At 45.9% G+C, this 72,089-nt stretch overlaps 9 protein-coding genes; 5 read left to right on the top strand and 4 right to left on the bottom strand.

Moving 5' to 3' along the window:
* The first annotated feature begins 3,707 nt into the window (after nt 1-3,707).
* Nucleotides 3,708-4,286, top strand: GSBLH_T00001652001 (uncharacterized protein). XM_013040079.1 has 3 exons: nt 3,708-3,737; nt 3,769-3,895; nt 3,928-4,286. Exons 2-3 carry the CDS (start codon nt 3,874-3,876, stop codon nt 4,167-4,169), a joined length of 264 nt encoding a protein of 87 aa, XP_012895533.1. The 5' UTR covers nt 3,708-3,737; nt 3,769-3,873; the 3' UTR covers nt 4,170-4,286.
* A 27,202-nt stretch (nt 4,287-31,488) lies between these two features.
* On the bottom strand, nt 31,489-33,088 carry GSBLH_T00001651001 (uncharacterized protein; the record flags this gene model as incomplete). Its single annotated transcript, XM_013040078.1, has 5 exons — nt 31,489-31,902; nt 31,934-32,050; nt 32,085-32,420; nt 32,449-33,046; nt 33,078-33,088. 5 exons carry the CDS (start codon nt 33,086-33,088, stop codon nt 31,489-31,491), a joined length of 1,476 nt encoding a protein of 491 aa, XP_012895532.1.
* Nucleotides 33,089-36,477: 3,389 nt separating this feature from the next.
* Nucleotides 36,478-37,967, top strand: GSBLH_T00006302001 (uncharacterized protein; the record flags this gene model as incomplete). Its single annotated transcript, XM_013040077.1, has 4 exons — nt 36,478-36,527; nt 36,563-36,653; nt 36,687-37,507; nt 37,565-37,967. 4 exons carry the CDS (start codon nt 36,478-36,480, stop codon nt 37,965-37,967), a joined length of 1,365 nt encoding a protein of 454 aa, XP_012895531.1.
* An 8,602-nt stretch (nt 37,968-46,569) lies between these two features.
* Nucleotides 46,570-47,602, top strand: GSBLH_T00001649001 (uncharacterized protein; the record flags this gene model as incomplete). Its single annotated transcript, XM_013040076.1, has 5 exons — nt 46,570-46,633; nt 46,666-47,036; nt 47,071-47,253; nt 47,276-47,439; nt 47,470-47,602. 5 exons carry the CDS (start codon nt 46,570-46,572, stop codon nt 47,600-47,602), a joined length of 915 nt encoding a protein of 304 aa, XP_012895530.1.
* A 1,691-nt stretch (nt 47,603-49,293) lies between these two features.
* On the top strand, nt 49,294-50,485 carry GSBLH_T00001648001 (uncharacterized protein; the record flags this gene model as incomplete). The annotated part of the gene is made up of 2 exons (XM_013040075.1): nt 49,294-49,419; nt 49,448-50,485. The coding sequence occupies 2 exons, from the start codon at nt 49,294-49,296 to the stop codon at nt 50,483-50,485; spliced, it is 1,164 nt and encodes a 387-aa protein (XP_012895529.1).
* A 1,557-nt stretch (nt 50,486-52,042) lies between these two features.
* On the top strand, nt 52,043-52,909 carry GSBLH_T00001647001 (uncharacterized protein; the record flags this gene model as incomplete). XM_013040074.1 has 1 exon in its annotated part: nt 52,043-52,909. One exon carries the CDS (start codon nt 52,043-52,045, stop codon nt 52,892-52,894), a length of 852 nt encoding a protein of 283 aa, XP_012895528.1. The 3' UTR covers nt 52,895-52,909.
* Nucleotides 52,910-53,275: 366 nt separating this feature from the next.
* On the bottom strand, nt 53,276-54,322 carry GSBLH_T00001646001 (uncharacterized protein; the record flags this gene model as incomplete). XM_013040073.1 has 6 exons in its annotated part: nt 53,276-53,324; nt 53,358-53,785; nt 53,826-53,950; nt 53,985-54,037; nt 54,072-54,158; nt 54,189-54,322. 6 exons carry the CDS (start codon nt 54,320-54,322, stop codon nt 53,303-53,305), a joined length of 849 nt encoding a protein of 282 aa, XP_012895527.1. The 3' UTR covers nt 53,276-53,302.
* A 186-nt stretch (nt 54,323-54,508) lies between these two features.
* On the bottom strand, nt 54,509-55,216 carry GSBLH_T00001645001 (uncharacterized protein; the record flags this gene model as incomplete). XM_013040072.1 has 1 exon in its annotated part: nt 54,509-55,216. The coding sequence occupies one exon, from the start codon at nt 55,214-55,216 to the stop codon at nt 54,662-54,664; it is 555 nt and encodes a 184-aa protein (XP_012895526.1). The 3' UTR covers nt 54,509-54,661.
* An 11,622-nt stretch (nt 55,217-66,838) lies between these two features.
* On the bottom strand, nt 66,839-66,943 carry GSBLH_T00001642001 (uncharacterized protein; the record flags this gene model as incomplete). The annotated part of the gene is made up of 1 exon (XM_013040071.1): nt 66,839-66,943. The coding sequence occupies one exon, from the start codon at nt 66,941-66,943 to the stop codon at nt 66,839-66,841; it is 105 nt and encodes a 34-aa protein (XP_012895525.1).
* Between the last annotated feature and the right edge of the window lie 5,146 nt (nt 66,944-72,089).

Below are 72,089 nucleotides of genomic sequence, written 5' to 3'. Positions count from 1 at the left end.
AAAGCCTATCGTGAGCGTAATGAAGACGAGTATTTGATGAATTTCTTCATACAGGTAGCTAATAGCAATAATTTAACTCCTCAATATTTAGCCGATGTGAAGAAGTACATCAGATTCCACATTGTTGCAACAGGAACTTACGAAGAATATCTTCAGCGAACATATAACACGATCCAGGATATGTTCAAAGCAGAAGGAGCTAGTCACTAGAGGGAATGTAGGGAACAACGAAGTTGCTCCCGGGAGAGGCATAGCCTCCCCATATTTCTTTTCACTTTGTACGAATGGGGAAGCTACGCTTCCCCGGGGAGAATTTCATTCTCCCCATTCATAGGGGCGACTAAGTCGCCCCGGGGAAATCGTAGATTTCCCCCCATACATAAATGGCAATTCCATTCACTGTTGATATATCTGCTTTCTATGGCGAACCCGATTTCCGAGAACAGGATAGTGGAACGATTGTGGATCGACGCAAGACATTGAATCTTCACAAGGAACTCGAAGCACCAGTGCAATCAAAGCGATCACGAAAGCGAACACCAAAACGAGCTAGTAAGACGAAGGGGGCGATGTACATCGCCCCGGGAGACCATCGGTCTCCCACGAAAACAGCTGGTGCTATTGCTTTCAATGGGGCGACCAACGACGTTAACTCAGGAGGAGGAGGTGCGGCAGGGGGAAGCACAGCTTCCCCCTCGGCGGAACTTCGTTCCGCCGGTGCATGTAAATCTAATGCTTCTGGTGGTGCCATTGGCTTCTCTTCGGACACAGGTGGCGCACTGGCATTCAATGAAGCGCAATTGATGAACGAGCTAACCGGACTTAAGAAAGGCGGGGCACTTGGTACTCTTGCTGCCACGATCATCCCGGCACTCATTCAGATGGCTCCACAGATCATCTCGAGTCTCAAAAGTTTGATTAGTGGTAAGGAGGGAGGTGCACTCAAATTCGGAGGAGCTTCTGCTGTGTTCCTCAATGGAATCAACCCATCCGATTACGACGACGTGTTGAAGACCATGAAAGCCATCGAACGACAAAGTAAAAACATTGAAGTCCGAGGTGGAGCCTTGTACGCCGGTTCAAGTCGTGTTGGCACGTTCTTCAAGAATGCTTGGAACAAGATCAAAGGTTGGTACGACAACAATGCCGAGAAGTTGAAACCCATCACCGATATTCTGGTGAATGCTGGCACGAATGCTGCGAATAACGCGATCAACAAGGGATTGAACTATGTGAACCAGAAAACAGGATCGGACACCGTGAAGCAGCTCGCGAATGTGATAGGTGACATGGCGAAGGGTACGGTTAGCGATGTGGCAAACCAGATTCAGGGCAAGGAAAGCAAAGCCGGCACTGGCTACGATATTTCTGACCTGGACAACGAGACACGAGCAATTGAAGTCCCGACGAAAAAAAAGAATCGCATTCTCACAGCCCTGCCACAGAACGAGAACAAGATAGAGAAGTCAGTGATTCGAAGGAGAGTGTATTAGGTAGGCTCTACAAGCATGGATACATGAATGTGGATGCTGAACCAATGACTTTCGATGAAGTTCGAAATCTGGCCAAGCAACTCGAGATACCCGACTTCGATGTGATGGAATTGGACAAGTACAAGTCCTTGGCAAAGAAGTACAAAGAACCAGCGAATTGCATCATCTGGATACCATTCGAAAGAAGTACAAAGAACCAGCGAATTGCATCATCTGGATACCATTCGAGGATAATAGTAAGCTCGGCCACTTCGTGTCTTGCTTCCGTGAACCCGATGGCACACTGAACTACCAGGACAGCTTTGGTGAGATGAATGACTTCCCGCTGGCAGGTACGAACCGTGTGTTCCGTGTGAACAAAGTGAAATACCAGTCGATCTTTGCCAACAACTGTGGCTACCTAGCACTACATGTTCACTTCACGCACGACGCTGTTGACCCGGCGATCCAGAGGGTGTAAGGGATAACTATTGTACTTAAAAGAGTTCAATACATAAATACAAATAGAAATGAAATTCGAAGAGATTGACTTCTACGACTACAAGATTCGTATGTGCCTTGATAATGGTATTCGCATGTACCTTGTCTCTGATCTGTTGAGACAGTACAACGAGAAGCACGGTACAAACAAGCGATTCAAATATTACCTTGAGAATAAGCAAACCCAAGAACTGATCGAACACATGGCAAAAACAGGTGGCTGGAATTCCAGCCACCTGTCAAACGAGGGTCAAGAGGGGCAATCTACGGTAGGCCCGAATTCGGGCCTACCGTCAAAGGGCACCCAAAACGGCAAGTTTGATATTTGCGACGTGATTCAGTATGTTACAACCCCTGAATTCAATGGTACAAACAAGGGTTACATAGTATGCGAAGAGTTACTTCACGCATGCCTTATGTGGACCGATCCTGCATTTGCCTGCGATGTGCTTAGATTCCTAACACGTCTTCGACAGGAGGACAATGACTACCTTCGAAAGGCAAATGAAGAGCTGACACGTGAGAACGAAGAGCTGACACATGCCAACCAAGAGCTGACCCATGAGAACGAAGAGATGACCCATGAGAACAAGGAATTGAAGGATCGCCGTGTGCCAAATAAAGTAGGTCAACAATGGTACTTTTTCATAACGTACATTATCGTTGAAAATGATGATAATGTGCACATCTATTCACAACATGTTAAATCAGATAAATGGAAGAGTACATGTTCCAAAATGGATAGAGAGGGACGTGTATGTGTGTATAGAGTGAAAGACATACCGAATGGTTTCACGTTCAAAGACGAGATCGATAAAATCCTTTTAGACTTGTGTAAGAAGTATGGTGGGAAAAAGGTACGTAAGACTCATTATACGATTCCAATGGATGTATGGGAAAAAGAGAGATTTGACATTATTCCAGAAATAGAGAAAGAAGCAAAGCAGACTCGTGTTGGCCTTGGTTGGCGAAGTGACTTGGATGGTTAGCCCAAAGTAAACATGGTCGATCCTTTTTTTACTTTGGCTATGCCAGTCCATACCTCGATCGTAGTCCTTTCTTTTTACTTTGTCGTACATTGCTATCTTTAGGTTGATCCACGTTTGCCATGTCTCGGGACGACTTCGTCGTCCCGGCGGGATAATATCCCGCCACGCCGTCTCTCGGTTTCTGTACGAACTGGAATTCCTTGGTGTTGATAGCTTTGCTGTAGTCCTGTGGTTTGATTTCAACGGCCTCTTTGATGTCCAAGAGATTGTACGTGCGACTCTTGTCTCTCTTGTTTCTCTTGTCCTCACTTCTCGCTATACCCTTGCCTAGTTCCTCTTCGAGTTGCTGCACTTGTCGTTGTTTCTCTTCCACTTCTTTGCGTTTTCGTTCATCACTCAATGCCTTCGGTAACTTCGATCGCATCTTGTTGATTGCCTGTTGTTTGCTACTCAGTTCGTATGGGACGTACTCGACCAGCGAATCGTCATCCAAGTAGTACCATCGTGTGTGCATGCCCATCTGGATATCACGAAGTACCTCACTCAAATTACTCGGTGGTGGTATCTTCATTTTGCGCCACAGATCCTCTCGTCCAAGGATATCGTAGTACAAGAAGATTCGAGTGGCGTTGTCCAGGATCTTGTTGCTCAACTTGGTGAATCCTTGGAAAGCAATGAAGCAACTGGTCTTCCGATGTCGACTCATGCATGCCATGGTGTCCATGAAGTTCACCACCCAGTGATCGTTCGGCTTCGTATATAAATCGTCGAAGATGTAGATCGAGGGGTATGTGGTGTCGTTGTAGATCGCCACACTTGATCCATCGTCATTCAATTGTTTGTACGCGACGTCCTCACTATCGGTAAAGTCAGGACGCACCTCGCTATCCGTGTTGATCCATTGCGTCTTGATGCCTGCTTTGTTGGCGACATGTTTGAGCACTTGTGGACACTTGTTTTCATAGCTGACCTTTCCCATGAAGAAGCAGATCTTGTCGAACGAGTGAGGTATCTCGTAGCACAACTGATTGATGAGGAACGACTTGCCCGACTTGGAAGGAGCAATGATGAGTGTGAATTGATTGAGGAATGTGTCCTGGCAATCGAGTTCCCAATCGAACTTCATAATGCCCATGCTCTCCTTGTTTTGTCGAAGATCCTGCAATTTCTCGTCAATGGTCTGCTCTGGTTGGATGTAGTCGGCTAATTCTTTCAGTATTTTGGCATATTGCTTGCTCTTCTCTTCATCAGTTTCATTCTCCATCCGTTGTTTGATGGTATCCTGCATTACTTCGGCTTGATTGAGCGTATTCTCTGTTCTTCTCGTCAATCGTTTGTTGTTATACGGACATCGATGATTGAATCGTCTTATTCGGTTCTTAATGGCGAGCAATGTTGTATCAATGTTGGGAATGTACGGACTATCTTCCATTTATTAGGGAGGAACTGCGTTGCCCCTATTTACTTTGGTTATCACGACATCCGCGACGCCCAAAGTGAAAAAGGAATCTATCACACATACCTCTTACAAGAAATCGCAATCGAAGACACTATTCATACTCTTGATCTTGATTTGAGTTGCTGTGAGAGATATGTACGAAAACATATCACCATTTTTGCCCTCAAATTCATTGCTCGTACCGGTTACCACGATATCGATCGTTGCGTCCTTGTATTCACGAAGATCAGTACAGGGCACATTTCGTAGATCGATCTTGATCGGTTTCTTGTCGTTATTCACGATCTTCGTGCTCGGACTCAATTTCACTTTGAACTGGATCTCACCATCGTATTCACTGTACGATCGACTATCTCTCTTCGTCTCATCAAGAATTCTTTTGAACTCTTCCGATTGCTCCTTGGGCAGTGTGATGGAGAAAGTGTTGAGCAGTTTCTTCTTGTCTGTTTCGAACTTCGAGTTGTCACCCACGAAAACAATGGTAGCATCGGTGATCTTGCAAACATACTTAGCCGATTCGCCTTCTCTCTTGAATCCATTCGAAGTGAGAGACACATTGGAAGCATTGGAAAGATCGAAAACCTGAATCTTGTTGCTCATATCTATTTATATTTATTTATTGAAATCTTTAAGTGATATTAGTTATGGAGGCATCGCAGATGCCTCCCGAGGCGACTTCGTCGCCTCAAAGTTACCATACAAACCTGCGGCTCCCCTTACGCTCCCACCGTGTTGGCACGGATCATGATGAGGTGCATCTGGATCGTCGCTGCAACCTCCTCTTCCAACTCGATTTCGAACTGGATCTGATTCGATGCTCGCATCGGGAACCACTCGGCCAACGGGAAGGCGAAGATTCGGAACTGATTCAACCACGTCTTGTACGTCAACAGCGTGTCGTACTCGTCGGAACGACTATTGCAAAGATAGTCCATCCATTCGAAGAACGTGTGATCAATTCCATCAGGTGTGTTCGTGTTGTCCACATTGATGATACGCTTCTGTTCACCAGCGATGTTCAATGAGATCCGCTTGAATCGCACATCAAGGAGTTCCGAGAAATCGCCATTGTCGTCCGTGAACATCATGAACATCATCTTGACGGGGAAGTTGACCAACACACGATCATCGATGAATCCCTGTCCACTTGGAATACGGAACGTCTTGGTCATGATCTGGTTCTTCACCAACTGAGTGTCTTCAGGATCGAAGGTCGAATCATCGCTCGTCTTATAACTGTGATACCAAAGCGTACACGTATCGAAGTACACACCGGTGAAAGCCGTGGCTGATGGAACAGCGTCCGGACTTGTAGCGGTATTGATTTTGCCAGCATCGATGTAGAAGTATGCATCGTCGTTCGTGGGATAGATCTGAGCATCCATCTGCGTGAGATTGATGAATCGTTCCTGAGAACAACCTTCGAAGATGTCTGCAAAGTTTACATTGATCGTCGTGTACGCCGTGGTCGAATTGTTGGGCTGTACGAACTTGAGCATGTTGTAGAACAACTTCCCGCCATAAGGTCGACCCAGGATGGCCGCAGCTCTCTCGGTTTCATCGTCAGTATCGTAGTCCAATGCATCGTAGTAGATGTAGGACAGTTCCTTCAATCCTTCATTCAACCGACGATTGTTGGTGTCTTGTATGTCCGTGAGCGCATTCAAGAGTGACCGGATCTGGCCGATGTTCTCATTGTCTGCACTCAGAGGCAAGGACGCCAGGTTCTCACCATTCCAATAGGTGTACGTGACCTTCGTGTTGTTCACGATGCCCGACATGTTCTTCTTCACCGGAACATAGAATACCTTGGGTGAACCTGTTGCGTTATTTGCCAACCCGGTGATCTTGAGCTTGAAGGTCATTCGTGACTTGTAGAGATTGAAGTACACGTCATCACCGGATGGAGCGATCGTCCAATTGATCACATCGGTCGATTTGATGTTATTGGACTGATTGCTGAACACAATCTGCGATTCGTAGTTATGCACAGGAGGAATTGTAGTTGCCATTTACTATATAGTAAATGTCAAGCACAGCAGAGAAACTTGTATATCTCCAGAATGGAGTGTTCAAACGCAAGGAGATGACGAATGGTCTCCAGTACTACCATAATGGAGCATTCAAGACCTTCCCACTACCAAGTGGGAATGGCACCTTCGTGCTCAGCAATAACAACAACGACTTCACCTGGGTTGATTCGGGTGCCGTAGTACCTGAGCAGCCTGAAGAGTTCACCACGCTCGACAATTCGTACTTCAAAGGCAGTGACAACCAGGCGATTACCATTGATTCCAAAGGCACGATTCCGTACTTTATCAACAATAGCACATTCGGAGAGCTCGATCTGCCTAGTAGCGGCAAGTACGTGCTGAACATGGACGAAGATGGCAATCCTTCGTTCCTGTTATTCAGTGCGACTACGATCAACACGGCTATCGGTCTCGGTACCACATCGAACAAGTACGCGATTGCCAACTGGAACTCGACAACGAGCACTCGTAAAGATCTGTTCCTGCCAGATCAGTCCGGGACGTACATCCTGAAAGGAGTAGAGGCTGGGGCTTTCGGAATTCAGTACACATTCGAGACATTGAACGCCTCAACTCTATTCCACGATACCCTCGGTGTACAATCGACAAACATGTGTCTCATTGCTTACAAGGATAATACTGCATATGGTGTAACCGTACCTGCAATGGGTGTTTCTTCTGGTTATTTTGTATTCAAGAAGGAAACAAATAATGAAGTACCCACGACGAGCGTCCTTGACGCCTCTACCATCTACCAGGACATCCTCGGCTGCACTAGCACGGAGCGGTGTATCGTGATCAACGATGGAGCGGGTGTGAGCAAGTTGACCTTACCGTCCACAGCAGGATCGTACGTCTTGAATGTATCTAGCAGTGGTGTGTCCTTTTCAACACCGCCTGCCAAGCTCTCCAAGACGTTCACGTACACCTGGTCAGGCAGCGGTCACAGTGTCGTGTCCGAGTATCTCGGATCAGACAATTCGAACTTGACGGAAGGGCTCATGTTATCTTCGAACAGCAAGTATCTGGTCACGATCGATTTGAGTCTCAAGTGTGGTAACTACGAACAGGCATTCGTAGGCTTTACAGACACGCCGACCTTGGTAATCACTACGTCTCAAGCAACGTTGCTGAAGACAACACTTGACAACCCAACCCCAACAATGAATGTGTCTGGCACATCGATTGTTACACCGACAAAGGATGGCGCACTATCGCTCGTTGTGACACGCGGTGGTGATACGACGATATCCCATACATATTCACATTTCCAGGTAACCATCGTCGAACTTTAAGAGACAAAGTGGGGCGACAAAGTCGCCCCGGGAAGCCTTCGGCTTCCCACAAAGTGAAATAAGGGCGACTTAGAAACCATAGCTTCCAGTCTTTTACTTTGGCGGTAATCGTTTACCCGATACACATTCGAGTTGATCAAATGCAACACCATCGATATCAATGATAATTATATCACCACCTAATGTCATCACACGATGACCTTCGATATCATAGATATTCTCATTGAAAGCACGGAGTTCAGCAAGTCCTCCTACTTCACCCCACTTCACTATGTATTTATCATCATTACATGATTTCACAAGAAGATGTTGAAGATCGGGTGAATTTATCATCATATAAGGAGGATTATACTCATTATGATAATTTGTACCTTTGGGATCATCAACAAATGAATTAATCATATCATGCACATATTTACGTGTGATATCAAGACGTTCATCATTCATCCAACAGTTCATTTGTATTTCTATTTATGTTTACATTATTTAAATCTATTTAGGCATCCCTCATTTCACTTTAATCTCTGTCGGACTGATCGATATATCACTTCCACTATCATCACTGGATTCATTCTTCTCGTTGTACACGCATAGACAGTGACATCTGTCCTTGCATTTCGAGTCCACTACTAATTTATGATTCTTCCTCCCACACATCCATCGCCATGCACTTTTCAGCCATTGAATAAAGCGGTTCATTTATGAACGAGATCAAGGAACTAAGGAAACCAGCCAAGCGAAAAGGTGCAACTCGAGTGATCATCAGTTCATTCAAGAGAAACATATACTTCATCGATCTCATCGATTTCTCTTCCAAACAAGACAAATGGATACAGGAAGTGTTGGGCAGACAGAAGAGTACAGGATTCCACAAGAATCGTGGATACAAGTATGTCCTTGTATGCATTGATGGATATTCGAAATACCTGATGGCTCGGCGACTGAAAAGCAAGAGTGCCACAGAAGTCACGCATGCGATGAAGGACATCATTCAAACATACGGACCACCAAAGCATATTTGCTCGGATCGAGGCACCGAGTTCACCAATGCCATCTTTCGTACCAACATCTTGGACAAGTATGACATCACCATGTATCACATGGATTCAGCGAATAAGGCAGTACTAGCCGAACGAGCAATTCGAGATATCAAGGAAGACATCATGGTTCCATTCAATCAATCGAAAGGTGTGTGGTTCGACTTGATCGATGGTGCGGTTCGTAGACACAATGCGAGGAAGAACAGAGACACCGGATATACACCCAATGACATTTGGAACAACAACATCTTGTATACGGAGAAGACAGAACCATCCAACATGACAGCGAAGGACACGACGCCTCAATTCGATGTGGGTGATTATGTTCGAGTGACACGAAGACCTCGTGTTCTGGAAAAGCGATCATTGACGAGCAAATGGTCTCAGGACTTGTATCAAGTTGTTGACATTGACGATCGATTCATGCCATTAATGTACGAAGTGAAGAATATGGAAAGCGGTAGCAAGCAGAAGTGCTATCATTGGGAACTCCTGGCAAGCAAATGCAAACCACAGCCAGCACCACCAGTCACGCGATCCAAGAGTCGAAAGGAACCCAATGCATTGAGAGAGGTAGCAAGGTCACATCGACCCATTACGAGGAGCCAGAATGGGACGACAAAGTCGTCCCGGCGGAACGAAGTTCCGCCACAGAAGAAGCAGAAGAAGCGTCGCCTAAATGTTCGAAAACGATCGTGATGCTCTTCACACCACCTAGAAGCATGAGAGGAAGATTCGAATACGTACGAAGGACAGCAGAGCTTCCCCCAATATTCACAACAGCATAACCAGTATGAGACACAAGACTATTCAATGTATCGATGTACGGTCTGTCTAGGATAGGCGTGTTGTCAAACGTGACTAGCACTCGATAACCCTTTTCAACCACCGATTCGATTGATGTGCAATCGTTGAACATGTCTTCAGGAAGGTACGTTATGACAGTCGTGGTTATCAGGTACGATCCGGACGGCATAGGCGGCATACCATCACCACCCCATTCGCTATTGAATGATTCGGTAGTTTCTGGTGTGTATTCGAAGACAAATGCTTCGTTCGCTTTCACGATACAAGCCGCACTCCCCCACGAGTATTGAGGAACACCATCCACTGTCTCTCGAATTAGCACATGATGACCGTCCTTCTCTGGCATGTTGATGAGCATGTTGTCGAGCTTCTTGAACGTGTAGTTGTTTCCATTGCTACTGAAAATGTACGACATTTACTTTTTACTTTGGATGATTTCGTTGATATGCACGAACGTACACACCCTTCAGACACGCGCCATCATCGATGAACAGATCGGACAACTCGGGAGGCACTTTATCATCCACAACTTTGTAGACCACGCGTACATAGTAGTTGGAGAAGAAGTAAACAGCACGATTCTCGGTTACCACAGGTACCACATAAGGCTGTGTGTCATACGTCCTACAGAAAACGTTCAAAGGCACACCGAGCAAACCGTTGGATTTCAATTGAGGCAATAGATACTCCCATTCATCCTCGGTAAACAAGGGTGGACGAGTTTCATCCAACGTCATCTCCATGCAATCATAGTCGTGCAATATTAAACCACAGTTCACATTTGCTTGCGGAGTGCAAACATCTGAAGCCGAATAGACGCTCGGAATTGATCGGATACTTGGTGTGAATGATGATGTCGGCGAGTTCGATATTCTCGTCCTCACAAGTGCGTACCAGGGAAGACCATGTGTTGTTCTCTGTTTTCTTGTACTTCATTTAGGGAAGCATCTAGGGTTAAAAGAGAAAATATAAATATATAAATATATAAATGAATAGACCTACTCACACTTTGAATCCCAATACTGGCCGAGAAATCCAAATCAACGGAGTTCGCTTCTGGAACCTTCTCAAGCGTGGATACAAGTACGACGAGAAATTGAATCGCTTGTACGATACACCTTTACCACCAGATACGACGAAATATGTTCCCAAGTCGAGAATTCTTTCTCCCAGCAATCGCTCCATGATTATTGGTGGCACAGCATACTACGAGTTACTCCATGACAACTACAGACGCGTAAAAGGACAATGGGTGAAAATGACCAAAGAAGAAGCTGAGGCATACGATAATGATCCAGACATTAGCATTGCATTCGCTGACCCCAATTCTAGTGATTCTGATTCATCGGAATCCGAGTTCTACGACATCGATGAATTCGAGTACGATGCGGATGGTCATGCCATTTTCCCATTCTAGGGATGCCTTCGGTAGCTCAAGGAGGAAGCCAAGCTCCTAACTATTTCACTTTGGTCATACGTGTATCACCACTTAAAGATTTTGTGACCCTGTATATAAATGAGTTCACAACGCGTAGGATATACTATCAACCCTGAGACTGGAAAACAAATCAAAATCGGTGGACCGACCTGGAAACGATTGGCCGCCAAGTACTACATGATCGGCGATACGTTCACCGATCAGACCATGCCTGACACGAGAGCCTATCTCTCGAGAAAGGTGTTTGGATTAAATATACCCGATGAATATATCGCCTTTTTCGCACCCTCAAAACGTGGGTTGCGTAAACGTGAAGTTGAGAAACACTATGATGACAGTGATAGTTTCCCTGAGCCTCCGAAACGTCCGTCACGCAAACGAGTGCGTGATCCTGCTGGAAAGCGCAAGTATCTCGTCGTGGGAAGCAAGGCATGGAACGAGCGGTACCTCGAGTACGAGTGGAACGGCCATGAGTTCGGTGAGAAGCGACAACGTCACTTACCCGCTTACCTGAACACCGTGGAGAAGAGACGTGAAATGAGGCGCAATAAGGCATATGAACGATTCGATCGCAAGGTATCACAAGGACGATTGAGTGATGTGATCGACTCGTCACTCGGGTATGCACTCACATACTATCACACCGTACAAGGAGATATGTACAAGGAATGGGTGAAGGAGAAGCGCACCAAGAAGGACTTCCGTCTCAACAACGATTTTGACAACAGGTTGTGGGTTCGACTACCGGGTGAGAAGAGCGATGAGGAAGTGGAACCGATCAATCTCATATTCGATGAGACAAATGAATTCAATGAAGTCTTGAAGAAGTACATCCTCAATGGTATGCGTGAATACAATCAGTGCTTCATCACCATCATGGCATACAACCTCATGTTGACACATGACGGAGATCCCAAGATCCTCAACCTCACCGATGATCGATTGGGACACCTCCGCATCGTTCGCCGAGATCGCATCGATGAATGGATCGAGGAGTACCTGAAATGGTACAAAAATGCTGTGGAAGAACAGGAGACAGAGGGAAGTGGGTTCGCGTACCATGGTTGGATCGGCTTCCACATTGAGATGTTCCCACTACGTACATTCGTGGGGTACAAGCAGCACACACCGTACGTCATCGGACGCACAGCGCTCAACCCGGATTTCGATGACAACCGGTGCCTGCAGCGGTGTCTCATTCTGGCCAGTGAAGGTGGGCACAAGATCGTCGCGAATTGCAAGATTGGCGATGCAACCGTGTACAACAAGTGGTGGAAGCAACCCGACAAGAACAAGGTGTTCGGAGTGACCATTCACGAAGTGGAGGAGGCGATGGGCATTCGTGACAACGTCCCATTCGATGCGAGTGAAGAGAAATTCGCCGCATTGGAGGCATTGTTGAACGTATCACTCAACGTATTCGAGGTCACACTCTTGCCTGGATACACCGATAAGACGAAGGAACAATTCGACTTATTCACATGCGATGTGGTGTACAAAGGTAAGGAGAAATCACGTTCCCCTCTCTCCCTCTGCATCTTGAACGACTTGAATCTACCTGAGGGCACTCCAAAGCACTTCTTGTACATCAAGGACTTGAACGACTTCAAGCATCGTATGATGCGACGAAGTGATGCGAAGAATTGTCATACATCGAGAAACGCAAAGTGCAGGTTCTGCGACGACTTCTTCGGGTCTCGCAAAGACGTTCATGCTCATGAAGTACAGGTGCACCGAGAACTCGTTGATGAAAGCGAGCAGTACGACTTGTCAACCAATGAGACTCGGTTACGATTCACCAACCAGCGATATGAAATGCCAGCACCGGTTGTCGTGTATGCTGACTTCGAGTCAGCCATTGATGACAAGAACAAACACAAGCCCATCATGTTATCCTGTCTAGCCGTGTCTCGCATTCCAGCCATTGACAGCCAGCTAAGAATCTTCCATGCACCACACGAAAGCGAAGAGGATCTTCGTCCTTTCATGGAGTATCTCACACAATTGCACGAGAGTGTGAAAAGGTATCTCTTCGATGAATTGCCATTGGAGAACTCTCCGAGCATCGAGAGGGACTTTCGTGCAACAACCGTGTGTCCCTTCTGCCACAAGAAACTGGAGAACGACAAAGTGAGACATCATGCACATGTGACAGGTGAATATACCACAGGGAAGGGAGGGATATGCAACTTTGAAGCCGGGCAGTATATCTGCACCTGCTGCACCAAGTGTAATCTCCAACTCTCCTTCAACAAGAAGAACTATCGTCTACCCGTATACTTCCACAATGGATCTCACTACGACTTCACATTCATCATGAAACTCATCGCAGCTCATTCAACCTCTAGTGACTCCTTGGAAGTCATTCCAACCACTGAGGACAAGGAGATGCAGATCGAGTACAATGGCATACAATTCAAGGACTCGTTGAAGCTCATCAGCAGTCCACTGCGTTCCATTGTGGCACAGACACTTGGAGGCAACTTGGACCTCTATGTGCACACCAAACAACAACTATGCAAGTACTGTGAGTCTCGAGGCAAGCAATGGAGTGACGAATACATCGATCTGTTGACACGGAAAGAACCCATGTTCTACAGTCTCATCAAATCGTACGACACATTGAACAATACAGTCATTCCTTCTCGTGAACAATGCATTGATGATATGAAGGGAGAAATGATGCCCCAAGGCGAATATGATCACATGGTGAAACTGTGGAAGATCTTCGATATCAAGACATGGGGTGAGTACTACGAGTTGTACAATGTACTCGATGTAACTCTCATGGCTGATGCATTCGAGCACTTCCGCGTTACCACACTGAAGGCATTCGGTGTTGATCCGATGCACTACATCACAGCACCACAAATGGCCTATTCGCTCTTCTTAAAGGTCACAATGGAGGGCGATCATGGTGAGAGTAGCCTCATGACCCTCGCAAGGAAATGGGCTCAGTACATCATGCGCATCAACGCCAACGAGGGACTCGCCGAGAAACAACTGGTGAAAGTGTTCTTGAATCGCATGGGTGAGTTCTATGAAAGCAAGGGCATTCGATTGATGGAGGAGAATGAGATCGAAGACTTCATGCGATTGTTGAAGAACCTGCGAGGAGGCATCACTCAGATCGTGAAACGACACGCCAAGGTCGACATTGACAACACAGAGCAAACAACGGCAGGCAGTGAAGGCATTTACTACCTCGACGCCAACAACCTGTACGGAGGAGCCATGCATCGAATGATGCCTTACGAATTGGTGGGTGTACCCGAACGACAAGAAGTGATGAAGAGAATCAATCGTGATCCGAATGGATGGGTACAATCACTCAAGACATTCGGCAAGTATGGATTCTTCATCGAGTGTGATATCGGGGAGCACCAGTGGAACTCCATGATAAGTTCAATGACTTGCCATTCTTCCCCGTACAGAAGGCGGGCATGTACTCCGATGGAATCAAGAAGTACGCAGCGAAGAACGACATCGTGGACAAGGTCAAAGAGGTGAATACACCGAAGCTCATCTGCGATCTTGTACCTCGTCAAAAGTATCTCGTGCATTACTCTCTGTTGCAACTGGGTCTTCAACAGGGATATCGCATCACGCACGTCCACCACCTCATTCGTTTCAAGCAAGCACCCTTCATATTCGAGTACGTCAACATGCTGAGTGAAAAACGAGCGAAGTCCAAGACCACTGTAGAAAAGAACCTCTACAAGCTGTTGGCAAACTCCACCTATGGCAAATTCGTGGAGACTGGACTGAAGCGGATGAAAGTGAAGTTCGCTAATACGTGGAATGAACGCGAGACAATCATCCAGAAGCATGGATACGACATGATTGCTGGAACTACCATGTATTCCGAGAATCTGATCGGTATCAAGTTGAACACACCGGTGCGCAAGGTAGAGAAGCCGTTCTTCATCGGGTTTGCCATTCTCGACATGTCGAAGCACATCATCTACGATTTCTACTACAACGTGCTCAAGACGACATTCGACAGTGTGGAGTTGTTGGGACAGGACACGGATTCGCTCATCGTACAGTTGAACGACCGTGGTAACATCGTCCACAAAATGTGCGATATGTACAAGTCGTTTGACTTCTCTGAGTTGGATAATACGAGCTACTTCTACGGAGAACTCGTAAAATACTACGAGCATGAAGTGGACAAGAGAAAGTTCCCTTCATTGGACTCATTCCTCAACTTCAACAAGAAGTTGCCTGGTCCCATCTTCAAGGATGAGCATAACGGGCATCGCATCACTGAATTCGTGGGACTTAGACCAAAGATGTACTGTTTGATTGACGAGAAGCATGTAGTGCATAACGCAGCGAAGGGAGTTCCTCGCAATGTGGTGATTGACGGTGAGAGGATGAGTGTGAAGAACATCGAGCTGTACAAGCGTGTCCTCGAGGCAGAGAAGAAGGAAGATGCAGTGATCGAAGGCAGTTTCAAGCGTATCAACAACCAGGCCTTCAACATCAGCACGAAAGAACAAACCAAGACCCTCATGACTTGCACGGATAACAAACGTTGGATCTTGGACGACAACATACACACACTTGCATTCGGGCATTATAGACTGAAGTAAAGGAAGCAATCTTTCACTTTGGACATCCATGCATACCATGGCCTACAATGGAAGTCAGGTTAACATTGGCCGAAATTGGCAGTCATGGGTTTCCGCGCGTTTCTTGTTATGGACATCGAGGTGAGCAGGTAGACAATGGCAGGAAATGGCAGAAAATGGTCGAAAATGGCAGAAAATTGATTTCCGCGGTTATTTGGTAGGAAATGGATTTCCGCGTATTATACGCCATTTCCCTACTACTAGCTCCAGCACTTTTCGCTGGAGCTCGCTTCGGTGATCGTTTCTTGGCTCTCTTTGGTGTGTTGTTTACTGGTGTTTCGAGTTCCTTGTGTAGATTCAATGTCTTGCGTCGGTCCACAATCGTTCCACTATCCTGTTCTCGAAAATCGGGTTCGCCATAAAAGGCAGATATATCAACAGTGAATGGAATTGCCATTTATGTATGGGGGAAATCGTAGATTTCCCCGGAGCAGCTTGGGAAGCCGAAGGCTTCCCCTGCTTCGCTGCCCCATGAAGTCAAAGTGAAAAGCGAATTGTCCGTCTTCATTTAGCCATTGAAACCTTGTGTAATGAACATATCCTTGATCGTGTTGTACGTATTTTGCAGATATTGCTCGAATTGTTGATCTACATTGACAGCAAACCGTTTGATCTTGTTTTTTATGTAGTCCAAATAATCAGGAGTTAGATCCTTACTATTAGCTACTCGTATGAAGAAACTCATCAGTTCGGCGTCGTCATTTCGATCACGATAAGCCCTGAAGAGACGTGAGAATCCAAGGTCATTTGCGAATTGAGCGAAAACAGGATTGTTGAAATTGCGAGCAAGCAAACTTGAGAAAGCAATGAAATCTTCGCGAGTATCATCGCTTTCCCAACTATCCTTGGTGGAATTAGAATCTTTACTTTCATACGCGTCAATCAAGGCTGCAGCTCGATTCACTTGATCGATTGCTTGAGGTGTGAAACTAGCATTTACACTTTCAGATTGACGACCGTCCAGTACAATCACAGGTTGAATTTGTGGCTGATTCCGGAAATATTCATATGATTGCCAAATGGCATCCATTAAGTTCTGGATTCCTCTCATATTCTGCTGATACAATTGTTGATATAATTGTTCCCGGGACAGCTGAGTATCAGCAAAATGATTACTCATTGTAGTAATCAGCTGACCAGTTTGAGCATGTCCATCAACAACTGCATTACCAACATTTGTCAACAGGTTGTTAGTTTGAGTCTGATTGTCAGTGAGTTGGCTACTCATGGAATTGAATCCATTTGTCAACAGGTTGTTAGTTTGAGTCTGATTGTCAGTGAGTTGATTAACAATTGCACCCGTAGAATCTTTGATTAACTTGGTTGTTTGAGCTTGTCCTTGTTCATATTGGTTGCCCAGAGCATTCGTACCATCCAATAGTTGTTTCCTAGTTGCCTTTCCCTCTTCTGCAACCGCATTACCAAGAGCTATCAGATTCTGATTCGTAGTCTGCAATTCATTGGACACGTTTTGAATCAAAGGTGTGAATGTATTGAATGATTCAACCAACCGTTTGTTGATTTCATCATATGCTTTTGCCAACTCAGCAGATACAAATTGCTGAATGAAGCTATTTCGCTCTAGCCATTGTTTCAAGAAATCATTGTACTGCGCCTTCATGAACTCTGTCAATCCATCGATTCGCATTTCACTTTGTGTTGGAATCAATGCTTGGATATCAGCAATTGCAGGAGGATCAGGTTTGTTTTCAATTCCTTGGAGACGAGCTTCGACTCCTTGCAGATATCTATTACTCTCCTCAATCACAGCCTTCTGTTGATTTACCAAGTCACCAATATTCTGGATCAACTTGTCGTCTCCTGTTGCAATGCTTGTTGCCACTTCAGCATACTTATCACTCAACGACTTGATTCCATCGTTCGTATTTGTCAATTTTGTTTGTACACCTTCCAACAATTCTAACATCATAGGATAACCTGTCTTCTTATCTTCTAAGAAGTTGATTCGTTGTGCTACTTGGTTGATTGCTCCATGAATGTTAGCAAGGTTCACCTGGATATCGAAGCTGTTCATCACAGCAATCACTTCATTCAACTTGGCGATAATGGGCGACACATCCATCTGTTGTACGATTTCACTCGTTACATTTAGAGGTTGTACTTCGGGTTTGACCATCCATAGACCACGTTCAACACGACCTTCAGCTACCAAGTCTTTGTATTTCGGGCCACCTCGTTTCGCAGAGTGTGTCACACCTTTAACATATACTGTACTATTGTCGTCATTCCACAGCAGGACTGCTCGATCTGGATCACCTTGTGCTGTCACATCGTCTCGCAGACCAGCAAAATCATTGATAATCGCTGCATTCTGTTGAGCAAATGTGTTGATGCTTTCTCCCATTTGTTGAGCTGCATTCGATATGGCATCAGCAGCATTCTTCATTTCGTTGATGCTGACTCCAAGATCACCAGTTATATTCACGATTTGTGCATCGCCAACCTGTGATCTCTGGTAGCGGATACGATAGGGTGATACAGGCTCATATCCAAATGGATTATCAAAGATAGCTCGTTTCTCCATGTCAGACAACTTGTGATTCACAGACTGGACAATGATCTTGTTGAATTGTTTGTCAATTTTAGCATTGTAGACCACATTGTCCTCGAATGAGTACAGCAGCACGTTCTCATTATCAATTCGCTGCATTTGATATCCACGCATGTCAGAGACGGATACACGACGACGTTCAGCAGGTGAGAGATTCATGTACGAATCAAACAAGATTCGCTTCTGTCGCCATTGTTCGCTCCTCATTCGCTGTTGATTGAATTCACTTTCAACGACTTTATCGAAATAACGATTCAACATCTTGTCCATCATGTTTCTCGATTTCACTTTGTGTGGCTTGTATCGAATGATTGGAATTGTAGCAACGTATTCATCCATTTACTATGGGAGGAACTTTGTTCCTCCCGGGGAGACCAACGGTCTCCCCTACTTTACTTTGGTGTAGCATGAAATCGTGAATGAGATGTACACATTCGAATTCAAGGAGATCGGACGGTCATTCGCATCTGTCAGCACCCAATCAATGTAGTCCAGGTTCGATTGTTCAATCACATCGATCGATAGGTTGTCCCAAGTGATCATGTTGTTCAGTCCCATCGATACGTGAATCAGGTTATCGATCAGCGGACTCTTCAGACCGAATGTTTGAGCATTGATACTACTGTACACTCGGATCACACTCCTGCCGTTCGTGATGTCGTAAGGTTCCGTGGCAACCGTGAAAGCACTTACCACACTGTCCAACTTGAGGATACTCGTGTAATCAGGTGCGCCACTAAGGTCAACAGCGGTCGCCACATCACTGTTCAGGTGTGCTCGGTTAACATCGTCTACCTGGATGGAATCGGCTATCGCACGGCATAACTCGGTAATCGAGTAGTAGCCAGGACCGACGTTGTACACCATTTCAAACCCTGACAGCATTTGAACCTTCACCACATTCATTGCACGAATGTTCCAGAGAGACGTTGTATCGATCTTGCATGTAATCGAAGTGATCTTGTACACAAGGTCACGAGGCATGATCACTGTGTTGAACGTTTCATGGTATCGTTCGTTGTTCTTCGGAATTACTGTATTGTGGTTAATCACACTCACCGGTAGTGCACAACTATGACTCATTTACTTTGGAGAACATGAAAGTGAATGCACACTGTAATCGGCATTGGTAAGGCAATCGTTGCACCGGTCTTATCGGTCAACGAGAATGACCATTTGCGACTTTTGGGTACCACGACGTTCATGTGTGCATTCTCCGTGTACTTCTCGTTCAATACAACCAACGGAGACTGTCGTCGTTCTTGCATGTTGTTCACTCGATCAAGGACAAGACAGGTGCCAGGCGATTCTCCCTTCATCGATATCCGATCGATTACCATGTCGCTTTTGATGAGATTGTTACTTGTGAATTCATGTTCGTACGTTCGAGCAATGTTGAACACTAGATTCATTTATTATTTCCTCCTGAAACGGTGAATCCGATTAGCAGGTACACGTTCCCAATGAACGATAGCGGGTCACCATTTTCGTCCTTCAGTTCGTACACGATGCGATCAAGCAATTCAGAACATGGTACCAACATGCGATTCTTGTAGAAGTAATTCTTGTACAAGTTGTCCATCGGGACATTCGCAAGCAGTGGTATCGTCTTGCTTTTCACGATGTTGCAATACAGCTGTATGTTCGATAGACCGTTCGTGATATCGACAGGATACTCGGCAACCAATGGACCATAGTTGGCATAGTACACACCATCGTCGAAAGGGATACGCCATGTATGCGATTGCGATCCTGAAGCGGGAACTATGGTTCCCAGGTTGCCGCTCAACGAGAACACATAGTCAGCGTGAATGTAGTACCCATCTGACTCAGCTTTCCATCGTATGTTCAGTGCAGCCGAGTCAAAACATTGATTCATGCGCCATATCATGTCAGCCTGTGTCAGTCGTGATGGTATGGTCCACGTGAGTGTCTGAATGTCATCCGTGTATGTAATGACTGTCTCAGCAGCACTATCGTCCAGTGTCATCATTCCGTACGGGAAGCGAATCGTCGTGTTAGCCGTGTACGACTCAGATTGTTCCCAGTCAACGAAGGTAGCCAATGATGGAACAACAACTTCATCATTCCTCACATACGTAACACGTGTCGGTTGTATGAATTCGATCGACACAGCACGATCGGAATACGTACTACCTTTGATCATATTCGTCACATTCAGACCATCGATGTTTGCCATCGCAAACTCGTAAGGTGATGTCAACTCGGGCATTCTGATGTAGTAATTGCGATAAAACTCGAAATAACAAGACAGATACACACCACCTGGTTCAGCGTATGGTCCGGGTATAATCTTGAAACATGGATTATCACAAAACAATATGAATCGTGGTTCTGTACCATTTCGACATCCCATTCGTACTCGACCACCATTATCTGCAATGACATATACCAAGTACGTGCCTAGGGAGAATGAAACACACATATCATTGATCACATTAGCGATCATATTCACGATATCAATAGCGCTATAATGACCTCGTTGGATTGTGAGAGGTCTTTCGCCATATCCACGTATTCCAAGTATAAAATTCGTCGTATCGATAAACACTCTCGTGTGATATATACTATCCTTGGAATACCAAGGTCCGATCGAAGAACCATTCGATGACACCAAGTCACCTGTATTTTCCGATGTGATATGCAATTCCAATTCTGGTGCATAGTCCTTCGCAGTCCTTGACATGCTTTCTCTATTGTCATTCACCGTCCACGCAATCGCATTCTGGTGAGATGGAGGTAGTTCCATAGCACTCGCATATCGAGCATTGAGTTCATTAAAACATGTGGTTGTAAGAGTATTCATCTTGATCGGGGTAGACGTATCGTCCGTTATGTAGAATTCACCACTATCGAGTACTGAACCATCAGCTAGGCGCATCGTGTATGTCGCGAGAGGCTTTAGCAGGAACCGATTATCATTCGTACGCATTTTCCAGTCATACGCAATGAAGGTGTTTGATCCTATGTACGCATGACCACCAATACCTTGATCATTCGTCATATCAGGAGGGGAATCGCTTTCAGGGTTGAACGAAGTTTCCACAGGTCGTTCGATGCACAGATTTCGTACCGTTGATGCCAATTTGAACCATGGAGTCCAACCAAAACCATCGATCGTCGTGTCAATACTGGATCGATCGAAATACCATCCGTCTGCTTGGACATTGAAACGAACATGATCATTCTCGATCGTCATGGATGTGAGTGGAAGCACTTTCACCATTTCAGCACCGACAGCCTCGATGAACTCGCTGAACGTGTAGTAACCGACAGGCAATGTCAACATGTGCGAGACAGTGCCATCAGTAACAACCACGTGATTACATGAGGAAGACAGGTAGTAGCGCTTCGGGTTATCCACTCCTTTCACCAAGATGTCCGATTCAAATCCGAGGATCGACCTGATCTCTGGTGCATTCGTGAAATCAATCATGTAGAAATGATCTACCGTGATGTGGAACGCATTCTCGCCGCTATACACCAATTCGAACAGGGCATCACTTGCATTCAGCTTTGCAATGATCGTTTCGATGTCGTATGCACCGCGTGGTATCGCGATCTCTTGAATCGTAGCGACAGCATTGATTAGCACCACTTGATCAGTCGGCACGTTGTGCAACACGAAGTCCGTATACAACGATACAGACGAGATGTAGCACTGGTCGAACGAGAGAGGATTGTCCAGATTCACTTCCTTCTTGGTGGTATTGCCGAACACTTCGATCATACTGAATTGGTTCGCAGAGGCAATCGTTGGGGGTGACGATGTCACCCCCGGGGGAAGCGAAGCTTCCCCCATCGATGAAGGCACTTCCTCCATCACGTCATCAATAGTCAACTGGAGTTCGAATTCGCCGTTCAGTCGCATCATCTTTCCATCCATATCGCGGAAGACGAACATCAATTGATCCAACCGAGTGATCATTGGAATGCACACGTCTTCCACACTTCGCACGTAGTCAGCCGTTGGATCGTCAATGATCATTGTGGTGAGCAGGTTGTTGTTCTGGTTGGCAATCTTCAGATCCGATGATCGCACGATCGTCGAGTAGACCTGGATCACTTGGCGATTTCGCGTGATATCAATCACATTCGATCCACTGAACGAAGCAGGCAGAATGACCGTTCGTCCATCGAAGCCGAGGATCTCACGAATGTCAGGTGCATCTGTGAAGTCAATGGTGTGTGGAGACTGAATCCAGATACAGCCGAACGACGAGGCGTTAGTAGATATCGAGAATGTAGTATCGGTCATGGTATTGAGCAAGGCAATGATCTCACTGATCGTGTAATAACCAGCAGGGATTGTCACAGTCTCATCATTGCTGTTAGTAATCACATTCGTCGTGTCCACGTTGTTGAACATAGCCTGGGCATCCTTGGGTCGAAACAGGACAGTCATGGAAGTGATATAAGGATTCTTGTACTTGTAGGGGTTGATCCAGGTGAATGAGCCGTTGGTAGGTGAGCCTTGAATAAGCATGGAGTAGTGCATGGTCTTTCTCTCTTTACCATTATATAAAGGGCAGACAATGGGGAGGAATCGAAGATTCCCCGGGGGAGCTTTGCTCCCCCAATTACCACATTGGCAGAAAATGGTCGAAAAGGTTTTCGCGCTTTATGCGCCATGGTCTCTGAGGTGGGCAATGGGCAGCAATGGTCTAAAAAGGCAGCCAGGAATAAAAATGGCAGAAAAAGGGCCGAAAATGGGTTCGCGCTTTTTGCGCCATGGTCTCTGAGGTGGGCAAGTAGGCTAAGGTTGATTTTGGTGACCTTATTTCTTATGAAAGCCAAAAATTACAGGTTGACCAAAGTGAGTCATGATGAGCTATGGAAGTTGGGGTCTGAGGGGTGACTTTGGACGCGCGGTTTGTAGTTGAGGGGGTCTGAAGGGCAACGTTGGCCGAAAAAGGGCCGAAAAAATTTTCGCGTTTTATGCGCCATTTCCCTACTACTAGTGTATCCAGTGGGGCAGGAAATGAACGCCTTGCTGCCCACGTACGCGCTCGAATAGTTGTCCTGCGAGGCGCAAATCTCAGCAGCCTTGGTGTTTCCGAAGTAGACCTCGGCCATTTCGATACCCTCCAGATTGGACTTGTAGGCCTCCAGCTTGTACATGTTGTAAGCCACCGTGTTTGTGAACGTGTACTCTCGGTTGTAGCCGTAGCCATTACCATTCTCCCAGGTAGGCTGCTGCGCCATCAACAACTGCCAGGTCGCACCATTATCGTTCGATCCGTACAGATCCAAATTCTTGGGACGACGAGGAGCCTCACTTCCAGCATAGAAGCGAAGGTAGTTGATGATCACACGGCGGTTGTTGTTGTAGGTCCAGGCAGCCCACACGTGGTACGTTCCGATCATCGCATCATCGTTCATGACGTTGAACTTGTTATTAATGCTCTTATCGAAAATGTTGGCGTTGGTCTCATGCCACTCATCATCATCATAACCGAAATCCGAAGCGCTCATCGTTCCATCCACCACCAGATCGGTCGAAGTGTACACGAACTCCACTTCCACGTTGAACTCGTTCTCTTCAGGGACGCTGATCGTGTGGGTTTCCACGCACAGCACGTTGTTCTGGTTGGAGATGTGGCTCATATCGATCGAGATGCGAATGCCCGAAGCGGCCTCCGCCTCGGTCACAGGCTGCGTCAGATGGTTTGTGGCTCCCTGAGGCAGGTTGTAGCGAGCGTTCTCCTCGTCATCGATGTACAGAATGAAACCTCCACGCGTGTACACAGTCACATCCATGGTGGCATAGGGCAGAGCCGAGTACAGATTGAACGTGGTGCAGTAGTAGGCAGCAGTGTACTGAGGAGCAGGCATATCGGCGAGCTTGCTGGTCTGCCACTCGCCATTGAACGAACTCGTGTACCAGTTGGAAACAGGATCGGTGTTGTCCATCAGATAGCGCCAATCCAAATCATCGCTGTAGCCCTCTCGAGGGAAGAACGATTCCGTCTTGGGAGTCACGCTTCCACCCACAGTGAACGAGGTCAAAACCTTCTTGGAGGCCGTCAGAATCTCAAGGCTACCCCGCCAAGCCACACGCGAGTAATCCTTCATAGTGATCTGGTAGTTGCGCAGACCCAGGCAATAGGGATGATACATGTACAAAGCGTTGTTGTCGAACTCGCTGCGGCTACCCACCACAGTGTCCGAAACTGGATCCTTCAATTCGTATCCCATGTAATAACCACGCGAGCCAGTGTCGGTGATGTGGACATACACAAGGGACTCGTCTCCAGTGCACTGCTTGATATCAATGGCCACAGTGGTGTTGAAGGCCTCGCCGTTGATCGAGATACCGGTGATCGTGTACACACCCGAAGCGGTCTCGGTGGGAGTTCCGTAGATCGCTCCGTTGCTTCCGAATTCCAGACCAGCGGGCAGAGCGGGGCTCGAAGAGAACTCCTCGTAGTAGGGATTGGCAGGAGCAATGGGCTCGATCGGGACGTTGACGATTCCACTGATGGCAGCAGGAGAGAAGGAGAGATCGGGAAGAACCTTGTCCGTGTTCTCCTCCAGGAAATCGAACAGAGCCAGCTCCACGGTGGTGCTCTCGGGCGCAGCCACAGCGGTGAACTCGAGCTTCATGCCCTGGATGGCTACAGGGTCGGAGAGGTAAAAGCACTGGCGCTGAGCACGCTCGGTCCAGTACACACCCGTGTAGGTTCCCACAGGGGTCCAGTTCTCTCCGTTCAGAGTGGACACAGTGAACGCAGAAGGCTCGTTACCCGGAGCGTTGGCAGCGGACACCAGGCAGAACTTGTTCACTTGCTGGCGACGATACTGCGAATCCGTCCACTGGAACTGGAGGAAGGATCCGCTCAGCTCCGCGCTCTACTTGCTCGCGATGTTTCTGTTAAAAGCGTTTCCAGCAGTACCGCCAGAGGCAGAGGAAGTTAGCTGAGTTCCATGGGCGAGATCGGCAGTCGCCGCACGCAGAGTCAGAGTGGCAGTGAAGTCAATGGCTCGCTCCGTGGCATCTCTGTTCACAACAGCAATAGCGAACACGTTGCTTCCCTCCTTCAGATAGTTGGCACCCACCAATCCGACGAGCACATAAGGATTCAAGCTGTTGCTATTGATCGTGGAGGTGCTTCCAGAAGTCACCTCTCCTTCCACGCCCACACGGTACACTTCAACACCGTTCAGATACACAACCACACCCGTACGGCAGTTCATGTTCAGCTCGTAGCTGTTGTAGCCCTGGATGGTGTCCATCTCCACAGTCGAGCGGAACAGCCACACAGACTGCGACACCGTGTTGCCTTCGGTCAGAGTCGTCCACGAATCGCCGAACTCCACAGTGTTCCATCCCTCAGGCACCGTTCCGTCAGCCAGATAAGTCCACTTGTTCATCTCTCCGCTCATCAAGAACTTGTTCGAGAACGTGATGCGATCGCCATTTCTCATTCCAGAATACACTCCAATGAAGAAGCTCGCCGCAGTGTGCGTGTAGGTGTTCAGCGTGATGGACGATCCGTCCACCCATTTCTCAACTCCATTATAAGTATAGAAGACCATCTCATAGCTTCCTTCAGGCAGACAGAAATAGTCGGTCTGGGAGGTCGACGATGTGTCACTTCCAGTATAAGAATTGTACACTTCGATCAGATTGACCGACTCCACGACTTCTCCATTGGACACGATATCGTAGCTCTGGCGAGCACGGCGATTTCCCTTGATCGCATCGATCTTCACACGACGATATCCATTGCCCAAGCAGGTATGGAAGTTGATAGAGAGCACACCGGTCACAGGCTCCTCCGCACCCGCCAGCGTAGCCGACACGGTGTAAGTCTTCTGACCCACCTCCACACCCCCAGGTACGGTTCCCGAAATGAGACCGGAGTTGGGGTTGATCGACATGCCGTTAGGAAGAGCGGGGGTAATGCTCCAGTCGGAGAATCCCTTGGTGACAGGGAATACATTCACGGACTGTCCAGGGTAGAACACGAAGTTCTTGCCGTAGGAAATCTCCTTGGGAGCGATCTCCAGATCCATCGCGTAGAGCGAGACATCCGAAGTCTCGGCCTCGTTCATTCCCGAAGCCTGCAGCGTCCACTTGAACATTCTGTATCCCTTGGTCACCTGGGGAATAGGGAAATGCTCAGTGTTGCCGTAGCCATCCCACGAATAGCCGATGTGCGCGTCCAGCAAATCCCAGTTCTCTCCGTCATTGCTTCCCTCCAGCTTCCACTGCGTGGGGCGACGCTCCACATCCTGGTTACCGGTGGTGATGGTGTAGTAGTTCACGTACTCCGCGCGATTGCTGTTGAACGTGTAGATGTTCTGCGCGGGGAAGCCCTTGTTGTACCACTTGTTGCACAGCTGATTGTCCCACAGATTCGCACCCAATTCATCCCAATAATCCTCCAGATGATCTCCCGACACCGATCCATCGAAGGTACGGTGCGAGTTGCCGTACACCAGATTCACGAACGCGTTGAACGGATCCACGATGGGCGCGTGATCAGCAGGGAAATGAATCTCCACAGCCAGCACAGCCGATCCGTCGAGCAAGTGGCGATTCGCAAAAGCACGATGATAGTACGCCTCCTCCTCCTCTGCTTCCACGGGAGTGGTGGCCGAAGCGTCAGCAGGCAGGTTGTGGCGATAGATTTCTTGTCCATTCACGTACATGGCGATACCGTAGTTTGTGTTCACAGCCAGCTCGAAGGAAGCAAAGCCCGCCAAATCACCGAATGAAACGGTCTTGCGGTAGTAGCGTGTGATAACGTCCGTGTTGGCGACAGGGAAGTAGGAACCTGAGGACCAACCAACATCATCAAAGTCTTGCGTGTTCCAATTCTCAGCATAGGTGCTCGAGTACTTCCAGGATGAACCCTTCTCCATAACCGAATGGGGCTGAAACTTGAACTCGCGGCGTGAATACTTATCAAGGGTGTAACGGCCAATCATGATACCACCTTCCTGCGAGATGGTCATGTAGGAGTCACGGGTCCAATAGTTTTCGCCACTAGACATTAATCACGAGTCGTGTTTCGTACGCATCCAAAAGAACCAAGGTGTGAAGAGCCTTATTCAAGCAAACCTCATAATTTTGTTGAGTATTTGCCAAGTCGAGGCCATTCTTCTCGTACATCAGAGTACCCGTTTTGGGCTCTCCTTCCCAAATCTGGAAGGTTTCCTCAAACGCATTTCCCTTGAAGATACGATTGATGTAAATAGGGACTTTTCTGGTCTCGCATTCAATGGCAAACGAAACTACATATGACCATTCCCATGGGATTGTTACATGCAAGCAGCAATAATAGAATATATACTCCTTTCATAAAGGATAGAATGGTATTTTCACAAAAAACTGAAAATAGTCCATCAAAGCCACAATATAATACAATAATAATCACAACGGAGTGTACACTATTTGAATTAGCATATGAAAGATACATTTATTTCCTTATTATTACACCACTGGTCTTCTACGTAATGCTGGCTTTAGCAACTATTATTCATTTCCTGTGGAATGTTTTCAATTTGTAGGAAATTACTCATAGTCTTGGCCATAATTCATTATTGTGTTCATGGATAGTAAACCAAGTTGTAAAAACGAGTATCCATAGTGTGATATTATATTTCTGCAACGAACCTACTTTCTTTTTCGAGATTATTAACACTTTTCAATAAACTGCTGTCTATTTCATCCAACACTGATAATTGGGAATTTATTAATTTCACACAAGAAGATATTATAGTTAAATCCATTTTAAATACAATCAAAAATGGTGAAAATAACGGATGGCCAATCAGTGGTAATCTTAAGGATATTATAGAAACTATTTTCGAAACGGAAAGGAAAAAAGGGGTAAAAAGATGTGGATATGCTGTAGTATCAGTGTTGGAATGATGCATAAACATGGTTAGCTAAATCCTTGTTTGACAACCCGATTCCATAATGATATAACAAAAAAGAGATAATCATGTTAGATGATAATACCCATTTATACCTATGAGCTGTTCGAATTAACAGTGAACTGTGATTGTAATTTACTGTTGAACTCTATCTTTCAGGAATATCTGTAAACATTGCATGAAACTCATCTGATTCCTCACTGTTTTATCGTTGAAATAGAAGGTCAGCATTTTATTTCTAAATACTTTTATAGATTCTATCTGCCAAATTAGTCAATGGATTGATGTGTTTGCTACTCATTACAATTAATAACTGCTCTATATGTTCTGCCTTTCTATCTGCATCATCATTCATTGTACTAAATATAGATTATTTATATTATGATAAAGACCATCCATTGAGAATCAATTCATTTAGCCGATTGACATATAGAAATGATGAATTTTCGTTCTATATTCTATAGCAATTTCCTATTTTGAAAATCAAGCAATTCCTATCGTATGTGCTTCTGTACTTTCGATTAATTAAAAAATAGAATAATGCGGTTAGAATATCAACTATCTATAAACGAATAAAGCTATTACGAACTTCATGAAGCAATCATTTCGAAGTAAAAGTGTGAAGCTTATGAAAAAGCGAAATATAAAATAATCAAAGCTCCATGTACGTAAAATTATGCCAAAATTAAATGGATATATGGAAATGTAATGAAATTAAGAAAATCAGAATAGGTCAGACCCGGTGAGAATCTAATTTCTTCTTTCCAGTTTATAATACACCAGCAATTCAGATCCATACATAATAATATTAATAATGGGTTCAATCGAAAAGAAGAAACGAAGTGCAATTTGAAACGCCTGGTCGTTTCATACACTGTTTATTATCTTTATGCAAAACATTGTTGATTTTGTCAATTCTGTTATTAGTAACTATCATATTGATAGTTCCATTATTCAAAATGTGCAGGGATGCTTGGGTAAAGAAATGAAACCAAATGGCTGGATTTCACTCATATTGAGTAATAGAGAATGTGTAGTATTGCAATTCAACAATGGAGTATTCATGAATCAAGGATTTGTGCTCAATGAGCAGAAAGTGTTGAAAGTGTTTGGAAATCATCAAATTGGTGCTATTTCATATAATGAACAACAATCCATAGAAGTAGAAGGAATCGTGGATTTGGATCATGGAAGTCGATTTGAAGGATTGATATTGGCAAAAAACAAGTTTGGAATTCCATTTGGATATGGTGAAATGCATGATGATGATGATGGATTCTTGTTGTACAAGGGCATAATGATCAATTGGAAACGATTTGGATATGGAACGAGTTATCATAATAATGGTTTGATTGAATATGAAGGATATTGGTGTGATGATAATCGATTTGGAAGTGGAAAAGTGTATGATCGATATGGTAAATTAGTGAATGAATGTGAATGGTATAATGGAATTGAATGTGATATAGATGAAAAATATGAAGGAGATGGAAGCAAGCCAATGAATATGGGAATGAAACATTTGAAACTGACTACAAATGTGTATTGGTTGATTGGGATGTTTCATTGTTGTACAATTTGGAATCAATCGAAATCGGCGATGAATGTTTTGAATCAGTGCAAACATTCATAATCGATGGATTGAATGGATTGAAAACTATCAAAATTGGAAACTATTCATTTACCCAAGAGAAGAATTGGTTTGGAAATGATAAATCGAAATCATTCCACATATTGAATTGTGAATCATTGGAATCCATTCAAATAGGTGAATATAGTTTTAATGATTATGCTGGCGACTTTGAATTGAAGAATCTACCACAATTACAATCCATTCGAATAGGAACAATTGGCAATTGGTCATACAATTTCTATTACAGTTCATTTGTGATTCGAGGTATTGATATGATATTGAATATTTGAATGATGCATAGATCTTCCTAATTTACAATCCATCATATTAGGTGATTTTTCATTCGATGCTTCTTTAACAACAATAATTGAAAGTATTGAATGAATTGGATTGAAATGATTGATGTAGATCTTCCATCATTACAATCCATTCAACTCGGCTGTTGTGCACTTGATGGTAGAGATGATGATGAGTCTTGTTCTTTGATAATGCGAAGTATCACTAAAATAAAATTAAAATAATTTGCCTTGTAGATCTTCCAAATCTAACATCCATTATTTCCAAAGAATGGAGTTTCTGTGATCTTCGTGTAGTGACATTGGAAAGTATTTTTGGATTTTGACTACTGATAGAATCTAGATATTCCAAATCTGCAAGATGTCTGTCTACCCGGGGATTGGAAATGTTATTCATTCAAGTATGTTCGATCGAAATCGATTTCAAGTATTGCTTGCTTGCTTGAGTTGATTTGATTCATAGATGTTTCTTCGATTCTCGCTGATCAAGTTCCCTAAATCATGTAATGGTGATTTTCGTACTGGATCTACAGCCATCATTTAATTCCATTGGATTAAACAGATATGGTATATTAATTCTTGTTTTGTTCCAAACCCTTTGCCGACATTCTTTGGCTATTGATTCAGGAGTCAATCATCGATTGACTCTCTTCTATCATCGCAATTCAGATAGGCTTATTTATCTTGTTCCAATCCTTAATATAACCATTTTTTTAATGAAAACAAAGAGTTATTGAGAAATGGTAAATCTAAATCTAGATAATATAGAATAGTTCAGTGTTCAATAGTCGAATATGATAACTCACCAAAATATTAACGATTGAATAAAGACGATCGAGTTATTGAGCTGGATTGTACTCAATAGTTTATTATATGTATATTTCATGAGTGCTGAAATATGAGTGGAATTGTTTCTGAATGTATTTCGCTGTTTCGATTTTGCGTCGAAAAAAGAGATTTGTTTTATATTTTATCAATTGTTTTGTTATTACAAAAATGATTATGGAGTTGAGATACAATTCTCTCTGTATCTATTTCCAATAAATTATGAACAACACGATAAGCATACAGATAGATAGAATAGCGTGAAATCAATTGACTATTATTACAAAAAGAAGATCACTTGTCAACAGGATACACAAATAGAGTATAATGGAATCATAACGAAATGATCCTGATTTACAATTTATCATATAAATATTCTACATATCTGTGACTGCAGCTTTTTATTGATAAAAAGCCTCTTTTTTGTGCTATGGTTTTTGCAATAATTCAGCACGATTCATTTCAATGGGCGTGTATCCTCTCCAATAAAAGATTATTTCAATCAAACAATAAAACTCTCAAATATCTCACTAATCACGTCATGAATTCGTTTCATCTGGGTTACTTCCATGTCACCCTATTTTACCATCTCTCCGAAACCCTTACGTAATGATCTTTTATCGAAGATCCCTCTATCGCCGGGACAATACACTGCTGAAAACCGAGCGATGCTGCCGTTTTCAATCTGCTCTCGAGCTGCTGGACGGGCCGAAGTTCTCCTGTAAGTCCAATCTCTCCAATGAAGCAAGTAGATGCCAAAATCGGCTCTTTCTTCAGAGAACTTAGCAGACTCATCACCACTGGCAAGTCGGATGACGAGTCAAACACTTGGATTCCTCCCACTGCATTGATAAACACATCGTATTGGCCGACTGCAATTCGCTCTTTCGATTTCAACACAGATAACAATAGTTGCAATCGGTCGAACGAGACGCCAATGCATCGACTTTGGGGAGGTCGAAGCTGTGAATTGTATTTGCTGAGCAGTGATTGAAACTATTTTCTATCAAGTACTGGTGATCTCTACCTCTATCGGCAATGCTCGTGTTCCATTCAAAATCATTCCCACGGAGCAACCCTCCTCAAGCATTGTGTGGTTTTTCGATGGTTTTGTGGTCAAAAATGACGAATACAAATCCGTTTTCTATTTCCTTATTTCAAATCTCCCTCGTCTCTACTTCAATCATTCCATTCTCTTTCATTTCAAACAAACCAAGCTCATGACTGGGACCAAATCGGTTCTTCACGCTTCGTATGATTCGAGTGTGTGTCCCGGAATCTCCTTCCAAATACAACACCGTGTCTACTAAGTGTTCCAATGTTCGGGGACCCGCCAAATCGCCTGTTTTTGTTACATGTCCTGTCAGAAACACTGAAATATTCAGAGTTTTTGCGAGTTCTTGAAGACGCGATGCACAGGAACGGACCTGAGGAATCGATCCGGCGGCAGTGGGAACTCCTTGGAGCTCGACTGTCTGGATGGAATCGATGACCAAAGCAGAGAAGTCTGATGGCTGCAAATCATTTAATGGAGTTGGAAACAACGTGCTGGTACACATAGTGGAGAACAGAATCCAAATCTGTTTCGTGGAGGAGGGAAAGACTTTCTGAGTCAATTCCCAGACGGTCACAACGGAGTTTCACTTGGTCTTCGGTCTCTTCTCCAGAAACATAGAGAACGCTCGCCTTCCTTGAGGCACAAATGTCCGAAGCCATTTGCAAAAGCAACGTGCTCTTTCCAATGCCGGGTTCTCCACCAATTAAAACAAGGGATCCAGGTACCACACCGCCCCCAAGAACGCGATTGAGTTCGTTCCCTCGGAGAACAATGCGGGAGTGTGCGACAGGTTTAATCTCCCTAATTTTCGAAGGCTTTACGAGTTTGGTTGCTGGATGGAACGTGTTCCCCGCATTTTCTGTTTTGCACACCTTTTGTATTGAGTTCCAAGAATGACAGGAGGAGCACTGCCCCTGCCACTTCGAATACTCCCTGCCACAAGTTGAACACACATAGGCAGACTGCACTGCTGTTGCAAAAATCCGGTGTGGCTGAAATGGATGACAATAGCCAAGAAAACCACTTATAGGCCGAAAAGAGTATCCAGCTAGTTTATTAAGGAAACGATAATAGTTAGGTAGTCTACACTCTCAATACAGTAAAAAGCATCAACAAAGAATACATGTGTTTCGAACACCTTTCATTAATGAGAAGAAACACCAATAATGCTCACCCTTGCCTGAATTACTGTTCATTGGCACTCTAATTCTGCGGGATGTGTTTTTGTACGTTGTGAACACTTCACAATTTACTTCCAGTTTTAGTTGTTTTTGTCAATAATGGGTCTCCTACCGAAATGGATTCTAGCTGCATTTATATTTTTATTCTATGTAAAGACAGTAAACCTGCATTTGTTTTTGTGAGCTTTTCTGGTTTTTCTTGACCGTCTAGCAATAAGCAGGTCTACTCTAAAGATTTGGTGTTTTCTTTTCGTCGCTTCGGCCAAATTGTGAAAATCAGTAAGAGGTTTGAGTTTTGTTCAAGAATAGATACAAATAAACTAGATGAACAAGGGATACGCCAAATCAGCGAAGACTCAACTTTAGAAGAAGAGTCTGCTGTTTTGGCTGTAGCGAACCGAAATTTTACAAAAAATGAGTCAGAATCGGAGAAGGATGATTTATCGAGTGAATTATCTGCGGGGAATGTTCGAAAGGTACTTGATGATGTTGTACCTTCAATTTCATCATCATTTGCTTCCTCCCCGCTGACTTCTCTCAGGAGTTCTTCGCGTGCCGAAGAAGAAAAAGAAGAAGTCGAAGCACCCAAGGAGATTGTCCTTCACAAGGTGTGGGCAAGTAAACGAAGCCAAAAAGCGAGTCCTTCGCCGCTTGTCAGTTCGGAGCCGTCCCTTCCCACTCTCCAGCCCGTGCTATTCGCCCCCAAATCCTCCCTTCTTGGCGGCCATTCTGCCTCTCCAACCGCTCCTGAGTTTTTCAAATCGTCCGATGAATCATCCAACCAAATCGAATCTTCTTCTCCTTCTCCTTCTTCTTCTCCTTCTTCTTCTCCTTCTCCTTCTTCTCCTTCTCCATCGGAATCCTCCGTTTTTTCTCCTTCAGAGTCTTCAGTCTTTCCTCAAGATTCCCTTCCTCCCACCACTTCTCTCCCCGTCGACAACATCCACGACGACAAGCCTCCCCGAAGCCAGCCCATTACGCCGCTCTCCATCGTTCTCAGCGACGCCACGTGCTCGCTTCCCCTCGTCGCCACCTCCAAAAAGCTCTTTTATGACCACCATCCCAGCTATTCCTTCGCTTCTGACGACCAATGCGACGCGCGAAACCGTCAAATCGACGCCGATCTGCGAGCCAGCGAGCAGGAGGCGCGGAATTCCCGCGATTATGAGACGATGCGGAACCAAACGCTGCGATTGGACGGCGTGTTTCCCGCGGATCACGTGTCTCCGTACTACACGATCGTGCGATTCAACGAGATTCACAGCCGCGAGAGGCGTGTGGTGTCGATGCTGTCTTCGCGAATGCACCGCGATTCGTGCTTCCGTTCGGTGACGGAGAAATACAATTCCGTGGCGTCGGTGCTGAGCTTTAAAGAGACGGAATGGCTGCGAACCATGCGAGCAAAAATCCACAATCAGACCGCCACGCAGCGCGAAATCATCGAGTATAAGAAGAAACAGAACGAATTGGTCGTGCGGCGAGCGCAGCATCACTCCGACTTCCACAACGTGAAATACTATTCCGATAAGTCGATTTATTGCGACGGCTGCATGCTGCCGGGGAACAAAAAAACCGTGGTGAAAAAGGATACGTTCAAAGACGGGTTGCAGATTCGGAAATTCGTCGGAGATAAAGAAGTTCCCTATTCCGATGCGGGTTTCCACGTTTCCACGAGGGTGATGAGTAGAGTGGTATCCGTCGGAGTCGCAGAAGCCGGATGTGACAGCGATCGCGACGGCATTCGGGTACAATCGTCTGTTTTTGTTCCGTCAGTTTATGTACCGCTATCATGGGTATGTTCTCTTGGCTTGTTTGTTTGTGAATTGAATGAATTGAATGAATTGAATGAATTGAATGAATTGAATGAATTGAATGAATTGAATGAATTGAATGAATTGAATGAATTGAATGAATTGAATGAATTGAATGAATTGAATGAATTGAATGAATTGAATGAATTGAATGAATTGAATGAATTGAATGAATTGAATGAATTGAATGAATTGAATGAATTGAATGAATTGAATGAATGAATGAACGAACCTGTTTGCTAATCGCTTTGTAGTCCGATCGTGCTGGTCATCCACTGCACGCCGCACTACGAGCTCTTCATTCTGCGATATCTCGCTTCTCATCACATTCCCGATCGTGTCACCATCCTCCTCTATCTCGTGAACAAATCCCATCCCTTCTACTCCGTCTTCCCCATCAACCATCTCCGAAACCTCGCCATTCGAAACATCCGAACCACGCATTTCCTCATTCTCGATATGGATCTTCGCGTCTCCCGTTTGTTTTTTCCGCTTTTTTCTCACGTCCAGTCAACACGTACGAAGAAGTCATGAGTCTACCCCAATTTCTCTATCGGAGCAACCGATCCGCGGTGATTCTGCCCGTGTTTTTCTACAAGAACAGTCAGGTTCTGGAACACTGTTCCACGATCGAGAGCTGCGCGTATTTGTGGGTTTTTCTGGAAGAGGGTGAGAGATAGCTCGAATTCGATCGAGCCTTCGAACAAAGCAGAGCTCATCGAATGCGTGAGTCGTTTTATCTGCTACTCGAATAAGAATTATCTGCGAACACATGTAAGACATTGATGATGATGATGATGATTAACTCGTACAGATGTATCTCATGCCAGAATGGTATTCTGCTCCTGCACATTCTCATGTATCGCGTATTCGCTGCTTCCTCACCAATTTCATGGAGCCGTCGATTTTTGGAATTCCACTAATTCGAAGATATATGATGGTGCGTTATTCGCGTGATATTCCACTGTTTCATGAGGAATTCGTGGACTATGGATACAACAAGGTGCAGTATTTCGAGCATCTTCGTCAGGCGGGGTTCCAGTTTTACATTTTAAACCATGCATTTGCGATGGACTTCCCTAAAAACATCCAAATTGGTTGAGCGTAGTTCGGGGTTCCGAAAGAAGTATTTACACGCGTTACACAATGTGAACGAAATGAAGAAAGTGTATAATAGGCTTCAAGAGAGGCTGGATGAGGACTACAAGGATGTAGAGAATTTTCCCGTGTGCTTTAGAAGGCAACAGATTTATTATGAAGAGTTGATTGAATAACTGGACGTGTTTGTTGGAATCGAAATGCGTGGAGGATCGGCATTATTCCGTTTTTGACACTTTTGTGGATGATAGAATGCAGTGGGTTTACAATCATAATCATGCTCAACCAATTTGGATGTTTTTAGGGAATAAAATGAAAAAGTCCTTGTTTTTTGGCAACCTCACAAACTACAGAAAAAGCCATTGCTTTTGCTCGATTGAACTCTCATTCTTTTAGTTAGCTTGGTACCTATTAATTTACGATTATGGGAGATCGAGTAAAGTCATTGAATCCTCTTAGTAATACAAAACGAAGGTTTGCCATTCCGAAAAGCAGGACTTAGTGTGTAGATTCCGTTATCTAAATTTCGAGGAGCGAATAAGTACTGTTACGGATGTTGTCCAACTCGCAACATTTAGTTATAGCGGAAGAGCAAAACAAGTAGTTTTGTTTGTGAAATGCCTAATTGTCTAGATTGCGGATAACTCGACGCACTTCCAGGAAGAACTGACAGCCTATAGAAACCAGTTTGATATTTGTGATGATTTTGTCTTCTTCTTCAACGAGGTGTGCGATCTGGTGAAGAGTCCCGAGATGCTACTTCACAATCTACCGAAAGTCATCGATATCATCGTCTACCACATCTCAATCCCCGATTCTCAAGCAATCGACTCTATTTTGAAACTCGTCTCTGTACTCTCTCGCGACATGCGGTTGCTTGCTCTCTCCTCTTCTCTGATTCATAGCGGCGAATTGATCGTTTACTACGACAAGCTCCTCCCCACGCTGCTCTCTCTCATGGACCCGCAAGAGCCCGAGAAAACATCCAACGTGTTCCAAACGCTGCTCATGATGTTCCGAAACCTCAACGGCGACGACATTCGCGACCACATTTCGATCATTCGCAAGTACTACGGCCCTCTCTTCGGCCACAAAACCCCGTTCGTTCGCCAGTTCGCGTGCGAATCCTACTGCTACCTGCTCCGTCACATGAGTTCCGCGAAGAAAGTCGAGATCAAAAGTGCGTCGAGCGTCTCCAAACTCGCTCGCGAGCAAGGGAACGAACAAATCAAAGAGCTTCTCGTCATTCTGAAGGCAGTGTCTCGCAAGGAATCGATTTCGGAGCCCATGGTCCTCGGAATCTCCTCGCTGCTGTTCGAATCGATTCGAGGCGTCGGCGGCCAGGCGCGTCGCAATGGAATCGACATTTACAAAGCGTTGATCGACGTGCTGGTGGGGAAGAAGCCGCTGAATAAAACCACTTCGAAGCCTGCGCAGAGCTTTGTGGACATCATGTACGAACTCCAGTACTGCCTGGCTGAGTGCGTTTTTTGATTATGGGTTGAGAGTAGGGCCATCGATCCGCAGAAAAGCGGTCCGTTCCTAGCGGCGATTCGCGACGGACTGGATCGACTGAATCAGGGAAACGAGGAACCCTTCATCGATCTGCTGACCATCTGGGTGCAGTTCAAATCGGGGATCCACGTGAAACACAATCCGGACTTCTTCGAATTCGTGCAGAACGCGATTCCGCTTCTGCTCAATCGCTTGGATCCTTCCGCGGATCGCTCGCGTGTTTCGCTCATTTCGCTGCTCCATTCGCTCTGGATCCACACCGAAAAGCAGGGAAATTCCAACGTGATGACGCAGAACCGACTCATGCGAAACTTCACGTCCTGTCTGCAATCCTCCAAACCCTCCCTTTTCTTCGTTCCCCGCGCTTTTTTTAGAATGAGTCGTAGATTCAGCAGCTGATCGAATGGGTTCCGCAGATGACGCAGTGCGTTCTCCGCTCGGTTATGCAGGAGAAACTCATTCAGATGCTCCTCCAAGCCATTTCCGCGGTTCTTCTCGCCATCCCGGCGGACTTCCCGCGGTTCTCGTTGGGGTGGGTTCTGCTGAACGACACGCTGGATGAGATTTTGGCGGCAGATTGCGCGGTTCCTGCTTCGCTGAGCGAGTCAAAAGCGGTCATTTCGCTGCTTCTGCGTCGTTTGAGCGCGGCGTCGCTGATCGAATTGGCGCTCATTCTGCACGCAGTGGAGGCGTTTCAGGTGGAGGGCGACGCAGAACTGGGCGGGGAGGCGAAGCAGAATTTGGCGGGTTTTTTGGAGTGGCGACTGGAGGAATGTGTGTCGAAGTGCGAAGCGAACGCGGGGAAATCGGAGCGACAGCAGATGATTTTGGGTTGGATGCGGAGAGGAGGAGTGAATTGCAGGGGAGAACGAAGTGCTGGCGATGGCCGAAGTCCTGACCAATCTGTTTCGAATCGGGTCGCAGCGATTGGTCGAGCGGTTCCCCGACGTGCTTCGCTGTTTCCACTTCTACCCTCTTTTGCTCTCCACGATTTCTCGTCGGTCCGATAGAAGGAACTGACCGAATAGATCATTACGAATCGCTCCCTGCTTCGCTTCGGTCCGAAGCCGCCTTTTCTTCGCTCGTTCAAAACTACTCTTCCTTCTTCATGCATCCAAGCCACGTGATTCGTCTCTCCTGGCTCCGCATTCTTCAATCCTGCTCCCAGCCCGAAGTACTTTCCTCCCTTCTCCCTCGCTTATTCGCGTAGTACCTTCTCCCCGCGGAAACCACCGACGTTCCCGCCTACGTGGGCGTTTCCACGACCATTTCGCTGCTGTTCGAGATGGAGTCGCTGCCGATGGCGCTGGCCTCGGACGGTCCGCGTGTTTCGCTGCTCCAGCAGTGCGTCACGCCGCTCCGCCTGGGGCTGCTGCCGCCGTCGCTGCGCGACTGCGTGCTCTGCGAGCTGCTGGGAAGCTTCCACATGAAGTGGTCGCCGTTCTGGAAGCAGCTGCGCGCTGTGATCGAGTCCATCGCGGCGGTGGACGCCGAGGCGTGCTGGCGGTGGGTGGAGCGTGCAGCGCTGTTTGTGAGCGGGTACTGCGATGTGGCGGGCATTCCCTATGAACGAAGCATGGATTTGGAGGCAATGGACGATGAACAACAGCAACAAGGAGAAGGAGAAAAAGAAGAAGAACGGTTTGTGAGTCGTCGCGCCATGGCGGAGCGGTACGGTGTATGGAGGACGCCGCCGTCGGAGAAGAAAGATCCGGTGGACGACATCGCGTTTGAGTGAGAAACGAGAAGGAGGAATGAACGCTAGTGCCGCCGATCCGTCGTTTGTGTGGCAGTCCGTGTTTATGACGCTGGCCTCGCTGGCGCCGCGCTTCTTGGCGCATCAGGAAGCCATCGTGAATCTGTTTTTGCTCTTCCTGCGCGACCATTACTTCGTGAAACGCTCCGACGATCCGTTTACCCGCGTTTATGAAGGCAACGCGCTCATCCGAACCCCCGACTTCTACTGCATCGACGAGGCCGTGTCCGTTTCGGAGTGTAACGCCCGGCTCATCACGTTCCTGCGTCTGTTCCAAGGCCTGGGGATGTCCGTCCGCTCGCTCTACGCGCATTCCGTGCTGCGCAGCGTCTTCTACGCGCTGCTGCTCCGCCCCGAGAGCGAAATCCAGAAGCTTGCCGTCGAGATTCTCTGCAATGACCTCCCCGAAACGCTGGAGATCCCCGCGGGAGAGGAGGAGGCGACAAAGACGAAGGGGAAGGCGAAGAAAAACCCGCTGGACGCGTACCGCGAGCAGCTGATCGCGCTGTGCGAAGACCGGACGTTCCGCGAGCGGATTACGACGTTCTTCATCGCGCCGGAGGAAGGCATGGTGCAGAAGGACGATCGCGCGCAGTTCATTCCGATCGTTTCGCGGTTATTGTACGGACGATTGGTGTCGCGGCAGGCGGTGTCGAAGTCGAGTTTCGCGTCGAGACAGTCGGCGGTGCTGTTTTATCTGTCGACGATCCCGTCGGAAGAGTTGAATGAGTTCGTGTCGGTCACGACGGCGAGCTTTTATCAGGGCGATTTGACGCCGCATCCGCGGAATGCGGAGGATGTGGACGCGTTGGTGGAGGTGATTCGGACGCAGGCGCCGTCGTTGAGGAGAATGAAGGGATTGCTGACGCTGCTGTATGAGATAATCAGACATTTGGGAATGAAGCTGGCTCCGTATGTGCACGTGTATTTGGCGATTATTGCGTACACGCTGCGCTATGCGTTCGAGTTTGATGCGATGAAAGCTGCGAAGCAGCAGGGAAAGGAAACAGGAAAAGGAAATGAAATGGAGGTCGAGGAGAATGAAAATGAACCCATTGAAAAGGAGAATGAAAATGAGAATGAAATTGATTTGACGGACACATCGAAACAAACCACCGAGTTGGTTCATCAATTGCGAACGTTGGCGTTGCGCCGACTCACGGAATGTATTGGGCATTATCCCGCCGTGAACTACACGGTCTATTCTCATTATTTCTTCACACCGCTCTCCTCATTGCTGGAGCTTCTTCCGAACAGCGTGTTCGCATCGAAGAAGCCTCCCACGTTGATTCATTTGGCGTTCATTATCTCTTCCAACGCTTCTCTGTACTATCTGTACGATCTTCAGCCCTTGCTGATCCAGCAAGTGATTGCCTGTCTCGTGACGCAGGTGGATTCGATGGAGATTGAGGAACGCACAGCGAGTGGCATTCAAAGAGGCTCCTCGGCGCATCAAGTGGGCCATTTGTCGAAGCCCGTCGCGCTGGAGATCGTTCGGATTATCGAGAATCTGCTCAAGATCGATCCGGAGCACGATTTGTTCAACGAGGAAAAGAAAGTGAAAAAGAACAATAACAACAAGAACCAGAAAGTCAAACTAGGAAACTGGAAGCGCGAAACCGCCGAGCTGAACAGCATGCAAGTGGACGTTGGTCTCAAGGGAACCTTCCAGCCCGAAGGCGTCGAAGCCAGCCAAGAGCGCGACGGTCTCGAGTTCCTTCTCCCTCAAATCCAGAACGTGATCCACGGATTGGAGTATCTGCTCTCCATGGTTCGTTCTGTCCGCGGAAACTTCTTCAATCGTCCGTTCTCTTCCTACGAGTCTAACGCTTAGGCCTGCTCTCCATCGTGTTCCGCCTCAGCCAGCTCGCCTGTAGCGGCGTCCTGCGGTTAGAAAGCGAGTCCATTACGCGGCTCTATCTTCTCCTTCTCTCGTTTATTAAGTACTCCACGAGTCGCGACGGCTTCGTCGACAGCCGGCTTCGCGTGCTTCGCGTCATCGCGTCGCTGGTTCCCCTCGTCTCCGACTGTTCCGTGGGAATCCCGACGCTCTGCGCGCTGCTGGCTCCCGGAAAGACCTGCGTGTCCGACATCGTGGTTCGCAAAGAAGTTCTCGCCGTGCTGGATGCCATGAAGCAGCGAATCCCCTCCATGAGCCAGGTAGTTTTTCTTTCAAACGCGCATGACTGCAAGGTGACCGCGGTTCTGTTCGACCTCCACGCGACCAGCAGCAGTTCCATCGGTGCGTACAACTTCGCCAAGCGCGGCGATGCCTACGAGCTGCTGATTCGGCAGCGCCTGGCGTCGTTCGGACCGAAGGAGAGCAGTTTCCAGCCGCTGTTAGCGAGCGTTTTGCACGATCTCTGCGACAGCGACATGATGATTCGCACGTCTTCGCTGCGCGCGCTGACCGACTTCGTCCAGGACGCGCACGCGATGATCCGAAACGGCGACGAGGCGATGGAACGCGTGCTGTCGGAGGGCATGATCCCGTCGATCCGGTTCGTGTTCCAGTCGAACTTCGGGGAGACCACGCGGCGATCGGCGATGCAGCTCTTCCGCCAGATCCTGCTGGTCTCGAAGGACTTTGGCTCGCCCGTGTTTGGCTCCGATCTGCTGGCGCTGGTCAACGCGAGCGACGAAGACGCGGACGTTCTGCTGGGCCTGCTGCACTTGCAGACGCGCCGGAAGGTGAAGTCGATGCGGAGCATCTGCCAGCTGGCGCAGCGCATTCGCGAGGGGAAGAGCCCGCGGCTGGCGGCGGTGTCGATCCGAACGGTTCTGCTTCCTCTTCTGTTCGCGTGCATTCGGGAGAACCCGAAGAATGCGGGTGCGTGTTGAGGGAGAGCGATGAGATTGGTAGAGAGCTCGCTGCGCGAGGAATGCGCGTTGACGGTCGGGGCGTTGGCGTCGCTGCTGAGCTGGTCGCATTACATGGATTTGTTCCGACGCGTGTTTGCGATGGTAGTCGATCGGAGGCGCGGCGATGGGCTGTAGATCGAGGAAGGAAAGCGGACGCTGACCGGTGTGGAGGCGCTGACGTCGGAGCAGGAGACGTACAACAAGCTCTACACGCGAATTCTGTGCCTGATCGTCGAGCAGTTCCACTTCGAGCTGCAGGACATGGAGGACTTCGCGGAGGTCGTCGATCTGCGGATGGAACTGGTGGCGCAGGATTCGCTCTCCGCCAAGGCGCTGAAGCAGCTCAATTTCTTGAGGAAGGAGCAGGAGCGAAAGAAGCAGGCGCAGGCCAGCGAGCAGAAATCGAAGGCCACGGAGGATGAAGCGCCCGCTGCGAACGCGAAGCCAACCGACACGAAGAAAGAAAGCAAAGAAGCCAAAGAAGCCAGCGAAACCGAATCTTCTTCCTCCGAAACCGAATCTTCTTCTTCTTCCTCGGAGGAAGAAGAAGAAGAAGAAGAAACGCTTGCAGCGTCGACCTCCGCGTTGCAATCGGCGCAGGAAGAGGAAATCCAAGCGGAGCTCCGCGCGGCGGAGCGCGAAGAGGATACTATGGCAGCCTCTTCGAATTCGACGGAACTGAGCGCGCAGGATCGCCGCCGCATTCTCCGGCTGGTTCTGACGGTGGTGATTCCGGATCTGCGCAAGCTGATGGTGGCCACGGACGAGCAGCGGAACCAAACCGTCCGCTGCGGCGTCGCCGTGGTGATCATCCAGCTGCTGCGCCACCTGCCCAGCAAAGTGATGGAGATGTGAGGGATCGGGGTTGGATCGAGCGTAGCTATCTGCCCGGCGTGATCCAGATCGTCGTTTTACTGCTCAAGCAGCGCATGCAGAGCGCGCGAGACGAGGCGAGACACACCTGTAGGGCAGGTGGATCGGGTTTTGACGTGTAGTGCGCACGATTTTGGAAGTGCTGGGCGTGGATCGCCTGCAGTTGGTGCTTTCGCAGATGCAGTACGCGCTGAAAGAGGGCAATCAGCGGTTCATTCTCGCCTACACGCTCTATGACTGCGTCGCAGCCATCCGGTCCTCCGTGCATCTCACTCCGGAAGACGTCGGTTTCCCCGTTTCCACTCACGACCAGCCATCGACCGTGCAGCCCGCGGAGGGTCTGAACGAATCGAAATACCCGCTGCTGCGCTCGCTGTCCGCGATCCAGGACATCGTTCTCTACGATTACTTCGACGCGGGAGCGCGCGCTCGCGAGGTCGAAGAGCTGCAGAAGGCGAACGCCTCGCTGTTCCGCGAGCTCTCCGTCTCGCACTCCCTGGAGACCTGGGAGATCGTCACGTCGCTGCTTCCCTTCCTGCCCAACCGCGCCAGTTTTTCTCTTCTCTCGCGTGGCTCATCTCTAGTTCATTTCTGGCTGGCGCCGATCGTGTGGCGCGTTCGCTCCTGCGAGGACGCTGCGGAAATGACGCGGCTGCGCAGCGTGCTGAGCGCCACGGCCAAGGGATTGCTGGCCAACGCGTCGGTGCTGCCGGCGACGCTCACAGCGTACTGCATGAGTTTACTGCACGACGCGGAGCGCGCCATCTCGTCGTCGCGCGCCGAGGCGAAGCAGATCGCGGCCACGACGGAGATCTGGACGACGTCGAGCGTGGGGCCGCGCAGCACGAGCGACGGGCGACGCAATCTGATCGTGGAGCGCGAGCAGAAGCTGACGGGGACGAATCTCAACGAGCAGAACCGGAAGAAGGTGAACAAGGCGAGCGAGGAGGAGATGCTGGGCTTCGCGCTGCAGCTGCTGAACGGCGCGGTGGAGAAGAAGCTGCTGGTGGCGACGGACGCGACGCATCGGCGGCTGGCGGAGAGCTTTGTGGACTCGCTGCTGTTCGTGCTGCGAACCTGCCGCAAAGCCAGCGTGGTGCGCGACTGTCTTCGATTTGTCGACACGCTGCTGCAGTGGAAGATCGACTCCATGACGCAGAACGTGGAGCCGCTGCGTCGTAATAGTATTCCGCGCTGCTCACCGCTAGAACTCCTGTTCTCGCTGCTGTCCGACTTCTCGGCGACGTCCTCCGAGCTGGCGCGCGCGCTTTTCCACACGCTCTCGCAGATCTACCACCTCTACCCGTCGCGTTTCCCCGTTTCCCTGATGGGTAGGAAGACGGAGATGACGGTGGACCAGGGCCGCGCGCTGCTGCTGCTGATTCGTCGCGACATCGCGCAGTCGGAGCGGCAGAACGCTGCGTTCGGGATGCTGCGCGTGATTCTGCAGCGGAAACTCGTGTTTGCGGACCTCTACGACTTCATGGACGAGCTCAGCACGCTTCTGCTGCAGACCTTCGACGACTCGCTGCGCAACCACTGCGCGCGCGTGCTGCTCAACTTCCTTCTGAACTACCCGATGGCCGACAAACGCGTCGACGCCATGCTCACTTTCCTCCTCAAAAACATCGAATACGAAGAGCCCTCCGGCCGGTTAGCGCTTCTCCACCTCCTCCTCAACCTCGTCAAGAACTTCCCAGTCGAGGTCGGCATTGCCCAGCCCCTCAACCGTAGTTCCTCAACAGCGTCGCGGACGTCTTCTTCCTCCCGCTTCTCCTCTCCTTCCTCCGCGAGACCAATCTTCTCTGCCGCACCGTCACCCACCAAAGTGCGCGTTCCCCGCGGGAACTCACTCATAGCGCTGAAACTCCTCGCCGAGCGCATCGACGTTTCCACGTTCAAGCGGATCCGCGGGTTCGCGGACGCCTGGCTGCGCTCCGCCGACTTCGCGATGCGCCGTTCCGCGGTTCTGACGCTTCTTTTCCTCACGCAGGGCCGCCGGCAGGTCGTGAAGGGCGATTTACCGCGGTTCTTCGACCTGGCCATCTCCCTGCTCCCGCAGTCCATCGACTCGCTGCGTCCCCGCGGGGCGGGCGCGGCGTGGAGCGTGGGGGACGAGAACTGCAGCGCGGCGGACGTCTATTCGCTCTACCGCGTGACCCTCACCGACGAAACGCCCGCGGCGGATTGGCTGCTGGGCTGCGAGCTGCTGCAGGCCAGTCGAGACTGCTTCCCGGACCCCTTTTCCGCGGTTCTCGCGGAGAAACCGGCGGTTCTGGACGGGCTGTCGCTGCTGCTGCTGTCGGAGCACGGCTTTGCCCGGGTTTGCGCGGCAAAACTGCTTCGCGCGGCGGTGGAAACGCCCTGCGAGGCGTGGCTGGGCGCGGCGGGGAGCGTCTTCTTCTGTCTGCAGCGGCTGTTCGTCGCCTTCGCGATGGGAGGAACCGTGGAAACCTTGGGAGAAGAGGGGAAACTCATGGCCGCTCTGGTGAAGGAGGTCGTGCGCAGAGGAGGGAGTTACCCGCGCCCGGAACGGACCCAGAACCGCGAATTGCTCAAGGTGACCACGCGAAAAGTGGAAACTGGGGAAACCGAGGACATTCGTCAGTTCTACGATTTGGATGGAATGGAAGAGGAGGAAGAAGGGGAAGCTGGGGAAACTGGGGAAACGGAGAACGAAGAGGAGGAAATGGAGAATGAGAGTGAAAATGAAAATGAGGAGGATAACCGCGGAAATCAAAATGAGGAGGATAACCGCGGAAGTGAGAATGAAACGTCCCAATCCGACGACGATTCGGTTTCTCCGAATCCATCGAATTCGGCGTCGAATTCGGCGTCGAAGCCTCGTTTGCTGCTTCGTCGCGTTCCGAATCCGTTCACGCTGCAAGACACGCTGTTCCTGCTGGGCAATCTGCTGAGTGATCGGGTTTTGGCGGTGCGGGACACGGGTCTGGCGATCTTCGAATCGATCCTCCACGACTTGGAGCCGGCCGTTCTCCTTCAATTCATCGTTTTTCTTTTTGTTTTTTGTTTGTCTCACGCGTAGACGCCGCTCCTGCGACCGCTGCTGAAGCTGGTGAATGCGTGCGGAGAGGGAGATAGCGAGCTGGAGAAACGCGTGTCGATGCTGATTCACAACGAAATCGAAGCCAAGCTGGAGCCGGGTGATTACATTCGAGAGTATAGCCGACTCCAGGAGGATGTAGGAGAGTGGTAGGAGATACTAATGGGCAGATTGGAAAGCGGAAGAACGCGCTGAAGATGAAGGGAAAGCAGATGGCCGTGTTGGACCCCAAGCAGAAAATCAGCCAGAAGCGGCAGAAGAAGCAGAAGAACAAGGAGAATAAGCGTCTGAAGCGAATGCTGAAGAAAGGACAGATCTGGAAGAGTTAGTACCGTCTTTTGGTGTGTTTGTGAAACTCCCGACTTTTTTAACTTTACACTTCAATTCCTCTTTGGGAAGGCGTAAACTCTGTGAGCGCGTGATAGTACTCGAATCAGCGTGAATCGATGAGTGGAAAATCCCCTTCGAGAGAGAATCTTGGGAGACATTTCATTTGTGGAATGTGTGGAGGTGAAAACTGCATTTTTTGTATTAGTGTGTAGGTTTCGCAACGACCATTACACTTCATCCCCTTGATTGTGTGAAGACGCGTCTTCAGGTCAACCAGGGTCGCGGCATCAATTTCCTCAGCAATTTCTTTAAAGTGGTGCGCGTAACCTATCAAGAGGGAGGTGTAAGGGCGTTCTATCAAGGACTGAGTCCTGCGGTTCTTGGCTCGGTGACTTCGTGGAGTATTTACTTTGCGTGTTACGAAAACGCGAAGAATCGCTACAAGCGATTGCTGGACACCAATCGTCTCAACGGTTTTTACAATCTAATCTCTTCGCTGGAAGCGGGGATCATCGGTAGCACGGTTACCTGTCCTTTATGGTTCTTAAAGACGCGACTGCAGTTGCAGAATCGGCTTTGTCTCGTAGATGCCTCTAAATGGATGTTTATTCGGCTAGATGCCTGGCTACGTTCCTTATAAGGGAATTACAGACGCAGTGGTGCGTATCATTCGCGAAGAAGGAATCAAGACAATGTACTGCGGTCTTCTTCCTTCTCTGTTCCTCACTTCCCACGCAGCGATTCAATTTGTAATTTACGAAGAGTTGAAATACCTCGAAACCAAATTGAATAAAAATATTGTTTCTACCATTTTACTATAAGAATAATGTACAGGACTACAAAACAGGTCTTTACGGCGGAGCCATTTCGAAGTTTTGTGCATCCATGATGACGTATCCTCTCCAAGTATTCCGTTCTCGAATGCAACAGTTAAATGCAAAATCGTCATATACAAATTTTTTGGATTGTGTCGTGAAAGTTTGGAAGTGATGGCGGGAAAAGTGTGTGATGTGTAGAACGGAAGGATTGGCAGGGTTGTATGGAGGCTTGCTGCCGAATTTGATTCGTGTGGTGCCTTCGTCGTCGATTACGTTGATGACGTATGAGTTTGTGAACTCGGTGATGAATCGTTACCATATCTTGGATTAGTTGGGTTAATGGGTTTTCGTTTTATTTATTATTATTATTATCCAGATGGTGTTTGTTTGTTTGATTGATTGATTAAACCTTTTTTCAACTTATTCCATTTCTTTTTTTAAAGATAAATAATAATCCAAACACCTTGGCGATTTTTGCCCATGCGATATTTTTAGATCACACATACAGCAACTATTCTCACTAAATTTCCTAAAAATTCTAAATGAATTGGGTGCAAGAGGATACAATCAAGAATTGTATGCGCTGTAATACTCCATTTACAGCGTTACGAAGAAAACATCACTGTAGAGTAGCCGAATTTTGATTCCAACTATGCTACTAGTTTTGTGGGAAAGTGTTTTGTGATTCCTGCTCCTCACAGAAGCTACCTCTGAATGGGAAGATGGAACGTATTTGCAAAGATTGTTTTGCTGGCGAAAAGAGTAGATTTGCGGATTTTTATATAATAATGCAAAGAGAGAAGAGATCAATGGGAGCTCGTAACCAATCACGGTTTCTGTAAATGATGGATCGGATCCTGACGAGCTAGGCTCTCCTTGCGGGAAGCAGATCAATTATCCGGATTTTAGCTGTCTAAAGAATGCCGATGGAAGTTGGAGTTGCAAGGAAAGGCCGTACATGGTATTGGATTTAGATCGCAACACGTGGACGATTAAGCCCGAAGAGTAGGATGAACCGAATATCATTTGACTAATTCGCAGAGTAAACAACCCAGTTCTCCAGCAACCCGAAGTATTTATATCACTGCTTCTTCTAAGCATGAATAGAAGGAGCCAAAGCGTCCTCGCCGGACATCCTCCGTTTCATCGCTCTCCAGCAAGCTCCAGCGCGAGCACGTGACCTTCAAAGACATCGTCAGCGGTAACGTCAGCGAAGACGTTTTGCGCGCCAGCTCCGTCACTCCTTCCCAAGAAAAAGTCTACGAACTCGAGCGTCTCGACGGCTCCACCCAAACCGACCCGATCCCCGCGGTTTTCATCCCTCCCGTCCGGTTCTTCTCGCTCCCCGCGGGATCCGTGCAGCTCCTCCGCGACCAGGCCGCCAAGCTGGAATCCCCGCCCTCCCCCGCGGGGGAGGACCCTGCCTCCGTTCCAGAAATCGAGCCGATTTCGGAGCTGCGCATGTCGGAGCGCGCGGAAATCGCGCAGTTGGGAAAGACGGTGGGAACCGCGGTGAAGGAGCTGCGGCAGCGCGTGACGCTGGCGCGCGATCGGCGGGCGTTACGCGCGGAGCAGGAAGCGGACGAAACCGCGGTGAAAGAAGCGCGGGATCTTCGCGTGGGGGGCATTTTGGAGGCAAATCAGGCGGCGGTGGACGAGGCTGAAATCCTATTGGACAATCTGGTGACGCACTTTCAGAGCCTGTCGAGCCGGCATAACCGTACCCGCGGGGAAAGGATGCGAGGTAGAGCTGAAGGCGACGTGCGCGGCGGTGGAGAACAGTGTTCCGGACGTGGGGAAGGTGAAAGCGTCGCAGGAGCAGTTCGAGACGTTATCGCAGTTTTTGATTATGGGTTGTGCTGAGGGGTCTAGCGACACGCTCATGGAGATCGCCGCGCAGCAGCTCGTCCATCTCCAGCATTACCGCTCGCTCTCCTCCGCCTACAAGGAGCTGGTACTCCGTTTCCACTTTTCCGAATGCCTCTCTAGTTCGAGCAGGAGAAGGAGTTTGCCGCGGGGAGCATGAGCGTCGTGGTGGAGCAGCAGGAGGCCGTGAACCGCTGCCTGAACGCCTGCACGTCCGCCGTGCGTTCGCTCGCCAAAGAAGTCGAGCAGCTCAAAGCGCTCGCCGACGACCTCCAGCAGCGCGTTTCCACGGTTTCTACTTTTCATGTAGGTGCACGTGACCGAGGAGGAGGCCGATAAAACCGTGGAACACTTCGCCGACGCCATCCAGGCCGCCGAACGCCTCGCTTTTCTCGACGAGCAGCAGCTTTACGACCTCGAGCGGCAGTTTCACGCGCAGCAATCGCGGTTATCCGAGGCCCAGACCGCCCTCGCCGAGCGGGAATCGCGGTTATCCGACGCACAGCGGCACATTCGGGAGATAACCGCGGTTCTGCAGGCCGAAAAGGAGGAGGCGGAGCGGGAGCGGGAAACGCCGCAGTGGAAGGTGCTGCCGATTCCCGCGGGGGAGATGGAAGGGGAAACGGAGAACGCGGAGCGGGAAATCCACGGAATTCTATCGAACTGGGGGGCGAAGAAACCGCGGGGAATGGTAGAAACCGTGGAAGACTGGATCGCGGAGCTGGTGAGCGGGAAGACTGTGTTCCTGGACGGTGGGAACACAATTGAATTGACGATGTTCGATCAGAATCAGCGCGATCAATTCGTGGAAACGGTGTTACCGCTGATTTTGGCGCGGAAAAATTTGGAGTGTTTCGTGCAGGAACACAAACGACGCGAAGTGGATTTCCGAATAACCGTGGTTAACAAAGAGGAGACGATCCCCGCGATTGTGGTGCCGGATGAGAGTGCTGCGGGAATGGGTGAGAATGGTGTAGAAGGGATGGAAGCGAAGCATTTCGAAGGAGATAAGGATCATCATCATGATGATGATGATCATCATCTTCATGATGGTGATAATAACAATAAGGATATGATGAAGCAAGGAGAGGAAAAGGAAAAGGAAAAGGAAAAGGAGAAGGAAAAGGAGGGAGAAGAACATCCAGAAGTGGTGTTTGTGCAGGAAATGGTGGAAGAAGAAAGCGAAGAACTGCGCATTTCAGAAATGGACGCGATTAGTCGAGATGTGATTCAATCGATTCCAGAAGTGAAGGAGAAACGAAGAAAAGCCAAAATGATCAATTTGGACTTTGATGTTTGTTCACACCTCATTATTACCTTTTGCTTTGGTAATTGTGTCGTGATATGATTCTTCCTTCTTTGCTATTTATTGTTGTGGCGTTCCTTTCTGTGATTACGAAGGATTTCCTTGTACAGCATGTAGGCTCCCATTTCCATAGTTTTGTGTAGAGCGATTATATAAAACCTGTTGAATTTGAAGATACCAACTTTGCTGATGGAACGTGGGACCATGAGAACATTATCGTTAAGCAAAGTGCTATTGACAATTTGATTAATGTGGTGAAGGTATCCCACTCTTAACTAAGCTAACCTTGATAGTATACTACGGGTTTATCGTCTCCTGAAGAAGAGCACCCTCAAACGACTGCTTATCACCCAAAAAGTGTTGTCCATAAAGTACCATCTGTTCAAAAAACTATAGAAACTGTAAATCAACAACAACAACAACAACCTTTAGAACCTGTAATGAATCCTAATAATGTACTTTCGGATGCATCCAAATCCTCATTTTTCAAATCGCAGCAAGCGATCCCTTCTATTATGGATGCTAATGCTGAGGCATCGACTACGCAGCAATCGCAAAACCCGATCAAAATGCCACGTTTCAAACCGTCCATCGAACTGGTAAATCCCGCGGGGAGAGAGGACGTTTTCGATACCGTCGAGGATTTGGAGGAAGGCGAAGAAGCGGAGAAACTGGGGAAACTGGGGAAACCTGAAGTGAGTGAAGAGAAATCCGAGAAATCCGAGAATGAAGAGGGAGAAACTGGAGAAATTGGGGGATCGGAGAAACCGGAGAAACCGGAGAAACCGGAGAAATCGGAGAATGAAGAAGTGGAAACCGAAGAAACCCAGGTAACCGAGGAACCGAAAGGATCGGAGAAACCGGAGAAACCGGAGAAACCGGAGAAACCGGAGAACTCCGAATCCAACGAAAAGAATGAAAACGAGGATGGAGAAACCGAGGAAACCGAGGAAACCGCGGTTCCCCAGGCATCCAACGAAACCCTCGTGTTGACGGAAATCCCCGCGAATTCCACGACCTTCCTTTCGAATTCGATGGAATCCGTTTCATCATCCTCATTGTCATTATTTGAATCCGTGAATCACACGACCGTTTCGCCGAGGGCGCATGCCTCAAATCCGCCGAAGGGTCGTTCATCCAAACGAATATCATCCAAACACGGCCGCAAAGGCCGAAACGCCCGAAGAGCGAAACTCTCATCATCCATTTCGAATTCCACGGTTTCCACAGTTTCCACGAATTCAACGGAGATGCGGGAAACCGTGGAAACCGTGGATCCGAAGGAGCCGGTGAATCTTTCGGAAGTTTCCTCGCTGGGTTTCAACTTTTCTAAATTTTACCGCGATTTTTCAACGCTGCCGATCCACATCGAAACGCCCGTCTCCGAGTGGGTTACCGGCTCGTCGATTTTCCAGAATTACGTCAACGACGTGTTTCTCCCGCGGCAAATGGAGACGGTGGCACGTGCCTCCAATCCAATCATTTACGTCGCTCGCAACGACGCCAAATTGGAGCAGCAAATGATCGGCATCTGCGACGTGTTTCTCCTTTCCCTCCTCTACAACCGTCCTTTCAAATGTTGCCGATTTCCCCGCGGGAATGACTTGTAGTCCACGCTCCCGCGGTTCTGCCCCATCTTTTTTCTTTCCCGTTTTTCAACGCTACCTACCCCATTCCGCTCCGCAGCAACGCAGGTTCCCCTTTTCCACGGTTTCCACTTTAGAGTACGACCGACTCGCTGCCCGCGGGGATTCCATCAAATCCGCGGTGGATCATTTCATCTCGCATCTCGACAATTCCCGCGGAATCACCCGGGAGGGAAACTTCTCCGCGGCTTTTCCCGGTTCCGCGGCGATTCTGCCGCGCCATTCGCTTGCCGCGGGGATTCTTCGTCTGCGTTACTCGAAGAAACTCCTGCACCGAATCGACGCGTCGATTCCCGCGGAACCGAGCATGACGAGTTCGCAGTGGCACGCGCTTTGTGTTCCGAGTGTGTTCCAGGCGAGTTCGTACACGTCGGAATATGTGAGGAGATTGGAGGGGAGTTTCGCGGGGCACCGCGTGCTGGGTCTGGCGCTGCGGCTGGGCGCGAAGGCGGCGGAGTGGACGGACGACGGAATGTTCTCGGCGGCGTGGCGCGCGACGCGGAGACACTTCCGCGCGCTGCACGAGCAGATCGTGGCGCAGAGAGCGGACCGCGTGTTCGTGGCGACGGACTCGGAGCTGGCGGAGAAGATTCTGGGGAAACGACTGGGGAAACGGATGATTGTGGTGACGCAGCTGCGGAGTTCCCGCGGGGAGCATTCGGAGGAGGCGGTGCTGAGGAGAGTGGTGGAGCTGGAGATGCTGGGGAGATGCGTGGCGCTGCTGGTGACGCCGCATGACGAGTTTGGAAGAGTGGCGATCGCGATGAGCGGAGGCAAGGTGCCGGTGAGTTTGCTGGCTGTGTGAGGCGTTTGATGGGCGGAGGTGTTTGTTTGAATAAAGAGAAGCGCGGAGAGCGGATTGGAAGGAGGATGTGGGTAGAAGGATCGGAAATGGTGAGTTTGGAGGGATGAAGGTGACAAGCTTTGGAATCACATTCACGTATTCATTTGCTGAGTCAATTCATTTCATTCATACGTTCATTCAATTCATTCATTCAATTCATTCAATTCATTCAATTCATTCATTCAATTCATTCAATTCATTCATTCAATTCATTCAATTCATTCAATTCATTCAATTCATTCAATTCATTCATTTCACTGTCTTTCACTCCTCCCACTCCAATTCTATTTCCCTATCCTTTCTTTCCTTCAATATCACTTCCAGTTTCAAACAAACAACAATCCAATCGATCCACACTCCCTTCCTTTCCTATTCCTGCAGCACGTTCATACTACAATTCACTCCCCATCTCGCCATTCCCCACAAATGATCGCGTTCCTCGTCCGAAAACGGCGTGTGAATCTTCTCCAGCAGCTTTCCCTGCGTCTCTGTCTCGCGTTCCACGACTTGCTCCATCGTCCATCCATAGAAGCCGTCGCAATGCGTCACCAATTGACGAATCAGCTGGAACGTTCCTTTGTACTGCGCGCTGAGCACCATGCGCTCCACCAGCGTTTTCAGACCGAAATAATTGACGTTGATGTCGAATAGACGGTACAAACTGCTCACCGGCTGACAAGTCTGGTACCAGTCCGGCTTGTCGAAGTCGGGCAGCTGGAAATGCTCAGATTTCGTGGTCCAAATCATTTCGTCGCTTTTCGCCTTCACTTGACGATCACCAATATTGACGAATCGGGTAGGAACTGCTTTTCTCTCCTTCTCATCTAAATGATAGTAATTTGGATTGCACCCCTAATAAGTCACAAACTCATCCCGAAACTAAAAAACATACATTATCAGGTGCAACCGCAAAGCGAATAAAGATAGAAAACTTCTTCTTGTCCAGAACGTTGTTCACCCACACAGAAAAACGCTCGTAGCCAAACAACCACGATTCTTCTGTAAATGTCAGAAGATCTACAGGGATTATATAACAATAAGCGATCCAAACCTTTCGACAAGAAAAAGGTTACGGCTCGTGGTAGATGGTTGTAAATCCGATATCTAACCATTATTTTCGCTGCATAATTATCCCAACATCTTCCTCGTGTACATTCCTTTCTCATGGGGAATTTCGACCCCAGTAATAGTCGAAATGCCCATGTGGCCATCTCGATTATCGAACCTTCCATAAAACAAACAGCACCACTCCTACTCTTCATTCACGTCCCACTGCACTCCTTCGCCGTCACCCGTAAAATTCTGCAACGCTTGGCAAGCCCACCACCGCAAGCCAATATTTGCAGTATCCACATCAAACGGCATCGGACAAATGTACTCTTCTTTCATGAGGAAAAATCTTTAAAAACCGAAAATAGGCCGAATAAGCGGAAAAGAAAAACCGTTTGTTTCTACTTTCTTTCTTATTTTCTTACGTTCTTTCCTGTGTTCCGTAATTCACTCACTCACTTACTCAACCAATCACTCATTTATTCATTTCTGCAATCACTCACTCCTGTATTCAACAAACAACTAACAATTCACACAGAACTAATCAAGATCGCACTTAAACGCATTCTTTACAACTCTCTCAGAACATTCGTCTCTTCACATTCGCATTGGTGCACATTCTCTACCGAGAAGCACTCCTACATCTCCGCATCGCTCATCCCGCGGCCCACAAACCGCTTATCGCACCGCACGCCTCCCGTCCTGAAAAACCAGTTCCTCCCTTCCTTCTCCAGCGTGCGGCGCAGCCGCAGCATAGATCGTGGAAACGTGGAAACATCGCGACCCACGGCGCACCAGGCGTGATCGACGAGGTGGGCGCGGATGAGCGCGCCGGTCACGTCGTAGGCGAAGAGGAAGCGGAAGCGGAAGCGGAGGCGGAGGCGGAGGGGCTGGGTGACGGAGACCACGGTGGCGTTCTGCGCCCAGTTGGACAGGAAGAGATCCAGAGAGCCCGGTCGACTCTGCACACCTTCGTAGGGAGCCACGGACCCCACCCCATCGCCCACCAGATTCCTGCTCACTCACACCCACACCCACACCCACACCCAGAGCGAACCGGTGAGCGAGGAGGTTGGCTCGCCGTCCACCACCAACACCCAACGAATTCCGACGTGGCCATCGTGGACACTCCGAATTGCCTGCCCATCCACTCGGCACTGCCCACTTCGCTCGGGACGCACTCCAGCGTGTAGGAAGTCGCGGGGATCCCACCCTCCAACACGTCCCACACATCGCGTCCCGCGGGGAACCAGACGGTTCGGCGGAAGGAGGAAGGAGGAAGGAGGAAGTCGCGGGAGCGCGAAGCTCGCACGTGGCGGTGCAGAGATCATGGAAGGATCCGGTAATCGCCATCGCACAGTCCCACTCAATGCCCTCCGCCTGATTCCACACACACCGCATACAGAACCGCGGGGCACACCACCGCCACGCACCTCACCTCTCTTCCATTCCACCACTTCCCACACGCCCGCACCACGCACACCTCCACCTTCCCATGCTCCACAGACCCACAAATGCACAACTGCACCGTCTTGGAACTCGCCTGCTCCCACTGGCCATTCCAGTTCACTCGGCTCGCATCAATCAGAGGCGAGGACCGTCCCCACAGCAGTTCGCATACTCCGCCTTCTTGTCCCATTCTCCCAAGTTCCACACACGCTCCGCTTCTACCAACCTACAGCTCTTGCTCCCATTGTTTGCCCTTTCACTCATCGCAAATCCGTTCTCTCTACCACCTCACGATATGAAAATGAAAATACGAGAAACAGAACAGCTATCCTAGGCAAGAACGTCGTGCCTGTTCCAGATACCTCCCACGTTGCAAGTTATCTCCATGTATCCGCGGTCACACATGGCATGAATGGGTTCGCCACGTTGCACAGTTTGAAGTACAGAAATTCCTCACTCGGAACACACTCCACACAGCAAAAATGGAACCAGGGTCCACCGCCATTATGGTATTGAATGCGTTCACGATGCATATCTCACACACACAGTTTAGTCAAAGTAACGATAGCGCACACTACACTAGCTTCTTCAAACACACCAACTTGACGACAGAACCCATCCCAGCTACAATACTTACACTCCCACAACACAACACACAAAAACACATAGAAGTCCGAAAACAAAACAAAACAAAAGACAGGACATACAAGTCCAATTCCAAATTTTGAATACATTCAAACCCAGTAAGACGAATCTAATAGCTTTTATTGTAAAACAAATGATTTCAAAAATACACAGGAATTGTGCAATTGTGAAAATAGTGTTGAAATTGGGTATGAGTGGAAGAATAGATTTCGAATAGGGAGGGAGTTGTTTTTACTGTGAAGTGGAAGGAGATGAGCGGAAATGGGATATTGTGGAATGAATAGATCGAAGAGTGTTGTTTCCAGTGGAAGCGTTTTGTTTTTCGTTCTATTCATTTGGAATTTTATATAGATGGGATTGAAAGAAATAGGGTATGTAGAAGATGATGATAGGAATGAAAATGGAAAAGCTAGCGATAATCAGTTTTTGGGTTATCATTTATAGTAATAATATGTGATATGTGTATAGTAGAATCGAATAGTAGAGTTTGTGAGAAAGGTGGGTGTGTCGTTGAAGAACTGAGCAAAATAAGGTAGAATACATAATATATTTTATACGAACAAATAGAGATATATTCATATTCCACTGTTTCTAGGTTTTTGGATAGTTGGTGTCCAGTTTTTGTCGTTTTGATGCACTCTGAACCTATCAGAGTTTGTTATATTGCCAGAGAATACTATCCCTTATTCTAACCCATATAGTATCCCCCACCTGCCAAATAATGCAGAATATCTCCTATTTAAAGGAAGAAGTATCGAATTGTACACTTCAATAGGGATACAAAGTGATTCACAATGTTGTTCTATTACGAGCATGAATAAGAATAGTATACATAATACTTGCTGTTTGAGTTGGTTGATGAAAGTGAAATGCTTTGGTTCCCAACTCATTAGGATGAATAGAATTACTCACTAATAGTGATATCAGTATTGTTGATGATAAAGCTAAAATCCATAAGAATGGACTCTATGGGAATGAGTAGTTGTCCAATATCAAGCTGTGAGACATATCTGACTGATTTGTTGGAGGCAACAATCAAACTATTACTTTTCAGATAAATATATGTATATATATAGAAGATAGACATTGATATCTATCTATCTATCTATCTTCTTGAATACCTTACTGAAGTTGTGCTTACAAGATATCGTGAATGAGATGTACACATTCGAATTCAAGGAGATCGGACGGTCATTCGCGTCTGTCAGTACCCAATCAATGGAATCCAGGTTCGATTGTTCAATCACATCGATCGATAGGTTATCCCAGGTGATCATGTTGTTCAGTCCCATCGATACATGAATCAGGTTATCGATCAGCGGACTCTTCAGACCGAATGTTTGAGCATTGATACTACTGTACACTCGGATCACACTCATGCCATTCGTGATGTCGTAGGGTTCACTGGCGACGGTAGTAGTAGGTGTCAGGAAGCCTTCCAGTTTCAGGATGTTCGCAATGTCGGATGCACCATTCAGGTCAACCGATTGAACATTCTCGGAGACCATGTATGCCTGATTGTTATCATTAATGGCAGTCGAGCCAGCGATGGCATTGCATAGCTCGTCGATCGTGTAGTAGCCAGCACCCACATTATAGGTCATTTCATATCCTTGGTTATTCATCACTTTCACCACATTCATAGTATGGATGTTCCAGAGAGAAGTGGTATCGATTTTGGAAGTGATGGAAGTGATCTTGTACACATTGTCACGAGGCATTATCACGGTATTGAATGTCTCGTGGTATCCAGCATTGTTCTTGGGTATGATGGTGTTGTGATTGATTACATCCACGGGATAGCTACAACTATGACTTCGATTCATTTACAACACTGAAATGAATGCAAACCGTTATTGGCCATTTCACTTTGATGTACAGACCATTCTTGTCTATGAGTTAGAATCGCCATTTGCGACTCTTGAACACCACAACATTCAAATAGGCATTCTCCGTCTACTGATCGTTCAACACAGCCAACGGAGACTGTTTGTGTTCTTGCATGTTGTTGATTCGGTTAAGGACAAGGCAGGTACCAGACAATTTTCCCTTCATTGATATCCGATCGATCAACAAATCGCTTTTGATGAGATTGTTATTCGTAAACTCGTGTTCGAATGTCTTATCGATGTTGAATACTAGATTCATTTATTGACTATGACGGTGAATCCGATCAACAGGTAGATGTTCCCGATGAACGAGAGTAACACGTTGTTTTCGTCTTTCAACTCGTGTTCGATTCGGTCCAGCAACTCGGAACATGGAATCAACATGCGATTCTTGTAGAAGTAATTCTTGTACAAACTGTCCATCGGGACATTCGCAAGCAGAGGTATCGTCTTGCTTTTCACGATGTTGCAATACAGCTGTATGTTCGATAGACCATTCGTGATATCGACAGGATACTCGGCAACCATCGGACCATTGTTGATATAGATGCTCCATCGTCGTAAGGGATGCGCCAAGTGTGCGATAATGAACCAGAGATAGGTATTATCATGCCAAGGTTGTCATTCAACGAGAACACGTGGTCAGCGTGAATGTAATAGCCATCTGCTTTGGGTATCCACTTCACGAACACATTAGAATCCTCGAAGCACTGGTTCATGTACCACACCAAATCGTCTTGGGTCAAACGCGATGAAATGTTCCATGTGTATGTGTCGACCGTAGGTTCCGTGTAGGTTATGGATGTCTCTTCTCCTTTATCAAATAGCACCATCACGTGGTATGGGAAGTGGGTCGTGTAGGATTCACCATTTACCACTTAATGGATGAAGTCATCGGAGTTGAATGATTGTGAGAGGGCGTAAACGATCCGAGTGGGTTGTATGAAGGATATGATCATCTCGCAATTCCAGTACGTGTGTCCATTGATCATATTCGCCGCCTTCAGTCCATCGATGTTCGTCATCGCAAACTCGTAAGGTGATGTCAACTCGGGCATCTTGATATACCATTTGCGATGAGATGTGAATTCGAGTCTACGAGTTATACCTGGACTCACTGGAATGAAGGGGTTGTTATTGGATATCACTACCATCGAAGGATGTTTATTACTTCGAGGTGCTATGGTTATTATGCCTCCATTTTCCACTCGATCAAAGATTCGATATCCATCTATTGCATTGAAACCTTTAGCAATCATCTATGCTATTGCTAAAGCAGTGTATACACGTCGTGGTATTGTCACATCCACTGTCTTGTCGTAACCCTCGAGTCCAACAACAAGATGTGTGGTATCTACGAATACCCTGCTGTGATGTACACAATCCTTGGAATACCAGGGACCGATCGAGAAGCATTTATTACCAACTCTGGTGTATTACCTGATGTGATACTCAATTCCAGTTCTGGTGCGTAATCCTTCGCAGTCCATGACATGGTATCTCCATTGTTTTTCACTGTCCACGCAATTGCTTCTTGGTGGGATGGTGGGATGTCACGGATCTCAGCATATCGAGCACTGAGTTCATTGAAACACGAGGTCGTCAAGGAGTTCATGGTGAGCGATGTAGTCGTGTCCTTAGTGATGTAGAAGGTACCGGAATCAAGCAATGAACAATTGCTATTCGTCATCGTGTACGTCACGAGAGGTTTGATCACGAATCGATAATACGAGGTACGCAATTGCCAGTCATACACGACATGTGATGGATCGAGGTATGCATGACCTCCAAAACCTTGATTATTCGTCACATCGGGTAGAGACGGTCCGTTGGAATCAAACACAGTCTCCACGGGACGATCGATGCACAAGTTGCGAGTCGATGGAAACAGTTTGAACCATGGAGTCCTACCAAAACCATCGATTATCGTGTCAATACTGGTTCGATCGAAAAACCATCCGTTTGCTTGGACATTGAAGAGTACATGGTTATCATTGATCGTCATCGATATGAGGGAAAGCACTATCACCATCTCGTTGCCCACTGCCTCGATGAACTCGGAGAACGTGTAGTATCCAGTAGGCATCGATAGCACGTGCAAGACAGTACCATCAGTAACAACCACCTGGCTACACGAGGAACACAGGTAGTATCGACGCAGGTTGTCCACTCCTTTCACTAGCGTATCCGATTCGAATCCGAGAATCGATTTGATCTCTGGTGCATTCGTGAAATCGATCGTGTAGAAATGATTCACTGTGATATGGAACGCGTTCTCCCGCTATATACCAGTTTAAATAGAGCATCACTCGCATTCAACATTGTGATGATCGTTTCGATATCATATGTACCTCGTGAAATCGATAGAGTATGGAGACTGGATGCAAATACACTCGTAACTTGTATCCATTGTGGAAATTGGGAATACAGTATTAATCATGGTGTTCAGAATGGCAATGATTTCACTCAGTGTATAATAACCAGGCGAGATCGTTATCTCTTCACCATTGGTGTTTGTCACCACATTGATTAAGTTCACAATATTGAACATGACTTGATTGGGTTTGAATAGAACAGTCATGGAAGTGATAAATGGATTTCTGAACTTGTAAGGATTGATCCAATCGAATAAACCATTCATAGGTGAATCTTGTATGAGAATGGAAAATGCATGTTCTCTCTTTACCAAAGACACTTATGACTTGCATAGACAACAATAGATGGATTTGTGACAACAATGTACACATATTGGGTTTCGGTCATTACAAATAGGCAAACAAACATGTAAATACGAGAGAAATAGCAATAATTCACATTAGCTAGGTATGTCTACTGCTTTCTTGCACCCAAGTATAACTGATGCAACAAACACTAAAATAGAAACGAGCACTAGGTTGATAATAGAAAGGAATTGGTCTAAGAAAGCACGAAACCTGGTTCCTGACCGATGATTGTCGACCAAACAGCCTAGGAACGATAGTCGAGGACTCAGAATCGGTTGGTTGATTACAACAACGGACAAAGGATCGCAATTGTGGTCATGGCGCAAATTAGCATATAAAGAAAACTGCCACCAAGTTTCACACAAATAGTGCCATTCTCTTACTACTATTGTTCCATATTAATGAGGTTTTAGATGGCTACAAGTTGATAAATCATATTATTATTGATCGAAAGAGCTTTTGTTATTGTGAAAATAGGATCATTTTGTTATGTGACATGTATCAAATATGAGTGCTAATTCATGGTAGCAACCGCCAATAGAAATAGGAATGATGAATCAGTCATATATCACAAGTATTGTTGTATTTCCTTTGATATATGACTAATCTGTATAATATAGTCTCGAGATACTTTGAATCAATACTTGGAAAATGAATATCTGCAATAGAATAACAACAAATGTGTATTGTTTCATTTTGGTGCATATTGTGTGATATGAATTGTATCAAAGCCCATAATGAATTCACATTCTAAATGTGACAACTAATAATGTTGCTAGTTCGTGTTATAAGCTGAGAGAAGGAATGAGCAGTATTAACAAACAAGAATCTTCACAATAGTTATTCTCAATAGTATTGATTGTGAATAGTTGATGTTTTGTCATTATCATCATCATTATTGTCATGTATGGGAAGATAGAATAATGTGTATTTGTGATTGATAGTATATTTTGGTTTATTAGTATATTCCATGGAATAGAATACTGTGAAAATAAGATAGGTAAGTGTGGAATAATCAGAAATGGCCAATATGAATGAAAACAACAATACTAGAATGTAATAGAATAGTAGAAAATAACATATGTATGAAGTAGCAATGGAAATGGAGTCATTTTCACAAATTAGGACAAACAATAGCTGAAATGATGATATTTCACAGGGATCTGTTTTAGCACATCCTGAAACGAATTACATAGATCATGCATAGTTTTGCTTCAAAACAAACAAAATCCAGACAAACACGATTCTGTCATTTCATTGGTTTAACACAATGTTTGATTCTGTTAAATCCATTTTCATAAAGTAACTAATTCTGAGTAGCAGGAACAATATTGTTGATACTTAGTACTGGAATAACCAATCGATGAATGAATGATTGGAGTTTGTAGTAAATTCCGTTATTGTTAGTTGGAATGCACAATGATTGGTATATAGTGATTGGAACTGAATGATTCGTAGATATTATCATAGATTGTATGCTATATGTGAATAGAATAGTACTGGAATGATTTGTGTAATTGGTCACAATCTATTGAATGAATATGAGTTGGATGTACAAAGATTGCATAGCATGGAGATGGTTTGTACCATGAATGAATGAAAGAAAGAAAAGAATCGAAGAAATAGTATTCATTGCTTAAGATCTTAATCCATTCGATGATATGTATTAGTTAGTTATGAATGTCATACGTGATAATGATAATGAAGAGTGAATGAGAGAGAATCGAAATGAATGGGAATATGATTGGTTGTGATATTGGAGTTGGATTCGATTCGATTTCAGCAATTCAACACTGAAAAGATAACAAATGAATGAATGAATGAATGAGTAAATGAATGAGTAATCCTACAAACATCGATTTGAATTGAGTGCATACTGTGATTATGTATATTTTGTACCATAAGAATGAATGATGGATTGTTGACAAGGAAATATCGTTAAATCTGTATAAAGTGGACCAATCATGTGAATTGCAATGGGATATTTGAATGATTATACGATCAAATCAATGAATGATATCTTATCTAAGAAATGATTGACAATCTCAATACACTACTCACAACCAATGATCTGTAAATCAGTAACAAGGATGTCATTCATTCAATCCATTCAATTATATTCTATTCTATATTCATTCATATAATCATATTTGATTCACTTTGGTTTGGATGGTTGATTGAATGATTGAATCAACATACAAATCATTGAATGAATCAATGAATGAATGAATGAACGAATGAAAGATTCTCTCTCTGTGGAGTGATTCACAAAACAATAAAGACCTTTATCACAACCAATGAACTGTAATTCTGCATCAATAATGTCATCGATTCAATCAATCATTCAATCAATCATTTGTTCATGCTTTTAGAACTGTTTAGCACATGATTGATTGATTGATTGATTGATTGAATCGATGCCTATTCTGTATACTCTTTCATAATATGAATCTATCAAACAACAAAGCAAATAACAACAATAATAACGACAATGAGTTCGTTAAAATGGCACAGCAACAATAATAACAGTAATAGAAATCAATGAGAATAATGATAAGATTATGTGTTCAAAAGCAATGTCTAAAACAGAAATGAAGTGAAATGAAGTAATGAGCAGCAACAACATAATAGGAACGAACAATAACATGAGTAATAATCCAAATGGATGAATTGTTAACTCAATGCAGTGTCCGATATCGAATCAATACCAAATTGATGTAGAACAAACAATGTGTATGTGAATAACAAGCAATAATGAGAATAAGAACAGTAAAAGGAAGAAGAAGAATAAGAATATCTGAGAACAATCCATAGCTATTGATGATTAATAATAATAATAGTAATCATCATAGAAAGAGATATTGAAACAACCATATGTGTAGTTGAATAAAGAAATAAGGAAAGAACCAAATCCATGATAATAATAGTCATATTATTCGGAATAAGAGTATTATTATTATCATGGATCAATCAATCAATCAAACAATCAATAATACTTACTGATCGATTCTGGATAATAGATCAATTAGATTGTTATGTGGAATGATCGAAATGAAGAACAAACTCGATATGTGAAAACAAACAAATACCAAGAATGCATATCAATTTCAAACAATCCACATAATTGAATGAATCTATGTGAATCGATTCAGATTTAAATATAAATGAAGAGAAGATCATTTGATTGTCGGTTTCCATGGAAAGATTGATTGTTGTCACGAAACATCAATCCGATTGATTTGAAATGATTTCGTATTGTAGATTCTGATTATTGATTAAATCATTTGATAGATAGTTTGGTCCATTGCTTACTACAACTACTACTATTGTTGTTGTTGTGGATGTTGCTGCTGCTATTACTACTTCTCTCTTTCTCCCCTACCATTCATTCATTGATTCCAAACCATCAAAATCGATAACAATATTCCTTGTCAACAAAAGAAGAAATGGAATCAATGAAAGCAAAGAATCAAGTGTTTCCTTTATGACAATCAATGATCCATTAATCTATGAATGAATGAATGAGTGATTGAGTGATGAAGGAAAACAGAATGAATGAATGAATAAGAAGGAAAAACAATGTGTGTCATAAGATATCGGATACTGGAAGGTAGGGGAGAAAGATGGGATGATGATGATGATTCAACTTCATTGACACTTCGAAGTAATAATGAATTGATTGGTTATGATTTGTTTTGGATCTTCCAAGTTTAACATCACTAACTTCTGTATAATGGAGTTTCTGTTGTCCTCGTTTTGGTGACATTGGAAAGTGGATCTAAATATTGAATAGAGTGGTAAATAGATATTCCAAATCTGTTTCAAAATGTCAATCTACTTGTATCATTGGGGTATGTTCAATTGAGATCGATTCGAGTATAGTTGATAAATAGAATGGAATTGATTTTATATGATTTTCATAGATTTCAATTCCATTTGGTAAGTCTAAGCTTATCTTATCTTGTTAGTTGATTTGATTTGATTCATTGTGTTTCATTCGATTCCGTTTGATCATTTGATTTGATTTGATTTGTTTTGATTCGTTTAATAGGAACACATTTCGATTGATTATGATTGGAACAATTCTATCTGGTTCATTTTACAATGATCTGTGGAATTTGTATTGTTGTTTCAAACTGATGGCATATGATTGATTCGATGATTGGTTAAAATGGATATATAATAATAATAATAATAATGATGATGATGATGATGAACAGAAAACAAACAAACATAAGCAAAACAAAACATGGAACAATCCAAACAAATAATCACATATTTCCTTATGAGAATTGAATCAATAAGAATCGACACAATCCAATTTGTCTAGTGGATAATGAATAATAAGATGAATGTTAGAATATAAAAAAGGGAATAATAAAGAAAAAGAAAATACAAAATAGAAAAACTAAAAACAAATTAGAATCATAGAATACAAAACAAAACAAAAGAAAAGGAAGATTAAGAAAATGCCCAAATATAAGAAAATAAGAAACAAAGAAAACGAAAGAATAGCAAAACAAACAAGAATAAACTAAAAATCAAAATCGAAAATGAAATAATGAAATGAACTATAATCAATTCCAAAAGTTGAAAAACAACAATAACAACAGCAACAAATGAAAAATGGAATAATCAAAAATAGATAAGCAACATCAAAACAAAAACAAAAACAAAAACAAAAGAATAATGAATCATTGAGTATTATCCAAATTAATACTATCTCAACAAACAAATATGGATTGTGTCGATTCCTATTGATTCAATTCGATTAAGTGCAATGAATCTTGTCAAAACGATTCGATTGAAGTCGTTCGATCAAGATTCATTCGAAATATGTGATTTGTGGATTCATCGGTGTTAAATCACAAACAGCATATTGAATATACAATCAAACAATGGATTTCAAGAAAACCCATTATCGAAATACTCATATTCAAACCACAACACAAATGGTTCTCACAATATGCCTCATTATTGTATTGTGATTATCAAATGCTGATTCCATATTGACTTGTTCGAATGGGATCTAATGATTTGAATGATATCAATAATAATGATAATAATGATCAGAAAGAAAGAAATAAGAGTATTGTTATGCAATACAGTACAATGATAGATTCCAGCTAAACCAATGATCGAACATAACGATTTCATGAATCTCGATCGATTCAATTGCAAAACAACCATTGAGACTACAATGTGTTTGAGTGATTGTTCCATTTGGATTCGATCGAATCAATTGTATAATTCTATCAGTCGATTGGATCGCTATCAATGAATCATTCGATCGATTCTATATCATTGATAATCGAACAAATACAAATACAAAAACAAATACAAAAATAAATACTACTAATAATGATAGTAATGACGAGGATTGATGGTTGAATACTCATCATCAATCTGATTCTGATTCTGATTGATCGATCCTATCCAATCATTCTATTCATGATCAACAATACTAAAGTGATCTAGTGGTATTCAATATGCTGAAATAGACCGATGAATAATGTGGATGATCATACAATAATAATAATGATGATAATGATGATAAATGGATATCGAAAACTAACCAAATACACACCATTCATTCATTCAATTAATCGATCAGTCAATGGATTGAACAGCCTTTCTATTCTTATCAGTATTATTGAGTGTGAATGATGAATTGATTCTTTACGATATTCAACATTCATTTGCATTTTGAATCAGCTATCTTTGATCCATTGATTGATTGATTGATTGATTGATTGGTTGGTTGATTGATTGATTGATAGAAACAACAATCATAATTCAGTATCATTGTTAAAATGGTAAAGAAGAACATCATAATAATCAGGTAGGATTGATATATTGATAATTATAGAATCATGAATTGTGATCAAGAATCGGTTTGAAACAAACAAACAATCAATCAATCAATGGAAATGTTCCTAAACAATGACGAATCACTGAACAAATCAAATCAAATCAAAATTATAGATTTAATGCCTGATTTTGACAAGATCAGCGAGAATGGAAGAAACATCTATGAATCAAATCAAATCAATCAAACTATACTCGAAATTGATTTCGATCGAACATGTAGGAATGAATTAGGTAGCTTGACATTTTGAAGATTTGGAATATCTAAATACTATCAATATTCAATATTCAGAAATACTTTCCAATGTCACTACACAAGGACAATAGAAACTATCTCCCGCAGATGTTATTGATGTTAGATTTGGAAGATCTACAAAACAAATCATAACCAATCAATTCATTATTACTTCGCATTATCAATGAATTTGATTCATCACCCCATCTTCCATAAAGTGCATAATCACCGAGTGTAATGGATTGTAATGATGGAAGATCTACATCAATCATTTCATTCGAATTCATTCAATACTTTCAATTATTGTTGATAAGGAATACTCGAATGCATCATCACCTAATGTAATGGATTGTAGATTTGGAAGATCTATGCATCATTCAAATATTCAATATCATATCAATACCTCTGATCACAAACGAACTGGAATTAAAATTGAATGATTCACTTTCGATTACACCAATTTGAATGGATTGTAATTGTGGTAGATTCTCCAATTCAAAGTCGCCTCCAAAATCACTGAAACTATATTCACCAATTTGAATGGATTCCAATGATTCACAATTCAATATGTGGAATGATTTCGATTGGTTGTTGACCTTAGAATCCAATTCTCCAGTGGTGTGGAGTTGCTCAAACCACTCTTGTTTCACTTGAGTAAATGAATTGCTTCCGATTTTGATAGTTTTCAATCGATTCAATCCATCGATTTTGAATGTTCTCACTGATCCAAAACATTCATCGCCGATTTCGATAGATCGTAGCCACTCGAATCGATTCAGATCCAGTGCATTCAAATCGTTACAGCAATTCGATGAAATCTTCAAATCGGTCACTTGCAAACTCACATCGGTCCATTTTGTAGATCTAGTGACGCTGAATCGAAGAGGAGCAGGTTCTTCGCGTTTTGGAGCAGGAGCAGGAGCAGGAGCAGGAGCAGGAGCAGGAGCAGGCACAGAATCAGGTCTAGGAATCATGGCTGTTGATAAACCCTACCTCAATTTTGGATCGTACCATCCATCAGTCAGTTTCACTCCACTCACTTCTTTTCCATCTTTCCATTCACATTCTCGAGTGGCAATTCCAGTCTTTCCATCAATCAGACATCCTTTCCCTTCACGAATAAATCGTTCATTGTCTTCATCATAGCGAAATCCACCCACATAGATCGGAATTCGTTTCGTTGGATCCAAGCTATCTGCTCCGTTTCGCTTCAATTCGGTCATCGTATCTCCATTGAAACATCGAATCACTTCTTTCAATACTCCTTTGCTCCACATCCCTTCCACAGCCACATTTCCGCTTTCTTCATCGTATTCGATACCCCAGCCTTCTTTCATTCGTCTTTCGTTGTACCCTCCGTGATACAGCAAATGCCCCGTTTGGACTGACCAGATTTCCATTCGAAGTCCTTTCTTGTGGTAAACAAAACGTTTGTTGTTCATTTGTTCCAAAATATACTCGAATCGCTGACTGAAATCGGCTCGACCATTCTTGTATCGAATAAACTCCTCCGATTTCTTTCCATTCTCGTCCTCCTTCCATTCTTGTTTCAGTACGTTATTTTCAAACAGATACACATCACCAGTTTCTGAGCGCAATAGAAATTCGTTCTTGTGCTTTCCCTGGAATCGCTGAACAGTGTATTTGATTCCACCCTTGACCAGGGTTTCAGGGTGGCCGAGCGTACCGTATCCATCCAGCAGATACTCGGTGAAGCGAACTTCAGTCAAGTAGGCTATTCATTAGCATGGAAGATAACACAATACATTCTTCAACCATTTTATTTGACCAAAATAAAAAAAATTATGAGAAAATCCAAAAGCACACTCAGTTTAATATCCAGTTTAAATATCACCGAAACACAATTCTATTTTTCTATTGGAAATTTAGGAGTATGTATACACGGTATAAGTTGAGCTAGAAAAGCCTGCTTCTCAAATTCCAACAAAAGTGGTTCTATTTGCTTCTCGATTTTTCATATTTCTTCTATCAAATTTGTCTTGCTATTTTCAAAGTGAATATTCAAAAATGAACCATTATCAATTGAGTGGTGGAGCATTCGATAGGAATTATGTCGAATCATTGCAATTCCAAAATACATTCCATTGTTTATTTTGGGAAGCTTTGTTATTTTTGGTTGGGTATTCACACACTTTAATAGCCTATACAATTATATGAGAAGTGAAGAACGCTATTTGGAATGTGTTATTGTTTTCCTGAACACTTGAGAATAGAGTGTCTTTGAAACAAGATTTCCTAAGCTATTCTGTACTTATAACACTATTATTGGTGTTATCAGAGCTTTGTAGCTAGTTCTAAAGGAGCACAGTAGAAAACAGTTTCAATAGTGTATTTCGCTATCTCAATATAATCCACCGAAATAATAGGGCTCAAGAATAGTTTTACTTTGGCTTGTCTATCCAACTGGTTAAGACACTTTCGATTTGCTTCGAAGGAATTGCCTATAATGTCTGGAAAATGTCCAAATTGTGGGTTTTGTTGGTTCCAAATGGACTTCGTGTATTTTCCATAAATTCCACATCTACCCTCATCTTATATTTCTAGACTAGAAAATTGTTCATATGAACTGTAGAAAACAGCCTTTTTCTGGTGTTGACCAAGATTATGTGTGCTATCCATGCTTGTATCAAATGAGTTGGTTATTCTATACGTAATATATATAATTTTCAATGTTTCTATGACCAATTGTCTTCCAGTCTTATTTCTACATATATTTTGATTCGCATAATGTTCATAGTTTATAATTATAGGTATTCGTATTGATTGTGCATAGATTGTACATAATTTGTCACTCACTTTCCCTCAGTGTGTTTCACTTCTAAATTATGTCTCTACAAAGTCAATTCGTTTGATTCGTGCTTATAATCGAATTCCTATTATCTTTGAAACAGTAATAATCACATTTCTTCCTACTAACAGTAAACTCATTCTACAGCTCAGTCTGTCGTTGTGTAACATGCACACATTGATAATTATGATGTGCATCAACTTCTACAAGCAATCCAATCAGTCAGTTATTCATTGTTTTCCTTTAAATTGATTGATAGCTATTCATTCGATATCTAGAGAATCGAAATGATAGTGTGTGGAATCAATCGAAAAGGAAGAAATCACTGTTCACACTTGGCTACTCTGTTGTGTGGGTTGCATCTTGGTGTTGGAAGTGGAGGTTTGGCTAGATGAGCCTTTCGTTTTGCTAAGCCCTACTTTATTTGATCTCCCCAACAATGCCCAACCACACTCGAACATGTCATTCAAATACGATGGAATTACAATCCTCTTTTCAATCCATTATTTCGCTTATGTAATGAGTGGTAACAGTAGAAAGTCATTGAGATATTACAATTATGTGTATTGCTGCTGTGTTCTAAAACAATATGTTCTCGGTAGATGCAGTAGAATCATTAGAACAATGCTAGCAAATCAACTATCAACTCACAGCACTCTATTATTATTATTATTATCAACTAGAGTCGTTTGGTTCCTCGTTCTGGATTATTCTGTTCATGTTTCTAAATCATTCCAACACCCTACACACTCTAAATCTACATTTTCTTTCCTTCCTAAACACATTTTCGATTTTCATTCAAATCCTACAACGCTTCAACCATTCCACATCTCTACAATTCCATCCATCCATCCATCCATCCATCCATCTTCCAAACCAAACACCGCAACCATTTCTCTCTTTCTCTTTCTCTCAGCAACTGCCAAATCGGTCTGGATCGTGGAAACGTGGAAACATCGCGACCCACGGCGCACCAGGCGTGATCGACGAGGTGGGCGCGGATGAGCGCGCCGGTCACGTCGTAGGCGAAGAGGAAGCGGAAGCGGAAGCGGAGGCGGAGGCGGAGGGGCTGGGTGACGGAGACCACGGTGGCGTTCTGCGCCCAGTTGGACAGGAAGAGATCCAGAGAGCCCGGTCGACTCTGCACACCTTCGTAGGGAGCCACGGACCCCACCCCATCGCCCACCAGATTCCTGCTCACTCACACCCACACCCACACCCACACCCAGAGCGAACCGGTGAGCGAGGAGGTTGGCTCGCCGTCCACCACCAACACCCAACGAATTCCGACGTGGCCATCGTGGACACTCCGAATTGCCTGCCCATCCACTCGGCACTGCCCACTTCGCTCGGGACGCACTCCAGCGTGTAGGAAGTCGCGGGGATCCCACCCTCCAACACGTCCCACACATCGCGTCCCGCGGGGAACCAGACGGTTCGGCGGAAGGAGGAAGGAGGAAGTCGCGGGAGCGCGAAGCTCGCACGTGGCGGTGCAGAGATCATGGAAGGATCCGGTAATCGCCATCGCACAGTCCCACTCAATGCCCTCCGCCTGATTCCACACACACTGCATACAGAACCGCGGGGATCTTCTCTTGGCGGGAGAGATACCCGGTGAACGCGGCCACGCTCAGATAGATGGGCGCGTGCTGCACGCTCTGCACGCTCTGCACGCTCTGCACGCTCTGCACGCTCTGCAGGTCCAGGAAGCAGTTCGTGCTGGCGACCTCGCTCTCGCTCTCGCTCTCGCTCTCGCTCTGGATCACGGCCATCGACGCCATCCACGAGCGTCGCACCACGTAGTACCCAATGCTGGCGCCGCCCAGCTCCGCCGGCTCTGCCCACTGCACGCGCAGCGAGGTCGAGGAGAGCGCGGCCACCTCGAGGTTCTGCACCGCGCCGGGCGCGACGACATACGCGGCGAGGGTGATGGGAGAGGAGGCCTCGGAGAGGATGGAGCACGCGGCGGAGCACAGCGCCACGCGCACCCAGTAGGCCACACACGCATCGAGAGAGAGAGAGAGAGAGCTAAAGAGAGAGAGAGCTCGGGTTGCTGGACGTCGCCCTCTTGGAGGAGCGCGTCGGCGGCGAAGAGCTGGGAGTGGGAGCCAACCAAGGCCTGCACGAAGAGCTCGCACCACCACCAGACCCAGCGCACCTGCGTGGCTTCGAAGGCGGCAGCAGCACGACGGGCGCGAGCGGAGGGAGGGAGGGAGGCAGGCAGGCAGCAGCACGACGGGGCGGTAGACGGAGAAGGACGCGAAGGCGGACCAGGAGGCGCCCTTGCGGACACGCCAGCTGATGGCCATCACGCTGTTCACAATGGCGCCCGCCACCAACACGGAGCGCGTCTCGAAGAACTGGCTCTGCACATTGCTGCCCATCAAGGCCATCCATCGGGGCTTCATCGGAGATGCCACTGCTCCAGGGAACCTCCATCTGCACAGACACGCTGCGCTGCGCTGCGCCTACTCCACTTCCCTCATAC

The sequence above is a fragment of the Blastocystis hominis genome, assembly GCF_000151665.1.
Source record: "Blastocystis hominis, Singapore isolate B (sub-type 7) whole genome shotgun sequence assembly, scaffold_12".
Lineage (NCBI taxonomy): Eukaryota > Bigyra > Opalinata > Blastocystidae > Blastocystis > Blastocystis hominis.
The sequence above is the reverse complement of the archived record's forward strand: the minus strand, read 5'-3'. Positions and strand labels throughout refer to the sequence as shown.

Coding starts and splice junctions, on each gene's coding strand:
- GSBLH_T00001652001 (XM_013040079.1), top strand. CDS start 3,874: ATGCCTGCTTTGTTGGCGACAT. Junction 3,896..3,927: donor GCCTGCTTTGTTGGCGACAT/GTTTGAGCACTT, acceptor TTGTTTTCATAG/CTGACCTTTCCCATGAAGAA.